General features: G+C 39.0%; 3 protein-coding genes across 4 annotated transcripts; 1 reads left to right on the top strand and 2 right to left on the bottom strand.

The window, feature by feature from the left end:
• Positions 1-11,972: 11,972 nt before the first annotated feature.
• On the bottom strand, positions 11,973-17,438 carry LOC113066928 (gastrula zinc finger protein XlCGF8.2DB-like). The gene is made up of 2 exons (XM_026239069.1): positions 17,070-17,438; positions 11,973-13,913 (listed from the first exon to the last, which is right to left on the bottom strand). The coding sequence occupies exons 1-2, from the start codon at positions 17,236-17,238 to the stop codon at positions 13,174-13,176; spliced, it is 909 nt and encodes a 302-aa protein (XP_026094854.1). The 5' UTR covers positions 17,239-17,438; the 3' UTR covers positions 11,973-13,173.
• A 6,270-nt stretch (positions 17,439-23,708) lies between these two features.
• On the top strand, positions 23,709-34,234 carry LOC113067154 (gastrula zinc finger protein XlCGF7.1-like). Of its 2 annotated transcripts, XM_026239436.1 has the most exons (3): positions 23,709-23,788; positions 29,547-29,698; positions 32,923-34,234. In XM_026239436.1, exons 2-3 carry the CDS (start codon positions 29,614-29,616, stop codon positions 33,564-33,566), a joined length of 729 nt encoding a protein of 242 aa, XP_026095221.1. In that variant the 5' UTR covers positions 23,709-23,788; positions 29,547-29,613; the 3' UTR covers positions 33,567-34,234. The 2 variants fall into 2 exon arrangements, with proteins under 2 accessions (XP_026095221.1, XP_026095229.1); XM_026239444.1 differs by lacking the exons at positions 23,709-23,788; positions 29,547-29,698 and adding an exon at positions 32,286-32,665.
• A 16,882-nt stretch (positions 34,235-51,116) lies between these two features.
• On the bottom strand, positions 51,117-59,311 carry LOC113068425 (uncharacterized). The gene is made up of 5 exons (XM_026241213.1): positions 59,260-59,311; positions 58,894-59,151; positions 58,554-58,725; positions 51,410-51,558; positions 51,117-51,303 (listed from the first exon to the last, which is right to left on the bottom strand). Exons 1-5 carry the CDS (start codon positions 59,309-59,311, stop codon positions 51,119-51,121), a joined length of 816 nt encoding a protein of 271 aa, XP_026096998.1. The 3' UTR covers positions 51,117-51,118.
• Between the last annotated feature and the right edge of the window lie 12,778 nt (positions 59,312-72,089).

The following is a 72,089-nucleotide window of genomic DNA, read 5'->3' as shown; positions in this document are numbered from 1 at the left end:
TATGAATGTAACTAAATCAGTTTTTTTCACAAACACTCCTTCAAAGCTACTTTGCCTGTGCTCTAGTGTCTCCACATCTACCTCTTCATCCCGCTTATTATCTTTTTCCCCTGAAACCTTGACAGCTTCTGCATATGTTATTCTTTTTTGCATTCTCAACTTTTGAATGTTAATCTCCCGTCTCATAAGTTCACATCCACTAAATGCCACATTGTGGGTTCCTCCACAATTACAACACTTTGGTGGTACCCCTGATCCGCATTTTCCATAATCATGGTCCCCTCCACATCTAGCACATCTTCTCTGCCTATTACAATTCATTGCAGTGTGACCAAACCTTTGACATTTATAACACCTTAATGGTTTTGGAATAAACATCCTCACTGGATAACTCATGAATCCTAAGTATACTTTTTTTGGCAGTATTTCTTCCTCAAATTCGATTAATACAGTTTCTGTGTCCTTTACCTCTCCATCTCTTGATGTTTTCATCCTTTGGACATTCACAACTTTTGCTCCCTTGATATTCTTCATTAATTCCCCCATTGTAACACTCAATGGCACCCCTGTTATCACCCCTACCCTTCCATCTTTTTTCCTCATTCCCACCCTTCCTGTGTTTTCCACCTTACACTTTGCTATATCCTTGATGTTTAGGGCTTTTTTCATTTGCCCATCATCAGCACATCTTACCAATAAATTCCCATCATTAAGGATTTTTGCAAACTCAATCTCCCCTATCTTGTTTGCTAATGTTGTTGTTAACACAAACGGGCTAACCTTCTTCATAATCCCCTGATTCTTTTCATTAAACCGTATTACAACATCATAAATCTCCCTCCTCCCTTCTTGAGAAGTTTCCTGGTTTTCTTCATCCCATTCAGAATCCTCAACACTATCACTCCTTATCCTCTTATTTCTTTTATCATGTTTATCACCCTCCTGTCCCCTCCCCAACCCTCCCCTTTCTTCACCTCTCCCTTCCATATTATCCATTTCCCCCCCACCTACCTCTGATCCATTCACGGAACAGTCGTGCCCCACCGCCTTAAGATTCCTATAAATATAATAATCCGTTTTCCAAATTTCACACCGATCGTTGATTTGAATCTGCCGCGTTCACCGACTATGATACACGTCCCTTCCTGCGATCAAACTCTATTTTTTTTTGCGGACGGTGATTCTCCAAACTGCTTACGTAACGGTGCAAACTGTGAATCGCTGTAAACGTCCTTATGGTTGGCTATCACTTCCATCGATCAAAACTGTGCTGGCTAGGCATTGGCTAGCTTACAATAGCCAAACACGAGGTGTGGCGATTGGCACCTCGCTAAACCAGTCAGTGACCCCTGGAGTGTTCTGGGCTATAACATCGCCTGTGATTGAAGGAGAGAGACGAGGGAGGGCTCATTTTACTCGGAAGAGACCATTCTATGAGAAACAAAAGCTGGAATACGATTTAGAATCGATATTTCTTTGAAAATGGACGCTATCGACAACTATAACTCAAATCGCGCATGTAAACAAAGGATGGTCTTTCGTTTTTTCCCCTATTTATGCGTTGTTTTGGATTAAAAAGTGGGATGCATCTTAAAGAGTGGACCCTTACCTTGAAATGTGTGCTGGTGTTTCTTGGAATAGTCCGAGCTGACCAGAACTATAGGCGATGAAACGTAAGTACTGTCGCGCAATTTGTACAAGTTTAAATGACCGGTCCTTCAGTATTTATGTTAACCCTTTCCTCTCTGCTGTATTGATTTAAAAAACAAGCTCAGAACGTGGATATTGAGTGTTTTAGCTTTCAAATGATGTATAGTTTATGATAGTTTATTGAATATTTTTCTAAAACAAAGGTTATTAAATTGACAGCCACGCCCTGCCAAGCCCTATCGGCCCGTGGCCGGGCCGGTGCGGGTTAAGATTAAGTGCACTCATTTTTTTAGCCTATAAATTAAAATAATAATAATAGAAATAAATATTATTTTTATCATTATTATACAGGTTATGCATAAGAAACCTTTATCCAAAATGAATTAGAAAAGAAGAACAAAGTTCTAAGATTATCACAAATTAAGCAAAATTTTGATGCACATCTTTCTTATTAAATTGTTGTATTCCACCTCTTACTACACTTAAAAGAGAATATCTTAAGACACTTTGCTGTAAACCTATTCCACATAATAATATCCAATAAAACTCTGTTAACACGTAGCTTGCTGCATGAATCCGTGAGTACGGTTTACAAATTAGCCAGTAGCCAGTCAGCAAGTGACATGACATACAACCAAGTATGGTGACACATACTCAGAATTGGTGCTCTGCATTTAAGCCATCCAAAGTGCACACACACATGGCCAATAAAATGGCCAATCCAATTGTGGAGCTGCACATGCTCACAGGCAAACTCTATGGTGATGTCACTTTGCCAGGTCACACAGGAGTAGCAACACTTGCTTGTGTGTTTATCTTGGCTGGAAACAAAACTCGGTGGAAACAAGTAGAGGCATATCATTACAGTGGCAATTCTACCAATGGAGCAGAATACAAGCCAATAATTACAGAATTGATAGAGAGAGCAGCATCCATAGGGCTACATGTGCTTGCTGTCACCACTGATATGGATAGCCCTAACCAGGCCATGTGGAAATCCTTTGTGATCAGTGGTCCCTATTAAGGACTTATTGTCCTTTCAAGAAGGGATGGCATTAAAAGTAGCTCCCCATCTATCAGCTGCAGCCATCGAGCCAAGGCACTTTGAAAAAATGAAGGTTGGTCCTGATCTAAATGTATTTAGTAAAGCAACAAGTGCTGGGCTGAAGTATATGGTGTATCAAGAAAACCGCCCTCTCTCCTACCTGACTACAGCGTGGTTCCTGGAGCAAGTGGATCATTGGTTTGATCTTATGTCATCTCACCATTTAATTACAGCACTGAGCAGGGTCAAGATAGAGGAGTATGAAAAGGCCATAATCTTCCTACAGGATCTCATCCATCTATTCCATGGGATGAAGATTGGTCATAAGGGAGTTTGGAAGCCTGTTCAAAAAGGGGTGATAATGGCAACCAAATCAGATTTGGGCATACAGGAAGAGATGCTGAAACGAGGACACAGGTTTGTGTAAACTTCAAGGTTCACACAAGGCTGCCTTGAAAATACATTCAGCTGTGTGAGGTCTAAAAATCCCATTCCAACTCCAGTGGAATCCCATCATGCACTGAGAATCATATCAGTTGGGCAGTTCCTCACCACCATCAGGTCTGGGAGCTCCCAGGAAGATGACAGTAGCTTTTTGGCAGACTTCCTGGACTAGTGATGGGATTTATGGCTCTTTGAGGGGATCCGGATCTTCGCGATCCGTTCCTTTCAAAGAGCCGTTCAAAAGAATGGCTCTTTTGGCTCTTTTGAAATATTTAGTCAGTTTTAAGAAGCCAGCTTGGGAGCATCTCAGTTTATCCTGGAAATAATCACTGGGAGGTATTATGAGGTGAAATTTGTAGTCAAATAATTAAAGCTCAGATATCACACACCAATATCTGAGTTTGAATTATTCTGAAATATTGATTATTACCTCATTTCTCATGTGTCGACTATATTCCATAGGGTTGCACAAATCCCTCTGCTTAGACAGTGACATCATTATTTTGATTTACCTTTAGTACAAAGTGTGTGTGTGTGTGTGTGTGTGTGTGTAAAACTACGTTGACTTATGTTATTCATACAATACCTACTCACAAATAAACATAAAAAACAAAGCCGGCTGCAATGAATTTCTGTGCAAAACAGCTTTTACTACAAACACTTCCACACAAGAACATTTTGATAGAAAACTATTTTTTTTTTAAAGTAGATAAAATTAGAATAAATAAAATGGAAATGTCTACATACTACATACTATTACTACTGTAAACTTTGCAAATAGGACATCAGCCCCTTCAAGTCAATGAACAATAACAAAGTGGGCTGCAATGAATGTCTGTGGAAAACAGCTTTTAGTGAAACATTTCTATACAAGTAGAGTATCACAAAAGAACATTTTTAATGATTTTAAAATAAGTTTTAAATGAACACAAAATGCAATGTAAATGCATGCACAACTAATAACTAATATCATCACGCTATAAAGGGTTGGCCTGCGCTGGGTGCGCCCCTCCCCCTATAACTGTTCTGTCTCCTGGAGGAGCTCATTTGTATGAATCTGTGTGAAACACGTATAGGAAAAAAGAACGATAGAAAGAACGGCTCCTCTCCAGTCGCGACTCGGCTCCCATCGTTCATGTTTATGAGCCGTTCAAAAGAATCGGTTCGTTCGCGAACGTCACAACTCTATCCTGGACACAGTAAAACAAAATGTCACTCCATCAGCTTATGGTGGAGAACAGAACAGCACTTGACCTCACAAAAACAGAGAAATGTAGGGTCTTACATTTTGTAGGCTCCATTGTCCACAAATTAATTAGGTTTGCCAGCATTTGTGGAAAATGCAACATGGCAAACTGATGATAATCCTGCTGGAGATAACAGCATCTTAGTAAACTTAGAATTCAAGGCAGGTGCTTTTTGGAGAAAGAAGCTCAGTCACTATCCAGCAGGCTTCCATCATGCCGTGGAGTAGAAGGAAAAATCTCCAAAAGATTTATACGGCTGAGGTTGAGGCAAAAAAAAAAATCCCCCGAAATGACACTTAAAAGTCTTACAAAGTCTCTGGTCGGCAGAAGTTCCTTGGCACCGCAGGGACTGCAGTGGGCTGAATCCTCGAAGACAAGAACCAATACAGGAAATACAATGCGAGAAGTAAACTCAGACAACAGTCCAAGACACTAGCACTGGTGGCAGAAATGTCCAAACAAACAGGAACTGGAGGAAACTGCACGGCGCAAGACAACAGAGAACCAGTAACAACAATCTGACACCAAACAAGACAAACACAGGACTATTTGTAGACCCACAGAACAAGACGCACATGCCGTGGATCTGAGTTCTCGTCAGCACATCTGACGCTGACAGACAATCAGACCAGAGCAGTGAACACAGAATGAACAGACAAACCTGCGAACCATGACAAATAGGGTACTTTTAATTATTAAGGAATTTAATTTAATACGTGTAATAAGGAACAAACTTTATAACCTCATTTTTACCTCTTCCACTCACCGCTGTCACACGTGGTCAAATGTTAAATTGAACTAATATATAACATTAGCATTAACTTTGTTCAAACACACTGGATGAAACTGAATTAAGAAAACTGATTTTACAATTAATAGGGTGTTCGTTACTAATTTTATTCAGCTCCAATCCTAGCCTAATGTGTTAGTTATCTGATAACATCCCTTAAATCTACTCATTTAATGAGTAATAATCTACTAGAAGGTTTTAATTTACAATTTATTGTTATTTAGATATACTGATAATGTACAATCTTATTATTTAAACATCTTACCTTTTAAATGTGTGTCATAAACGGTTTGTTCTGCTGCATCTCTACGGGACGGGATCAATTTGCTGCTACTTTCGGGAACTATTGAGAGGCTCAACAAGCCGCCATTGCTGTAAAAAAAGCATTCCATTGGAGTCAATGGAGTTGTCACTACTCTCCCTCTATATGGCTCTGAGTTAAGAACCTCAAGGTGTATTCATTGGTGAAAGAAGCGCCCTGGTGCAACCGCAGTTCAAACATGGAGAGTACTCCTGTAGCTAAGCTAAACATCTCCTTAAAACGGTTAGTGAAAGCTTCTTAGTAGTTCATTATGACACTGTAGGCATTCCATATTGCTTTCGCCAAGAACAATTATTATTCAAGAACGCCCATACCAGTAATGGTCAATGACTTTGAGAAACCTGCAGTCTCCTCGGGATCACCAACGCTGGTCTTCACAACAGCTTCTGAATCCTGTCCTGAGCCAAGTTTGCTTTGAACACAAATACTGAAGGGATGACCACACAACAGGAAGATCTTAAGTTGGATACCATTAGATAAAACTATACAAATGTCCTAAATATACAGTATTTAACTGTCCCTATGAAAACTGTATTATTGTATGAAGTAATTAAACCTGTTAAAGTTAGAGCAGTGAGTGATTCTCATGTTTTTCTTTTGTTTGATTAATATTATTACCCTAATATAAGAAATGCATGGATCCATTATACTGACACACACCCAATATTTTCGAAACTGTTTATGTTTAAGATATATGTTTAACTTCTTGGATACTCGTTAATAGGCCCGGTGCCAGAGGGAGGCTTTGACCCCAAATGATTTTACAATGCACTTTTGCAGAGTAGCCAGCCGATCACAGACCTGTTTGTTGATTTCTACAAAGCAATGGCCAATCAGAGAGGTTTAGGTTGGAATCCACGCACTCAACACTTTTTGTCTGGTTCTGAGTAACTTCAATTTCATTGTGTAGTCACATTCATTGGTTAAAATGCAACTTTGTAAGATCATGATAAATGAGTGAGTTTTTCATAAATTTAAAGGGAGCGCTCTTTGCATGCTGTATACTATATTCAGAATTTAAATCAAACTTGTTCTTCATGCAGAGATGGCTAGCTACTATATAGAGGGATATGATTCTGCAACCAAGCCTGGTACAAATGCAGGATTTAGGTAAGGAAACGGTTATTATTTGTATTGGCTGCCATGCCAAATAATGCACCTGCTTGCTTTTCTGTTTAAGTATTAGTGAATTATTGTAAAGTGTTACCCAAATAATGTAATTTGTGCATTTACTTGAAACCAAGAAGTGTGTTCTGTTTACATTGTTTCTGCACTATTGTTTATGACAGTAGTATTTGACAGAGTGCAGAATACAATGAGCGCCTTGAGACTACTAAACATGTGCTTGACTCATTCTTTCCGCATGTTCTTTGCACAGTAAAATATAATTAAAATTGCCAATTAAAAGATTCTCAGCAGATGACATATTGCATAATGCCCATCCCTAATATATATATATATATATATATATATATATTAGGGATGGGCATTTTGGGAAATTTCTCATTTCGATCATCGATAGGTTTCAAAAACGATTAATCGATTAATTTGGGGTGGGGCTTAATGCGGGGGGCGGGGCATGGTCATAATGTATATAAAGAAAAAATCTGAAGATTTTTATGAAAATGAACAAATATAAAGAAAAATCTTTTTATTTTTATAAAGACCATTTCATTATTTGTCTGTGATTTAAAAATTAACCCACAAAGATACTTTTTTTTTTGCTACTTTATTCAACTGCATTTTTGTCTTCCAGTATAACTTTAGCAGCATATTTTGATCCAGCGGTGAAACGTAGTTTTTAAAAGATAAAGAAAAAAGTTCACAAAGTTTAACCAAACAACTATTATAATGTATAAAACAGAGGCCAAATAGCCTAGATATTTTAACTATGGCTAAAGCTCAAAACTGAAAAAATTATACTATTTAAAAAAATGGTTATTATATTTACCACGACCTGTGAAACATTCAAATGTCTATTCAAAAAGATAAGTAGGTCTACGATGAGAGCCGAGTGCGCAGCCTGTTCACATTTAGCGGAATAAATTCGCTCCGCTGGAACAGATGTTGCAGGAACAGCCAGGTACCACTGGACAAGTAAACCTTCTCTGTCCCTGAAACTAATGGGCAGCAAATCTTTCACCACCATTTCAGCGAATAGCTCTGTCGTCTTCTCGGTTCTGCCTGCGTTGCAACTCGTCTGAGTTGCCGCTCTGTTATCGCCAGATATTTTATTTACACATTTTAGATTATAGCGCATTGTATTTGTTGTAGATTCGTGGGACAGCTTGGCGCTGCACAGCTTACCCTGAACTGCATTTCATCGTTCTTCTTAAAGGGAAACCAGCCATCACTATGTGACTTTGAGGCCATGATTAGCTGTCTTCTTACCTCTTTTGAGGCATCAAGTGGGAAGCTAACAATCAGAGATCAGGGCGCCGCCCATCGTGCTGCCATAACCAATCAAAAAAAAAAAAAAAAACGTTTACGTGATCGATCATCGCTGTTGCGGTCGAGTACTCGATCACTGTTGCACATCCCTAATATATATATATATATATATATATATAAAATACACACACACACACAGTTTTAATAGCTTTGACAGAGAGATTTCACATCTTGAGAATTCAGACAAATAACAAAAACAACTGATAATACCAGATAAATCAGGAGTAACAGTAATGCCTTTAATACCTTAACAATATCCATCCCCACACAGAGCACAATTATCCTTTTTTTTTTTTTTTGTGAATTTGAAAAACCAGCAGGACAGATGCGAGTCTTTTAATTTGTGTGACTTTTCTGGTGAGGCAGCTCTTCCAGAAGTGTGAATTCCAACGTGACGATCAAATCCTCGTTTACAGGTGAAACAACATCAGACAGAGCATGCAGCACAATTTCTTGGCATTTCTAGACTGGACTGCTGCGATACTCTTCTGGCTGGACTTCCATCAAGCACAGTCAAACCTCTACAAATGATTCAGAATGCAGTGGCACAATGGGTCTTCAACCAGTCCAAAAGAGTCCAGTCCAGTTGTGGCTCACATCCAGTTCAAGACCATCAATGCTTGCATATAGAACAGCCACAGGCTCCGCAACAGTCTACTTCCACTCACTATTACGAATCTACATCCAAAAGTGTGAGATGCGCTAGTGGACGACACCTGTTGGTACCACATAGAGGCTGTAAATCACTTTCCAGAACATTCTCGTTCACCATTCCTGGCTGGTGGAACGATCTTCCCACCCCAATCCGGAATGCTGAATCCCTGACAATTTTCAAGCGATGGCTGAAAATGTATCTTCTTTGTTACCATTTGAGAAAAAAAAAATCTTATCTTTAAACTTTCCCAGTCGAGCTTGTACTTATCTGAACAATGAAATTTGGTTTTACGAGCACTTTCTGTGTCTGTTTTACCTCTTTGAGATTAACTGCTCCATGTATTCCCCAATTGTAAGTCACTTTGGATAAAAGTGTCTGCTAAATGAATATAAACATGAATGTAAACTCCACACTGAAAGCAGTTGAAAGGCTTTATCCTAGCATGAATTAACATGTGATTCTTAAGCTTTTCATTACATGTGAAAGTGTTTCCTCACTGAAAACAGCTATTCCCTTTTCCACACACCTGAGTTCTTATGTGTTTATTAAGTCGTGCTCTCTCTATAAAACTCTTTCCACACTGAGGGCAGCTAAAAGGCTTTAACTTTGACTTCTGTTATCTGAATGCTGCAACTCGCTGATTTTTCTTCATTGACATCATGATCATTCTGACACGGATGTTTCTCCTCCACCTCATTCAGATCTTGTCTTTCTTCCTTCACTTTCATCAGGCCTAAAATGAATAAACGAGAATCAAATGGGACATTTGGAAAAAGGAAAACATTTGTGCACTAGGGCTGCAACGATTGATGATTAATCAACAAAGCATCAATTATTTCACTGATCAACCAGTAGACACTGACTGATTATTTGGCCTTTGAAATTAGTTAAAACAGGGGTCTCCTTAAACCAATTCCCGCTCAGGATCAGCTTCAACATAAAATTGCTCTAGTGGGCCTAATTGTTTACTAACTTAAGTGTTTAATTATTTAATTCTTGGATAATAGTCTATAATTAAGCATGCTGATAAAAAGCAATTATCATGTTTCAGAGCTAAATTCTTACAATCTTCATTGTCTGGTGCATATCACAGATCAACTGAGATCTGTTTAACCCTTAATAACCTATAGAATAATAATTCATGTACTAATTTAACATTTGTTTTAAATGGAATCATCAAATTGTTACTCCATCACAATCTCAAATAACAAACAAAAATAAAGAATAATTAGATCAATAACCAACGGTTAATAAATAAGTGTAATTTTATATATATATATATATATATATATATATATATATATATATATATATATATATATATATATATATATATATATACACTTTCATGTGACTCGGTGGTTGGGGACCTCAGAGTTAAAATGTTCAGTAATACATATTTTCTAAAATATATATTTATAACTATATATAACGGCAATCACATCAGCTTTTAAAAATCATATTATTCAATTACAATTGTTATTAAATGGATTCATACAAATATACATTTAGCACACAGAATAGATGACAGATAGAGAAACACTCTCATTTCATCATTTAATTAGCTATGCTATTTAGAAAAGTGACTGAATGACACATTATTCTGCCTAACATCACCTCCTGCAAGTCATATCGTGTGGATCATCACTCTTTTGTGTTAAACACAATCTAACATATAGATATAATATATGTTAAATATAGACAACCTAACTTTAATGTAAGATAAGAAAAAAAAAAAAAAAAAAAATATATATATATATATATATATATATATATATATATATATATATATATATATATATATATATATATACACACACAGTACAGACCAAACGTTTGGAAACATTACTATTTTTAATGTTTTTGAAAGAAGTTTCTTCTGCTCATCAAGCCTGCATTTATTTGATCAAAAATACAGAAAAAAAAACAGTAATAATGCTGCCAGTTTTTCTTGTTTATTTCGTTATTGAGAGGAAAGCATGCAGCATATATTTGGGTGGGTGACGTGACATGGCAGTTTTGCTGTCTTCAGTGTCAAACATGTACGAATGCAAAATATATTTGCCAAAAACCTTCTCAATATTGTGCAGAACGTTATGCTTTACGTGAACATATTCAACATTAAAACAGTTCATAACTAATTTTTTCAGAATTTTCAACCAAACATAACAAAACTCATATGCTGTGACTGTCCGGCACTTGTTTCTCAAAGTGAGAACTTGAATAAAACAAAAAAAAAAAAATGCAAAAATTCTCAAAAAAATACAGACAAATAATACAGATGTCTATTTGTGAGCCTACTCTTTTCAAAGTCCAAGCATAATGTTTTGAGTCAGTTCTAATCAAAAAGATTTTGTCACACAAATCAAATTCATATGGTGTGACACTATTTTGGGATATTTGAACGGACAACTGTTTTGACACGCTTGGGAAGGAGAGGACCTTCTTCAGCAATGTTGTACAGAACTAGCAGTGTATTTCTACTGTTCAACCTGAGGTGAGTCATCATTTTTATTTTTACAATAAATCAGATCTTGTTGGCACTCTGACAAAAGTCCCACTTCCAGATGTCTTTTGGTGTGACACTTTTTTTTATAAAAATGCAAAAGAAATGTTATTATTTTGTCATAATTATATGTAAATCTATGCTGCTTTGTTATAGCTAGCATGTTGTTAGTATGCTAATGTGTAGCTACAAGACTCAAGGTTGTGCTAAGTGCAGAAAACATCATATGGTGTGACATGTATGCCTGTCACTCCATATGATTTGATTGTCACACCATATGATATGAATTGTAATTCCCTGCATATATAACAATAAATAACAAAGTCCAATGTATGTTTTGTCCTTTTAAACATTTATTTGGGTCAATCATCACATAAAAGCTGTAATTATTCACCATCGATTTTGTTTAGTTTAGTTTAGTTTTATTCGGTGATACAGATTTCTAGTTAATCAGACAGACACCGCAGATCCCTTCACAGAAACCTTAGAATGCTGTTTAAGTCTAAACAATGTTGTCTTCATCTCAAACCATTCATTTCCTTTTTTTTTTGTCAACTTGAGGCAGATAATGATGACAAGTGCAGACAGGACAAAGAGATACAGGGAGAGGTTTGCTACGTGGCCTAATGGTGAGAGGGTTGGACTCCCAATCGAAGGGTTGTGAGTTCTAGTCTCGGGCCGGACGGAATTGTGGGTGGGGGTAGTGCATGAACACCTCTCTCCACCTTCAATACCACGACTTAGGTGCCCTTGAGCAAGGCATCGAACACCCAACTGCTCCACGTGCGCCGCAGCATAAATGGCTGCCCACTGCTCCGGGTGTGTGCTCACAGTGTGTGTGTGTGTGTTCACTGCTCTGTGTGTGTGCATTTCATATCGGTTAAATGCAGAGCACAAATTCTGAGTATGGGTCACCATACTTGGCTGAATGTCACTTCACTTTACTTTTTTAATGTAGCGGTGTGTTACATGTAAAAACAAGAACATACACATATATATATATATATATATATATATATATATACACACACACACACACACACACAGTTTTAATAGCTTTGACAGAGAGATTTCACATCTTGAGAATTCAGACAAATAACAAAAACAACTGATAATACCAGATAAATCAGGAGTAACAGTAATGCCTTTAATACCTTAACAATATCCATCCCCACAATTATCCATATATATATATTTTTTTTTTTTTGAATTTGAAAAACCAGCAGGACAGATGCGAGTCTTTTAATTTGTGTGAATTTTCTGGTGATGCAGCTCTTCCAGAAGTGTGAATTCTCACGTGACGATCAAATCCTCGTTTACAGGTGAAACAACATCAGACAGAGCATGCAGCACAATTTCTTGGCATTTCTAGACTGGACTGCTGCGATACTCTTCTGGCTGGACTTCCATCAAGCACAGTCAAACCTCTACAAATGATTCAGAATGCAGTGGCACAATGGGTCTTCAACCAGTCCAAAAGAGTCCAGTCCAGTTGTGGCTCACATCCAGTTCAAGACCATCAATGCTTGCATATAGAACAGCCAAAGGCTCCGCAACGGTCTACTTCCACTCACTTTTACGGATCTACATCCAAAAGTGTGAGATGCACTAGTGAACGACACCTGTTGGTACCACAGAGAGGCTGAAAATCACTTTCCAGAACATTCTCGTTCACCATTCCTGGCTGGTGGAACGATCTTGCCACCCCAATCCGGAATGCTGAATCCCTGACAATTTTCAAGCAATGGCTAAAAATGTATCTTCTTTGTTACCATTTGAGGAAAATAAAAATAAAACAATCTTATCTTTAAACTTTCCCAGTTGAGCTTGTACTTATCTGAACAATGAAATTTGGTTTTACGAGCACTTTCTGTGTCTGTTTTACCTCTTTGAGATTAACTGCTCCATGTATTCCCCAATTGTAAGTCACTTTGGATAAAAGTGTCTGCTAAATGAATATAAACATGAATGTAAACTCCACACTGAAAGCAGTTGAAAGGCTTTATCCTAGCATGAATTAACATGTGATTCTTAAGCTTTTCATTACATGTGATAGTGTTTCCTCACTGAAAACAGCTATTCCCTTTTCCACACACCTGAGTTCTTATGTGTTTATTAAGTCGTGCTCTCTCTATAAAACTCTTTCCACACTGAGGGCAGCTAAAAGGCTTTAACCCAGTATGAATAAACATGTGCTTCTTAAGGTCTGCTTTACGTATGAAAGTGTTTCCACACTGAGAGCAGCTGAAAGGCTTTTCTGAAGAATGACTTATTAAATGATCCTTAAGGTGTGTTTTCTGTATAAAACTCTTTCCACACTGAGGGCAGCTAAAAGGCTTTAACCCAGTATGAATTAACATGTGAGTTTTAAGGTTTGTTTTACGAGTGAAAGAGTTTCCACACTGATAGCAGCTGAAAGGCTTTACTGAAGAGTGATTAAGCAAATGATCCTTAAGTTGACTTTTCCTGGTAAACCTCTTTCCACAGTGAGAGCAGGTAAAAGGCTTTATCCCAGTATGAATTAACATGTGATTCTTAAGGTTTTTGTTGCATATGAAAGTCTGTCCACACTGACAACAGCTGAAAGGCTTTTCCACATTAGGATTTCTCTTGCGTTTCCCAGGGCCTTTTTTGTGTCTGTAAGCTTTTTTACAGTGAGAGCAGCTGAAAGGCTTTTTGACTTCTGTTATCTGAATGCTGCAACTCGCTGATTTTTCTTCATTGACATCATGATCATTCTGACACGGATGTTTCTCCTCCACCTCATTCAGATCTTGTCTTTCTTCCTTCACTTTCATCAGGCCTAAAATGAATAAACGAGAATCAAATGGGACATTTGGAAAAAGGAAAACATTTGTGCACTAGGGCTGCAACGATTGATGATTAATAAACAAAGCATCAATTATTTCACTGATAAACCAGTAGACATTGACTGATTATTAAGCCTTTGAAATTAGTTAAAACAGGGGTCTCCTTAAACCAATTCCCGCTCAGGATCAGCTTCAACATAAAATTGCTCCAGTAGGCCTAATTGTTTACTTAAGTGTCTAATTGTTTAATTCTTGGATAACTGTCTAGAATTAAGCATACTGATAAATAGCAATTATCATGTGTCAGAGCTAAATTCTTACATTCTTCTTTTTAATTTTATTATTTGTAATGTAGGGGTGTAACGGTACGTATATTCGTACCGGACCGTTTCAGTACAGGGCTTTCGGTACGGTGTACGTGTGTACCGAATGACCGAATGAAATATTTTGTGTGTGGAACATAAGTACATTTTCGTGTTTCCAAACGAACATATTAAGTGGCGGAAGCCTCCGCATTCAGCGCAAATCCCACCCTGCAGCTGATTCTAAGGCCGGTGACACACTGGGTGCATGGCGTGAGCGTGGCGTTTCTGCTGCGTGTTAGTTGCGTGACGGCTGCTTCACATTTTCTGTGTCTTTACACACCAGAATCATGTAGGGGACATAGAGGGAGGCCGCCGATGCGCCGACTGACCAGGATCTTGTCTTCACGACAACAATATCTATACTTCATGTTGAGCATAAATATAAAGCCTACTGATAAAGAATATCGTCAGCAGTATTGACGGCAAAATAGAATACGTTTGACAGGTAGGCCAGTATGCCAGTGTGTCACCGGTCTAATGTTTTCAAAAGGCATCACGTGAGTGTGAACATCACTACAACTAGGAAAAAAACGATTGTAATTCAAACGGAGCTCCCATTGGCATTTAAACAGACCTTTGCTCTAAAATTCCGATTGGGCCAACGCAATAACGAAATCTGAGCAGGTCTAAAAACTGAAACTGTTGATGCTGCACTTTACACTTTGTAAAAATTATATATATTTTTTAAGTATGACCAAGCCTACAAGCTGGGATTGGTAATGCTGCACTGTAATCATAGTTATTCATTTACATTTTTCATTATATTTTATTATATGATATTGGTTTGAGACTGAGAGTATTTTATTTAGTGGAGAACTTTGCAGCAGTATTTTATGTCTTATTCTTTTTTAATTTAATATATATTTTATTAAAAAAGTATAAAAAAAAAAAAAAAAAAAAAGTGTAAACAAATTGTAAAAAAAGTTTATGGTAATGAACAACGTGCAGTTTAATGTTTGCATTTCTTTCCCTTACTGTACCTAAAATGAACCGAACTGTGACTTTAAAACCGAGGTGCGTACCGAACCATGATTTTTGTGTACTGTTACACCCATATTGTAATGTATTAATTAAAATGTATTAAATAAATGAATCTAACCTTAGCACACCTACCTTTTCGTTAACTTTATTTCTGTGAAAATAGCTGCCATTTCTGTGCAATAGACCATTCAAAACAGGCTCATTAAAACACAAACGCACACGAGATGAAATGTGCATAGATCTTTACAAGATACATTTGGATTATAAAGCTTGAGTCAAGATAAAATAGACCATTACCTGCGGGGAACTGTGGTCTATTAAAATATCTCTTGATGTTTACCAGATTTTAGAATTTAGTTTAAGATACATTCTCAAAAAGCAAATCACCAAAGGGCATTCTGGGTTGAGCGAGTGAGTGTAGAGCGAGCGGAGCACAATCTTCATTGTCTGGTGCATATTACGGATCAGCTGAGATCTGTTTAACCCCTAATAACCTATAATAAGAATAATCATTCATGTACTAATTGAACATTTGATTTAAATAAAATCATCAAATTGTTACTCCATCACAATCTCAAATACGGTTAATAAATAAGTGTCATTTTATATATATATATATATATATATATATATATATATATATATATATATATATATATATATATATATATATATATACACACTTTCATGTGACTCGGTGGTTGGGGACCTCAGAGTTAAAATGTTCAGTAATACATATTTTCTAAAATACATATTTATAACTATATATAACGGCAATCACATCAGCTTTTAAAAATCATATTATTCAATTACAATTGTTATTAAATGGATTCATACAAATATATATTTAGCACACAGAATAGATGACAGACAGAGAAACACTCTCATTTTATCATTTAATTAGCTAGGCTATTTAGAAAAGTGATTGAATGACACATTATTCTGCCTAACATCTCCTCCTGCAAGTCATATCGTGTGGATCATCACTCTTTTGTGTTAAACACAATCTAACATATAGATATAATATATGCTAAATATAGACAACCTAACTTTAATGTAAGATAAGAAAAAAAATGTATATATATATAAAAGTTTAGAAAGGTTTTACCAAAAGTTTGGAAACATTACTATTTTTAATGTTTTTGAAAGAAGTTTCTTCTGCTCATCAAGCCTGCATTTATTTGATCAAAAATACAGAAAAAAAAAACAGTAATAATGCTGCCAGTTTTTCTTGTTTATTTCGTTATTGAGAGGAAAGCATGCAGCATATATTTACATATTATATCAGGTTCAGCTGCTCTGTAAACTCACTATATGTGAATGTCTCAGAAGAGCATTGTTTGCTTGACCGGTACATTTCACGATTTGCAGCAGGCTTTTACTCTCAGGTTTAATCCTGACAGCAGTCACAAACATGTAAGTAACCTTGTTTATTATAATGCATGATTAAAGTATTAAAGTTCAGTCCACTTTTATTTGTCTCAAAATGTTTCAATTTGTGTCCCTGTCTGTTAGCAAATCAAGCCAGGGCCCAAACTTATCGTTGTTTCTCCTAATAGCATGAATGTAATCTATTATTTATTACAGAATATTTAAATCCCTTTAAAATATGCCTTTAACGTTCAAACAAATCAATTCTCAACTGTTTTACGATTCCAAAAGGCGAAAATTAAGTTTATTAATTAAATCTGTGTCGGTTCAGTCACACTTCATTAAGAAATTTGAAACTTGAAATTGTAAGTTAAGGTCTTATTTTTACATTCAGGAAAAGTAATTGAAGATGAATGAAGGATAAACACCAACCTCCTTGTTCCTCCTGTTTCATTCTCCAGGTTTCCTGTTCCTCGTATTCTATTCTCCAGGCTTCTGGCTCCTCTTCTTTTATTTTCCAGGGTTCTGGTTCCTCTTCTTTTATTCTGCAGGTTTCTGGTTCACTCGTGTTTTCCTCACGCTCTTCTTTAACAAACTCCATCTTCACAGCAGCAGATCTCAGTTCAGATGATACTCCTGCTTTTTTCCCTGCTTGCTTCAAAACATTACAGACATTTACTGACCTGATTCAAAAACTGGAATTTTCTGTTTACAGAAACTATACGTTATTTCGAACAGTTTGTATTTAACCAGCACCACAACAAAACAACAGAGAGCGCGGTGAAACTAATCTTCTTCTTCTGAGGTCTAACGGTGTTTGACAGACACGCGTGTGTTTTAGCGCCACACGCTGGACTGGAGAGAGAGAGAGAGAGAGAGAGAGAGAGAGAGAGAAGCGACGAGAGGAGGGAAATTACACGGGGAAAATCACAAATAAACAAAAAGTTATTAAAATTAGTCTCACATGGTATTTGATCAACATCAACAATCTTCATGAGTGAGCATTAGAGAAAAACGAGCAAATTATATTGACATATTTTATATATAAAAAAATCACATTAAGATAAATGAAAACATGTAGCCTAATTATAAATGATAATAAAAATCAAACCCAATTTTTTAAAACAGATTTAGCTTGAAAAACAACATGCTTGGGTTATGTGCCTTTCTAAATACCTGGGACTTAAAACATAGCCAACTGTGTTTACAAGGATATAGGATGTTATTGTGTTTTTTTGCTTCAAATTCGAAAAGACACACCCACATAGCAATTTATTTTTGGCCCAGCTCCAGTCCACACAACCACACTTCCCTCGGCCCACATACCGCAATCAATGATGGTCCTGAATCCAATTAAAGAGTAACTAAACCCTAAACCAACTTTTTTTAGTTAATGATCTGTAAGAATGGGGCTTTATTAGTGCTGATCATTTATTTGAACGGAGACTACTGCAGTTGATTTTCCCTATTGGATGTTGAAGTGGCAAGTGATGTAAGCGGTGGCAGGTGACGTAAGTAAGCAGTTTCCAGCTCACCACGCCCCTTGGTTGTATAAAACCATCTTGTGCCATCAAAATTACTGAGTCAGGAGTTGGAATTGCGAGTATTGAAAACGGCCAGGATAGACCATTATAGCATCTATTTAGCATAGCATTTATATATTTATTTAGATTATTTCGTGTAGCCTATGTAGTTAATTAGCATATGTGTTAGTGTAACATTAGTATTGTTAGAAGCATAGTTAGTTAGTAGCATAGTATTGCATCAGTTACGATAGCTTCAAGTTGGCATAGATTTTTCTGTATTTAGTATAGTGGTCAGGATGGTACGTATGTGTAGTGTTGATGGTTGCAACAGCACTGCTGGACTGCATAGTTTTCCAGTAGACATTAAAATTAGGCGCCAGTTACAACTAACCTACTGACAGATTTTGACTTTAAATAGACTATATATATAAATGTTTACCTAAACATAAACTAAAAAATACAAACTATAAAAATGCTGCACATAAACAGTACTAACAATATTAACCTACTGACAGATTTTGACTATGAATATTAGTCTAGATGGAAATAGGGGTCCACGCGCACCCCCCGGCTTTTTTTATGCCACCTGATTTTTTAAAATCTTTAAAGTGTCTATTTTCATAATCTGCCAGTAACCAAGCTGAAATAATGTCCCAAAGGGTTCTTTTTTAACCCTTTGCTGCATGCGTCCTTCTCTAAAAAAATTTGCATATTGTGATAAAGTTCATTATTTTCCATAATGTAATGATAATAATTAAACTTTCATATATTTTAGATTCATTGCACACCAACTGAAATATTTCAGGTCTTTTATTGTTTTAATTCTGATGATTTTGACATACAGCTCATGAAAACCCAAAATTCCTATCTTAAAATATTAGCATATCATGAAAAGGTTCTCTAAACGAGCTATTAACCTAATCATCTGAATCAACTAATTAACTCTAAACACCTGCAAAAGATTCCTGAGGCTTTTAAAAACTCCCAGTCTGGTTCATTACTCAAAACCTGACTGCTGTCCAGAAGGCCATCATTGACACCCTCAAGCGAGAGGGTAAGACACAGAAATAAACTTCTGAATGAATAGGCTGTTCCCAGAGTGCTGTATCAAGGCACCTCATTGGGAAGTCTGTGGGAAGGAAAAAGTGTGGCAAAAAATGCTGCACAACGAGAAGAGGTGACCGGACCCTGAGGAAGATTGTGGATTGAGTCTGGAGTAGAAACATCCAGAGCCACCGTGCACAGGCGTGTGCAGGAAATGGGCTACAGGTGCCGCATTCCCAAGGTCAAGCCACTTTTGAACCAGAAACAGCGTCAGAAGCGCCTGACCTGGGCTACAGAGAAGCAGCACTGGACTGTTGCTCAGTGGTCCAAAGTACTTTTTTCGGATGAAAGCTAATTTTGCATGTCATTCGGAAATCAAGGTGCCAGAGTCTGGAGGAAAGACTGGGGAGAAGGAAATGCCAAAATGCCTGAAGTCCAGTGTCAAGTACCCACAGTCAGTGATGGTCTGGGGTGCCATGTCAGCTGCTGGTGTTGGTCCACTGTGTTTTATCAAAGGCAGGGTCAATGCAGCTAGCTATCAGGAGATTTTGGAGCACTACATGCTTCCATCTGCTGAAAAGCTTTATGGAGATGAAGATTTCATTTTTCAGCACGACCTGGCACCTGCTCACAGTGCCAAAACCACTGGTGTTTTGAGAAGGAAAAGGGAAATACAAGATGGAAACTGAAAAATGCAAATTGGGATGCTTTTACAGAAATTTGTGGAAAACTATTTTTGGCTCTAGGATAAAAAAAATCAGAGAGATATCTTTTTTTTTTTTTTTTTAAACAATAAACTAGTTAATGAAATTGTTCAGTCAGCTGAGGAAACAATCCCTAAAAGCACAGGTGTTAGATTTTCCAAAAGTGTACCTTGGTGGAATATATTAATTATATAAACTGCAGAAATAATTACCATATAGACATACAGACTTCCATCAGGTGAAAATTTGCAATATGCACATACATATAGTGAGTACACACATTGTACTATTAGACATACTTACAGTTAACACTACACAATATGTACATACATACAGTTAGCAATACACATTATACACTATACACAGAATGTACACGTTCTACATTATGTAAACATGCGCATAAAAATATGCTAAGATGCAACAGAGTGTACGTAAACTGGATACAGAAATGTCATGGATGTGCATTGGATGGTATCCAGCAGTAATGGGTAGGGTATAGTATTAATGCAGTGTGCATGTATAGTCCAGTGTTGAACTGTTGGAGTTAAAGTGCAGTGTGTGGCATAGCATATTGTGGGGGCATGCTGTAGTGTGCTGTAGAGTGTATTAGTTCTGACAGAAAAAGCTATCCCTCAGTCTGTGAGTGTGGGATCAGATGTTGTGGAGATGTCTTCCTGAGGGCAGCAGAGAGAGCAGTCTGTGGGATGGGTGGCTAGAGTCAATGATGATCCTCCAGAGTTTCCTTATACACCTCCTGGTGTAGATGTACTGGAGGGAGGGAAGCTCACCTCCCAACAATGTGGCTGGCAGTTCATACAACCCTTTACAGAGCTTTATGGTTGCCAGCGGTGCTGTTTCCGAACCAGGCAATGATGTAGCCCGTTAGGATGCTCTCTATAGTGCATATGTAGAATGCTCTGAGGATGCTGGGGCTCACTCCAAACTTCCTCAGCCGTCTCAGGAAGAAGAGGCGCTGGTGTGCCTTCTTCAGCACTGCATCAGTGTGTGTAGACCAGGTGACATCCTCACTGATGTTAACGCCGAGGAACTTGAAGCTGCTTACCCGCTCAACAGGTGTCTTGTCGATGGTAATGGGTGTGTGTTCTCTGCTCTGTCTCCTGAAATCCACCACCAGCTCCTTGGTCTTGTTGATGCTGAGTGAGAGGTGGGTCTCCTGACAACATTTAATCAGGGTGTCCACCTCCTCTCTGTAGGCCGTCTCATCATTGTCGGTGATCAGGCCTTTCACCGTTGTGTCATCAGCGAATTTGATGATGACGCTGGAGCTGTGTGTGGCTGTACAGTCATGTGTGTACAGGGAGTACAGGAGTGGGCTGAGGACACAGCCCTGAGGAGCACCAGTGTTGAGGGTAAGCGGGGATGAAGTGTTGTTTCCCATTCTCACCAACTGAATTCTGCCTGTCAGGAAGTCCAGGATCCAGCTGCACAGAGATCTCTTTATCCCCAGAGTCTGGAGCTTCGCAACAAGTGTGGCAGGCAGTATACTGTAATTTTGTTTTTCTTTGTTATGGGCACAATGGTAGATTTTTTGAAGCACGAAGGAACCACAGACAGACAGAGGGAGAGGTTCAAAATGTCTGTGAAAATACTGGCTAGTTGGAATGTGCATGCTCGGAGCACACAGCCTGGGATGTCATCGTGACCCGCAGCCTTACGGATATTTACCTGTCAGAAGGATCGGGTTACATCCGCGACAGAGACGTAGAGTGCACTCACATCTTCTGAAGCAGCCGTGGGAGTGCTCTGTGTGTGGTGGGGTTGTGAGCCTCAAAATAAGCATTAAAGTTATTAAGCTCATCCGGAAGAGAGGTGGCGATGTTCACAGTAGCTGGTTTATTCCCTTTAAAGTTTGTGAAGTTATTGATGCCCTGCCACATGCTTCTTGCATCGTTGGTATACTTTGTCTTTATATTGTCTTTTTGCGGCTTTGATGGATTTTCTGAGATCGCAACTGGCTTGTTTGTGATCTTAAGCATTCCCTTATTTAAAAACGGATGTCCGTGCTGTCAAGGCTACCCGGACTTCGCTATTAATCCATGGTTTTTGGTTGGGGTAGATGCAGATTGTTTTTGTCGGCACGACATCTACACGCTTCCTGTTGAAACATATTGCTTTGACTTCACATTTATGCAAAATCATGGAACAAATGATCACACAAATAACATCTTTTATCTTTTTTAACTCTTTTATCTCCATGTCAAATTGGGTTTCAAAGGGGTCGGAATACATTGGATTCTATATTGTGCCTAGAGTCAGACATAAGGAAAGCACAGACCAACAAAGAAGTAGTAATAGCAGTCTTTTTTGACATGGAGAATGCATATGATATGCTCTGGAGAGAAGGATTACTGATCAAATTAAAAGCATAAGAAATTGACGGTGGAACATATAACTGGGTTTTGGACTTTTTATTTAACAGGTAAATACAAGTGAGGATAGGTCATGAATACTCCAGATTATACAATACGGAGAATGGTACTCCACAATTAGCATGTCTAGTTCATTATTGTTCAACATACCGTATTTTCCGGACTATAAGTCAAACTTTTTTTCATAGTTTGGCTGGCCCTGCGACTTATAGTCAGGTGCGATTTATTTATCAAAAATAATTTGACATAAACCGAGAGAAATGAACCAAGAGAAATGAACCAATAGAAAACATTACCATCTACAGCTGTTAGAGGGCGGCTGGAGAAGGTAATGTTTTCTCTTGGTTCTTAGTTCTAAATAAATGCGACTTATAGTCCAGTGTGACTTATATATACTTTTTTTCCTCATCATGACGTATTTTTGGACTGGTGCAACTAATGATTAATGATATTTTCACTGAGGTTGAACAAAATGTAGTTAAATCTTTGTATGCAGATGACAGAGCTTTTTGGATTAGAGGGCACAATATATCAAATGTCAATAAAAAATGCAAGCTGGAATTAATGAAGAGGAAAAGTGGAGTATCTCCAGTATTATAAATGCACTTGGAAATGGGAGAAATGGCATTAAAGATTAGAAGGATAAAATTAATGATGGCATACTGCGTCAATCTCCAAGGACAAAATGAAAAACATCCTGTCAAAAGCATATTAAAAGAATGCTGGGAACACAATGAAACAAATTGTACAAGTTTTGGGTGGATATGTGACGCTAATGCAAAAAATATAGGATTAAATCAATTAGTAATAAACTGTCAATTTCCTCAATCCCTTCCTGGTTTTTCCCCTTGCCAAATGTTGACCTTAGTATACAGCAGGAAATGAAAGAGAATTATAACCAGCTTCCAATATAGTATATAGTCCAGAAGTATTTTTATATTATTAATGAAATATTCTGCAGGGTGTATGCAATAAAAGTTAAGGGTAAGTCTACACAATTCATTTGGGTTCCTGCTCATGTTGGAGTGGAGGGAAATGAGAAGGTGGATATGCTGGCTAAACAAACTCTAAGAATAAGCAAGTAGATCTACATATTCCATTAAGTGATGCAGAAGCCAAAGTATACATTAGAACATATACACAGATGACAGATATATTGGGATGACCAGGTAGACATTTGTATTATGTTGGTAGAATAGGAATCAAAGAGAAGGAAATATCATTACAAAGTGTGTGTGTGTGTGTGTGTGTGTGTGTGTATGAGAGAGAGAGAAAGTTTTTTTTTTGTCCCCTTCTCCTCTCTCCCCATCATAGATAAGGCATACAGCTTGATTCACACTCCAGTCCAGTCGGTGGCGGTAATGTACATATAAGCTGGTTTGCCACCCGAAATAAAACACCAAAGAAGAAGAAGAGACTTTTATTTTGATCTGGCGCTTTGACGCTGCGCTGCGCTCCTGCATTTGTTGTGCTTCGTCTGAAGAAAGGTTCGTTTTTAAAACAGTGCAAACTGTTGACAATTTAAACAATTATATCGTGTATTAATACATCGTCCAAGTGCTGGAAATAAGTGAGAGAAACTGAGAATCCGAGTCATCTGAACCGAGCCATTCTTAAAATGATTCAGTGATTCGAAGCGTTTGAATCAGCTCATGATGACGACAAAGAAGCACAACAAACACGATTGTACATAAATATGTTCTGTTTGGTTTCGTTAATATTGAGAAAAAGCGTGAAAAATTATTTTATCTTATAAAATTTTTACTACTACTAGCAAAATTTCATATTATGATTAGATAATTCACATTTAAGAATAAGTTTTTCTCCAAAACCTGAATTCACCAAAATCTCAAAATACTTTCTGTATCAAAGAATGTCAAAGCAAGGAAAACATGAATCTATACTAAATAATGCTTTTATTGATAATTTTTTTTTTACTGGGTTAACTTGTGTTCCTCTTCTTTTTTTCCTCTGGCAGATCTTACTTTCTCTTTCTGTTACTTCTTTAATGAATATTTTCTTTACATTTTCTACTGTTTCATTATCTTAAAAACTTTACAATTCAGCTGCAAATGTTTTCATGAAAGTGTAATCTATCATCAAATATTATGTACAAAAAGTTGAAATACAAATATAAATCTTAAATATAGCTGCAAGCAGCGATGGCGGGCTCAAGCCACCAATGCCATCACCACCCCGGTGGCATCAGGTAAACTGTGCCCAGCGGGCACATGCATTCACAATATCCCTCTGGCAGTGAGGTTTTAAAGGATACGGCAGTTAAAGGGTTAATCCGAATCATCTAGACTTTAAAATCACATTCACAGAACAATATATATATTAGTAACACTGTACAATAAGATTTCATTTATAAACATTATGTTAACATGAACAATATTTATATAGCATTCATTCATGTCAGTTAATATTCCAAACTTAAACATGAAAACATTGTTTTATTGTGATTTTTTTCCAAGTACATTTTACCAATTCCAAACCATATAAATCTTAATAACTACCATTATTTTTTATTTAATCATTTATGAGTGCTATACAATAGTCCAGGAAAGCTGGAAGAGAAAAACTCCTTATATTCATGTGTGCAGAATTATTAGGCATGTTTTCTTTTACAGATGAAATGCGTTAAATTAGACTTTTAACTCATACTGTAAGGTCGAAAATTATGAAATACCCATGAGAAATATCAAACACAAATGCAATACAGAAATGGATAAGTTAAGACTTGACCATTGTACAAAAAATACTGACTGGGTCATGAGGTCAGAAAAGAAGAAGAAAAAAGCAGGTCAAGAAGAACTGACAAAAAGAATTGCAAAATAATTAGTAATTAATGTGAAGATTAATTTTTAGTCAATTCTGCAAGACAGACTTTTCAGGAAAGGAGGTGGAATAAAAATGAGCTCCTAAATCTTAATCCTGGATTCTGGAAGATATATTCCTCAAACCATCGAACAAGAGGAGGTGGTGCTGGTCCTTCACGAGTCACTCTAATCTGTGCATAAAGCCTATATATAAAGACTTAATATATAGTATTTCACAATACTTCATGGTATTCTAATTAAATCATTTTTTGGAATCTTAAGTCTCTCAGAGTCCGACACCGAGTAATTCTGGAGACTCCAGGAAAGTGGCAGTTCTGTAAAATGTTGGCGCTGGAGACTAAATGCACCCTGATAGTTTCACACCTAATTCACTTAACACACACACACACACACACACACACACATTACCCACAGTGACAGTGGGACTGAGTGACATCAGATGTATGATAGTTTTTTTTTAATTTTCTATCATCCATATAGTGTTGTATAGTCATGAAACTATTGTCATGAGACCAGTCATTCTGAGGAAATATGCCTCAGAATGACTGGTCTTCTATGTGTACTTTTTTTTTTTTTAAAAAGTGTTTAGAAGCTGCACTTTAAAAAAATAAAAATACATTTACTGGTTCCTTTTTTACTATTATTTCAAAAAACATCACGGCAAAACCATTCAAGCTATCCAAAATTCATTCACACCTATTCTGTAAGATTAATTCTTTAAACAGTGGTAAAAGAGGATGTGGTGCTGATCCTTCAAGAGTCACTCAAAACGTATCTGTCCATAAAGCCTATAAAGAATTATTCTTAATATACAGTTCAAAATACTTCAGCTTGTTATTCTAATTAAGTGAGGGTCATTTTATCAGTAAAATATATACAATTCATTTTTTTTGAAAGATTTCTATAAATGATTTAAATCATACTCGTTTCTACAATAATTATTTAAAAGTAATCCTATAGCTCCCTCTGGTGGCCATTATAGGTACTAAGAATTGCAAGCTTGATTTATAAGTTATGATAGTTTAAATTTTATGCTGGCTCTTGAAAGTGATAAAGCTATGAAACTTACTGTGCTTCCTTCAAATGAGGACTTCTACTTATATAAAAAATTATGAAGATTTAGAATGAAAAATTGTAAAGATATAGTAAAATAACTATTGTATTTTTTTATGTTACTTTAATAAATCTCTATGGCAACACCATTTAAGCTATCCTAAACCCATTCACAATTTAACATCTCAGTATATTGGCATCATGTTGAAAAAGGAGTATGGAGTAGTATGAGTAGGAGTATGAATTCATTTGCAGGCTTTATCATAAATCCACAATAAAATTTCTGAGTTCTGTATCAATCTGTGTTGTTGTTTGTTTATTTTTATCTTTTATTTTTCATAGGAAGATAACTTACTCTCATTTTTAATAAATGTGCTTATAAACCAAGGACAAGCTATTTATAGCTGTATTTATAAACTGCTTACTACTGACTATTAATATTGGGACAAGGCTTTATAAAGCATGAACTGACTATTTAATAATGAGTGCAGTTATTATAAAGTGTTATCAATGAATTTGCTAATGTTAACAAATTAGACATTATCATCAGTGTTATCAAATCCTTAAATGACTCATAAGCATTTGTGAAAGTTCTGCTTGTATTACAGCTTAGTATTGATCTGTGAGCTGAACAGATTTACTGTTACATCCATGAGATTATGTAAATTAAAATAAATATAATGTCACAGGATGTCATAGGTCAGTATCAAATGAGTTTGAAATTATTATTTGCAGCACAAATAAGGTTTTTTTAGGATTTTAAAAAATCCCTAAAACTGTCAGAAAAAGGTTAAGGCCTAAGCTATTTCTATGTGAGTGGCTAATTTTATTTTTGTTTTTATAATTGTAATACACAAACTATGAAATTATACAAAATGTATAAAAAGATAAATAAATAAATACGCACACATTAAAAAAGCAGCCAAGTCGAATGAGTTTCCTTTTTTATATAGATTAAAATTGAAGACAGAAGCAAGTGGTAAATGTGGTCACTTTAATATTCAAATCCAGTAGATCCAGTTTATGTTCACGTGGCTGTTTTCGTTTATAGTCGCCAAGCTATTATGTGTTTTGAAATAATCTTGTCCGTTATGTGTTCGTTCGTACGACGAAAGGCAGAATCCTGCAGCTCGAGAGATGTTATTCTGCCAGTCGCGCTTTCAAATAGTCTTGCACACTTAAACAGGTCACAAACACCTGCATTTAGCTCTTGTTGTGTTACAATGGGTTTATTGTGTGCATTTGTGGTAATATTTTATTTAAAAAAGCTCTTAAACAAGAATAAATTCGTTTGTTTTGAGCTGGACACTGTACGCGCTGATCGGAGGCGGTGATTTCAGATAGGCAGCTGCAAATATTTCATTTTCACACAAACAGTTCAAAAACATCTTAATTTAGCTCTTGGTGTGTTCTAATTGGTTGATTGTGTGATATCGCTGTAATAATTTATTTTTAAAAGCTTTAAAACAGGAATAAATTCGTTTTCTCTGAGCTCTTTACTCCAGACGCTCGTGATCACAGCGGTGATTCATCTCTCCTATTTCTCACGTATCTCTGGCCAGAAATAATTTATCCATGAGCCCTGAACCGGTAATAATCAGATATGTTGGTTTAGCTTGTCAGTGTGAATTAAATCTAAGTATTTGTTTGTATTTTTAACCGATTTAAAAGTGAAAGTAAAAGTCCGGGAATTGAACCTGTAGGGGCGCTATTTCTCTCAGACAATGGAAGTCTGAAGCACATATACTCAAACAGAGGGACAGAGTGAGATGAGATGTCTGACAGTTTTTTTAATTTTCTGTTATCCATACAGTGTTGTAAAGTTGTGAAACTATGCATATTTCCTCAGAATGACTTTTTCATCTGTATGAAAAAATTCTTTGACGTGTTTGGAAGCTGCAATTTAAAAATACAATAATGATTCCCTTTGTAAGGTCATTTAAAAAAATCACCACGGCAAAACCATTCAAGCTATCCAAAATCCATTCACAATTTAAGTTCCTATCAGAAATACTGATGTGTGTTCAGAGTTTTGTGAAATTCTAAGTATGTTATTTGCCTCAAAATCACCTGAGAAGTATTCCAGTTTGACATGTTGCCACGGCAACAATTTTTTAGATATCAATATCCCCCTTGCAGATTTATATCGGCTGTGTTTTAACATTATTCTGATGAAGTTTGAAGCAAATCGAGTAAAAATAAGATGCTGAATTCAAAGCATTTTGAAAATGACACACTTTCTGCTGCCAGTTGGTGGCGCTATAACTTTGGCTCCTAATAGTCACATATATGCGATCGACATCATACAACGAATAATCTGATGAAGTTTGATTAAAATCAGGAAATGTATGTGGATGGTATTAGACACTTCCTGTTTCTCATTTCTCGCCATAATTTCAACGCCTCGCCACGAGCAAACCGTTCGAGATATCAAAAATCCCCTGGCAATTTTTCATCCCCAGTGTCTTGAGATCATGTTGACCGAGTTTGGCGGCAATCGAGAAAAAAACCTATGACAAGTATTTCAAATTCCAGAGCATGCGCTTTTTACATAACTCTAAATAGCTGACTTCCTGTTGGGTGGAGCCTATGACATGCAATACGAAAGTTGTTCGGCACGATGAGATCTATATGTGTACTGAGTTTCATATGAATATGTGCAAGTATGTGTGAGCTATACATCAACATTTATGACTGTGTTCCAGGGGGCGCCGTAGAGCCCCTGTGCCACGCCCGGGTCCCAGCCTCTGCAGGCTCCTAAAGGCCACAGATTCCAAAGTGTGCGCAAATTTTCAAGAGTTTTTGAGTATGTTAAGGACCCCAAAAGCCCCCACAACTTTGACGAAAAATTTGAATACTAAACCCTAAATAGCCAACTTCCTGTTGGGCGGAGCCCATGATATGCAATACAAAAGTTGTTTGGATTGATGAGATTTATATGTGTACCGAGTTTCATACGTCTACGAGCAAGAATGTATGATATATGGCCCTCCATATTCCAGGGGGCGCTGTAGAGCCCCTGTGCCACGCCCGTGTATCAGTCTCTGCCCAGCCCTAATGGCCGCAGGTTCCAATCTGTGTGCCAATTTTCAAGACTTTTTAAGCACGTTAAGGGCCCCAAAAGCCCCCGAGACGTTGGAAAAAAATAATAATAATAATAATAATAATAATAATAATAATAATAATAATAATAAAAAATAATCCTAAGGAAAACAATAGGCCTCTCGCCCTTTGGGCTTGAGCCCTAAATATGTAATATTAACTTTGTTAATACTCTCTCTGATTCTCTTCCCAATGCACTTAGTTTACATGTGTTTTTCAATCTGTTAATTATTCGGTTCTTAAACAGGACAGACAGTTCAAACACAGAAAAACTCCTGAAGTGGCTGAGATACACGTGACAGACGAATATAAAGATGGCATTTATTAAAGTGGAGAGTGAAGACATAAAGATTGAAGAAACATTCAATGTCAAACTTGAAGATACTGAGGAACAAACAGGTTGGGTTTTTTTTTTCAAAGCTGAATTATTTTGTCCTGTATTTTCTCAAAGATTTTTCATGTGTTCTCATAAAAGGCCATTTTCTACTCTCACTTAAGCTCTCATTTAGATACAAAGTGACGAATCTACAGGTGCATCTCAATAAATTACAATGTAATGGAAAAGTTCATTTATTTCAGTTATTCAACTCAAATTGTGAAACTTGTGTATTAAATAAATAAAGTCTTTGGTTCTTTTAATAGAAAAAAAACATTTTTAGTGAATTGTTAATCTTCTGAATTGTTGAGTTACATTTACTCAATACTTGGTAGGGGCTCCTTTTTCTTTAATTACTCAATTCTACGTGGCGTGGAGGTGATCAGTTTGTGGCTCTGCTGAGGTGGTCTGGAAGCCCAGGTTTCTTTGACAGTGGCCTTCAGCTCATCTGCATTTTTTGGTCTCTTGTTTTTCATTATCCTCTTGACAATACCCCATCGATTCTCTCTGGGGTTCAGGTCTGGTGAGTTTGCTGGCCAGTCAAGCACACCAACACCATGGTCATTTAACCAACTTTGTGCTTTTGGCAGTGTGGTCAGGTGCCAAATCCTGCTGGAAAAATGAAATCAGCTTCTTTAAAAAGCTGGTCAGCAGAAGGAAGCATGAAGTGCTCCAAAATTTCTTGGTAATGGGTGCAGTGACTTTGGTTTTCCTAAAACACAATGGACCAACACCAGCAGATGACATTGCACCCCAAATCATCACAGACTTTGGAAACATAACACTGGAATACAAGCAACTTGGGCTATGAGCTTCTCCACCCTTCCTCCAGACTCTAGGACCTTGGTTTCCAAATGAATTACAAAACTTGCTCTCATCAGAAAAGAGCACTTTGGACCACTAGGCAACAGTCCAGTTCTTCTTCTCCTTAGCCCAGGTAAGATGCCTCTGATGTTATCTGTGATTCAGCAAATTCCTTGACATGTCTGTGTGTGGCTCTTGATGCCTTGACTCCAGCCTCAGTCCATTCCTTGAGATGTTCACTCAAATTCTTGAATCAAATTTTTTTGCATTAACAGTCCTCATAAGGCTGTGGTTCTCTTGGTTGGTTGTGCATCTTTTTCTACCACACTGTTTCCCTTTCACTCAACTTTCAGTTAACATGCTTGGATACAGCACTCCGTGAACAGCCAGCTTCTTTGGCAATGAATGTTTGTGGCTTACCCTCCTTGTGAAGGGTGTCAATGATTGTCTTGTGGACAACTGTCAGATCAGCAATCTTCCCCATGATTGTGTAGTCTAGTGAACCAAACTGAGAGACCATTTTGAAGGATCAGAAAACCTTTGCAGGTGTTTTGAGTTGATTAGCTGATTAGCATGTCACCATATTCTAATTTGTTGGGTTTTTGTTAAATGTGAGCCAAAATCATCACAATTAAAATAACCAAAGACTTAAACTACTTCAGTCTGTGTGCATTGAATTTAATACACAAGTTTCACAATTTGAGTTGAATTACTGAAATTGATAAACTTTTCCATGACATTGTAATTTATTTAGATGCACTTGTAATAATGATCAAATCCATGAGCTGCTACTAGATTCAAATTTGGATTTTCTGTGTTAAACATTACTTTAACTTCCTGATCTCTCTTTAGGAAGAGAAGAGTGGAATAAGTGTAGGTGAAGGCTGGCTGTGGGTCAATAAATCAGATCCGCTGCATCATAACTTGAGCTGATGGTTGCCATTGTATTTGTCTTCAGCGTAGGTGGAGAGAGGAGAACATTGTGAATATTTTCTGGGTGTTGCTAATATTTATAAAAAGTAGGGGGCGACTAACAAACTCCATGCTGCTACCAGGGACCCATGGCCACCATGTTGGAGACCACTGGTCCAGGGCCTTGTGAGTGGTGTCTGCTCTCCCAATTTTATGCCACGGGGGCACCGATCAGGGGTGTGATTCCCAAAAGCAACTATGGTCATGCTTTCCACCATTACCAATAAAGTTAAATGGAACTAACAACATTTTCATTTTCCATTTTCCTTAGTTGTCAGTTATAATCATCAAAATTAAAAGAAAGAAACATTTGAAATATATCGGTCTGTGTGTAATTAATGAATATAATATATAAGTTTCACTTTTTGAATGGAATTAGTGAAATAAGTAAACTTTTTGATGATATTCTAATTATATGACCAGCACCTGTAGTTAGCTAAAAATGGCCACCGCAACTTTACCCAGGAACTAGGCACTCTGGCCTGGTAATCAGTGTGTTTCCACCATAGGAACCAGGATCTAAAGAAAGTTCAGGGTAAAAAGAAATTCCTCGCTGAAAGTCCCTGCTGGCGAGGTAGTGATTGATTTCAACCACCATTTATTTGGATCATTTTCAAAATATTACTGTTATTGTTTCAAGAAATGTAATTTTAAAAGTTTTTCAGGTAAGAATTCAGAATCATTGCTTATGATACTGCTTGTTATCATCGAGAAAAGTATCAACTCGGCTAGACCTCCTGATGTGTGCCGCTGGCTCTGATGTCATTTATAGTGGTAAAACATAAAATATAATTTATTTTGAATAAATCAGGTAATCGTTGGTCTGTATTAAATTTATCTAAATGTTAAAATGAAAATAAAAAGAGGCAATTGATATAATATTTTGTTTCATTGTAATGACTATATGTGTAAAGCCCTAGCCAAGGTGAGTTGACTGATGTTATGAAGCACGCTGCTGTTTGCAGAATTACCGGATTTGCGTCATCGCAGACATCACACTCCCGAATCGAATTGAGAAACACGCCCAGACCTACATCACCAGACTATTTGCCTAATCCTCACGGTACTTTAGACCGTGGTGGAAACACAGAAAACAGGTCTGGGAGAAAAAGTTCCTGGTTCACTTGTTTTGGTGGAAACGAGGCAAATGCTTTTGGGAAACGCACCGCAGATTGGAGGTCTGGCCAATGATGTCACAGGAACACAGGGATCAGGTGTGCAGAGTGGACCAATGGGATGTTACTAGGATAGTGAAAGTAAAAAAAAGGAGGGAGATTTGGGGATAGAATAAAAAAATACAAACACTATTTTTGAGAGATATCCTGAAGAAAGTAAGTTTAGAAGTGGTTCTCGGATCACATGTAATACTTCTTTCAGTTCCTTAATGTGTATAGGATCTAGTAGTATGTTGGATTTGACGCTGAATTACATCTTTTGCTTTGTGCGGTTTTTGTTTTGTTTTTTGCCTTAGACCTGTTGGTGCTGAAAGAGGAGAGTCAAGAACTGAAGGAAATGAAATATAAGAATGAACAAGATTTTAAGACTGAAGAAAAATCTTTTAGTTGCTCACAGGCAGAAATAACTTCAAGAAAAATGAATCAAAAGACGAGAAGGAGTAGTTATTGCGCCTGCCAACAGTGTGGAAAGCGTTTCAATAGAACCGGTATCAAAAAACACATGAGAGTTCACACAGGAGAGAAGCCTTATGCCTGCCAAGAGTGCGGAAAGTGTTTCAGTCAAAAAGAAACTCTTAGAAACCACATTAGAATTCACACTGGCGAGAGGCCTTATGTGTGCCCTCAGTGTGGAAAGAGTTTCACTCATTTTGCAAACCTTGGAGGTCACATGAGAGTTCACACTGGAGAGAAGCCTTTTCCCTGCCAACACTGTGGAAAGTGTTTCAGTCAAAAAGATAACTTAAACGACCACATGAGAGTTCACACTGGAGAGAAGCCTTTCACCTGCCAACAATGTGGAAAATGTTTCAACCGAAAATCAAGCCTTAACCGGCACATGAAAGTCCACACTGGAGAGAAGGTGTTTACATGTGGTCACTGCAGAAAGAGTTTCAAATATAAAGGAGCCCTTAATAAGCACATGAGGTTTCACATGTGAAATAACTATTTTAGAGAAGCAATCTTGAGGTTCACAGAAGCAACCAAGATGGAGTTAAAAATACAAATGTTTTATAATCTATTATACTACAGGGCCGTTGAATGAATAAATCTGATTGGCTGAGAATGTTCTGAGGTGTGCAGTTATTTTTAGGAAAATGAACCGCGAACGTTGTTCCAGGCAGCTCTCTTGACCGCATTAATGTTGATCGTGGCTGCATCAGCACCTCGGGTTTGCATTCTTTTTTGAATAATTCAATGGCCCATCGTCAATTATTCCTTACATAATGATTCTTCAGCATGCCCAATTAAATACATGATATGCATATGAAATATGTATTAAGTATGTTGTGGAATTGCCAGACCTCATAAAACGGTTTATGGTATTGGTACCAGGTCTATAATTAGAGGAGATTATGAGGTGCCATGTTCCACTTATCATACTTTAGAAAGCATCTTATAACAAATCAGCTGTGTAATTGTTTTACTTTATCCAGAGTATTTGGTTTTCTTTAATGATGTTTGTATGTATATTTGAGAATGTGTTTGTGTGTGGCTGCTTAAGGTCTGTGAATATAAATTAGCAATGTTGCCATATTCCAGCTTTCTTTCATTCTTTATTTTATACAAATGTTCATTAGCATACATTGTCTATATCAAATAAATAAACAGCAAACAAAATGTTTGTATCACTCTGCTTGGAAAATTTCTCACAGTAGGTCTCATGATAAACAAATCCATTACAATTTTATAAACTGATTATAAATTTATAAACTAATACACTGATTGGCTCAATCACTCTGTCTTCTCTCCACCAGTAAGCTGGTGTGTGGTGGGCGTTCTGGTGCAGTATGGCTGACGTCGCATTATCCAGGTGGATGCTGCACATTGGTGGTGGATGAGGAGACCCCCCCCCCCATGTAAAGTGCTATATAAATGTAACGAATCAATATTACTATTATAAATGTGATCGTTTTGTGTCACAGAACGATAAAGTGAAATGATGAAGATAAAGCCTACTAACTGAATTGAAAATTTGCTTCAACATTTGTGACGGATGTGAGATCCAGGGCATCAGTAGTCTCAGTCTCAGACGTCACGCCCTCGGACCGTTTGCTAAATCTCTGATGCATATGGGACACAAAAGTGGAAACACTTCAGGAGTGTCAAAGTCATGATAAGATTGGTTGAGTTATACAGGATTTCCACGAGATGTGTGTGTCATGTTCTTAAATGTTCTGTCGGGAAACAGATACCGTGGAGCCAAACCCCCCCATGAAAGAAGAAAGCCATCATGTTTACAACTGTGACGACGAGTGCTTATCAGCTTATCAGCTAAACACTGGATTTTCAGAAGTATGTGAAATGTTTAAAGTTTGTGGCATAGAATCTTTAAAATATGTTAGAAAATTTTACACACTGGTTTGTTATTGTGGAGACATTTCCACACCTTGAAATGTGGTGATGAATGAAACGAACTGTGATTGGTTGTTCGATATTTCGGACTTGTGGGCGGACCTTGCCCAATGAAAGCTGCCAAAGATTCCAGACTTTCAGTCTACGCGAGACTAAGGTATCAGTCAGCGCTCATAAACCATCGAGAGGAGCCGCTGTCTGTGATGTCTCTATAGTGACTAAACATGACCAGTGGTGTCAAAAGTATTGGCTTTCATTACTCAAGTAGAAGTATAGATACTAGGGTTTAAAAAGACTTTTGTAGAAGTTGAAGTATCAACTCAAGCTTTTTACTCAAGTAAAAGTGTAAAAGTACTGGTTTAAAAAACTACTTAAAGTATAAAAGTAAAAGTAATGTAAGGGGAAAAAATGCCATTAAGAACAAAAGCTTGGGCCGTGCCACAAGGGCCTATTGTGCACTACCCCACCTCCTCAAAAAACATTTTTTCTAAAGGCCATAATGACTATAATGTTATATTAAAATGTTCATGTTGAAAAATTTGGGAGGCACTAGGCTACCTGTTTCAGCCACATATATGCCCATTGAAAATGAACTCATTTTAGTACAATGCAAATACATTAAAGAGCTAGAGATATGATGACTAGTTGCCAATAAGTATTGTTATGGTGCAAAAAGTCAAACTTCAGAGGCATGTCATCAATAACCTTGAATGGAATGTAAATGTACATCCAAGCTTAGCTGCAGGACTCTGTGAGGGCAATGGACAAGAACATTGGTGCAGGCTAAGAAACAATTACTCTTGTGTGGTTGACTATTTACAATAAACATTATAGTGCTGTCAAAATGAATGATTAATCTAAGTGATTATTCAAAAACTAAAAATGAAAAATAACTCATAATCCTGATACCTTCTTGATTGATAGCTTCTTGTATTCGGTACATACGTCTGCTATGTCCAGTGTTCGGAGGGTAACGAGTTACAAAGTTGATATAGAGCTTCACAGTCCCACCCACAGCCCGAGAGAGCTCTGGTGCCGGAAGTAAATTTCCCATTCATTTCTCCCATTCACTTTCAGAAAAATCTGTATCTAAAGAGTTTTAGAGCATGTGTGAGGATAACCAGCTACGGCTGAACTCATAAGCATATAACATATCATTTCAAGTGAAAAAATTAAGACAAAATCCAAAAAAAGTCAAAGGTACAAGACTGTGTACATATTTTCATTTCGAGCGCAGGAACTACTCATCCCATAAACCACCGCGCCTCATTGAATTCGACTGAAGCCACAACTGCGAACGAGGCAACGAGCCTTTTGAGCGACATCCAAATCTGATGACGGCCGCTCGCGCGAACTTTTTCCTCCAGTGAATTTTATTTTATATAGTGAATGTGCAGTAATAGCAGTTCTTTCAGTATTAATCGTGTAAATAAATAGTGTTTTATATATGTATTGTGTATTGATTTTTATTTTATCATCGTGTATTTTATATTGTGTGCGTGTGTGAAAGTGGTTAACGATAACGTCAGCAATGGTGCAGTGCTTTGTATCTGACTGCAATCACTGCTCAGTTGTCAACACATGTCGTTCCCATTACACAAATTTTCAGTAAATGCACAAAAAGGTATGTCTAGGCTAAATATTGTTTTGACAGTAGCATTATAAAATGCTTGATATGACTCATTTCATATGGAGGCTACAGAAGCCTTGCTAAAGTGGACGATAATGCTAACTAAAGTTACCAACCTCCCTGCAAAACTCTCAATGGCATCATGATTGCACTGATAAGTCTACCGTGCAAAAACGCAATACAGGTTTTTATTTTATTTTATTTTTTTATTAATGATCTTCAGTCTTCACGGACCAGACGGTTATACGAGCTCCACCAATCAGATGCATCACTGTGGGATTGTGGGATTGTTCAGGATTGTGGGTAATGAAGTACTTAGCCAAGACATAGCGAATAAAAAGCATTTAGATCAAAACAAGGTTAGTGCCCCCATGATCTTTTTACGTTTATATGAGCATATACTGTTGCTTAGTACAGCCGTAGCTGGTTTTAAGTCTACCATGTATGGTTACGTTTTAATGGCTTATACCCCAAATGTCAATGCAGAAATTGCATTGAATTTTTAGTTCCGGCACCAGCTGTGGGTGGGACTGTGATGCTCTATAGCCTAGATATCACAACATTGTCATTTGCGTCATTAATCGCAAACGATAATTTATTAAAACGTCTCACTACCCAACTACCTACAGTAGCTTAATTTGTGGAGGACGAAGAGAAAGCACCCATTTGGCAAATGAGCCAGTAGTGAGAAATAAATAATAACTTTTAAGTGGGGTCCAGTGCCTTTTCGATACTTTTAAAATGGTACTGGCGCCTCAACGTGCCTGAACCGATACTTAAAAAAAAAAAAAAGAACTACAAAAAAAACTATGGATAACATTAAAGAACATTACAAATATTTAAAATAAATCCATAGCTTTCACCTTGGATGCTCTCATTTCCCAAGTTGTGCTTCCCTTAATCTAAGGCTTATAAATGTATTTCACAATCTGGGTCATTATTTAATACAAAAGTACACATAATATTTCTACTGTATCTCTGTCACTCACTCTGATATTTAGTTAAGATGAGGGCTGTCTGTCACTGTCTTAAATCAGTTCTGTGAATGACTGTATGCTCATTCTTTATAAAGTAGCAACAATCTCGTTTTTAAAATACAGTACTGTGCAAAAGTCTTATGGAAAAGAAAGAATAGTGTTTTCACCCCAAAAAAGGGTTTTAAGCCAGTTATTTATATCTTTTGCTGCAATGTGTCAGTAGGACAGTAGTTTGCCATTAATTTTAATAATAATCTAGTGCGATTTTGAATGCACAAGCAGTTTGACGATGGCAAAATGAATGTTTGGAATTGTAAACTGATATTTTATACTGACAGTGACACTCTACAGCAAAATATATAAATAACTGGCCGAACACCATTCTTTTAAGTGAAAATACTGCCTAAGACATTTGCACAGTAGTGTATGTACGTATGATTAAATGAGGTATATTTAAATAAGTGTAAGGAAACAGCTGTTTCGTGATTAGCGGTGACAAGCGAAAACTTTACACTAGATGAGAAACCGACTGATCGTGACCTTTTGTAAACTGTATTTATGACAAAGAACTTCACAGATACAGATATTCTAACAATCTATCGGTAAACACACACCTTGTGTCCTCTGTCTCTGTTTGAGCTCGCGCTGCTCCACCGTGGTCGGCGGATTGAAGAGCGCGCTGAAAGACGGGAGGAGACCGGACTGACGCCGGTTTCATTTGAAATTTAAGCGGACTGACTCTGAGGCGATCTGATACTACTGGTTCCAACCTACTTTTAAGAAATATATTTTTTGATAAACGAACCCAAAACTGTCTATGCAGTGTGATGTGACTTGTGTCATGTGCAGCTGTGATGGATCGCGTATGGACCAATAGGGTGTCAGAATGGTATATGTGTATACTTCTCATCCAACCACAATCAAATTCACTCCATCCTGATGGCGCGATTTATCGGGTTTTTTTCTTTCTCTCTCTCTCTGAACGATAACAATCCGGTATGAAATAGCAGTAACGAAGCTATTTTTTTAAATGTAAGGAGTAGAAAGTACAGATACTTGCGTGAAAATGTAAGGAGTAGAAGTAAAAAGTCGGCTGAAAAATAATTACTCAAGTAAAGAACAATTTCTTATTTACTGATAAATAAGTGCCAAGCTGGTCAATGAAGGGCATTAATTATTATGATTCATTTTCAGTTGTTAAAACCTTTAAAATATTGCTTATTTACTTATAAAGCTCTCAATTATTTTTCACCTTAGTATTTGAACAAGCTTTTGTTACATTATAATCCTCCATGTCCGCTGCATTCTCAAAAACTCGGGCAATTTGATAATACCTAGAATATCAAAATCAACTGCAGGCGGCAGATCCGCTCTGGAATAACCTACCTAACATTGTTCAGGAGGCAGACACATTCTTGCAGTTTAAATCTAGATTAAAGACCCATCTCTTTAACCTGGCTTACACATAAGACACTAATACGCTTCTAATATCCAAATCCGTTAACGGATTTTTAGGCTGCATTAATTAGGTAAACCGGAACCGGAAACACTTCCCATAACACCCTATGTCCTTGCTACATCATTAGAAGAATGGCATCTACGCTAATATTTGTCTGTTTCTCTCTTATTTCGAGGTCACCGTAACCACCAGATCCAGTCTGTTTTCAGATCAGAGGGTCACTGCAGCAGTGTTAATTTTGACAGCAAATTCGGATTTAGTCTTAGTCTTTTGAATAACACACCATTTAGTTTTAGTCACATTTTAGTCATAGTCTAGTTTTAGTCGACTAAATATCATGAGAGTTTTAGTCTTAGTCTAGTCTTAAGTCTTTTAGTCTTAGTCTAGTTTTAGTCGACTAAATATCATAAGAGTTTTAGTCTTAGTCTAGTTTTTTTTTAGTAGAACAAAGTCAACTTAGTTGACTTGACTAAATGTTTCCATCAGTCTGTTATGGAATGGTATTTATAAAATAAACATAAGGCCTGCTCTCAATGAAAAATATACATGCTCTCTGAAAAAGATATGCATTCGTCCTGAATGATATGCAATGCATATGACATTCTTTCAAGATGAAGTACAGTATTATTGAAATAGACAACCACCTATATTATATTTGTATTGTATGTTCATTCTATTTCTTTATTTGTGCTATTTACACAAAGTTTACATTTTTTTAAGTTTGTTTTTGTTCATTTAAAATAGCACTGCATAGTCTTCACTGTAAAATAAAATACACAATCAAACCAAAATGTATTCAGACACCTTCAACGTTTCTTACAATATCACAGTTTATTTGCTGTAGTTTAGAAATTGGTAATAAAATATGACAATAACTCAGGGTTAAACTGTGTCAGAACAACAAATTCATCTTGATAATGTCTGATGCAATTTGGTTCAGTCTGTGGTGTGAAAAGGTTGCATTAGCAATTAAAGAAAGAAACACTTAAGCAAAACATGCTCAGGTCCCTAATAATTTTTCTTTTTTTGTATTTTTTAGTCACTAGTAAAACAATATAATCAATTCTATCTGATTTTTGGATTGACTTTGGATAAATTCTTGTTAAAACTACAAAGTAATTCAATCAAGAGCAGTGAGTGATTTACTTTCATTTTCATACATTAAAGACACTGACAGCAGAGCTAGTAAATAAGGCGCGGTCACTTTAAGAGACAAATGCATCCATTATAAAGATACGCATCCGATTTCTTTCCAACTCTTTCACTGAAGACATAACTACAGACTTTCTCGAACACACTTTCCAAGACGGCTATTTCGACATATTTAGTATGTATTTGTTGTCGGTACAAAAGCAAGAAGACTTTGAGACGCGTCTCTGCTTGCTCCCTGAACACCAGAACACCGCGCTGCTGAATTGAGCTCTTTCACTTTTCGCTCTTTTGCTTATGTTTATTTAAAATGCGATTTGTATTTGTTCGTTCAGGTGCAGGAGGACGCAAACGTCCTGAAGGAGATCTCGGTTGAGTGTTGCGCGAGTAACCAGCTGCTAAGTTCAGCGTCCCTGCATTGCGGGGCTGAAGCCAACTTGATGTGTTGAATGCTCGGAGCACGTTATAAAACGTATTCTTAAAATACACATTTCTGTTTTAATAAATGCTCATATTAAAACATAGCATTACACATAAGTAGGTTCAAAAATAATCAGTGATACATTTACGACCCCATAAAAATTTGGGTCGCAATGGCATTTCAAAAGGTCGCAGTGTAGTTCCCTGTGTAAACAACTTAACTGTTATGAAAACGTCCTCGAAACTGTGCGAATTTCTGCAAACTCATCTTTGTTCTCTTTTCTGTGTAACTGCTGCTGCGTTTGTTTAGCTGTTGCACTTGCATTTGCCGCGGCTTTTTAAAATGGCTCGGCTGCTTCTGCATAGATCAACCTACCCTCAAAGATTCGCTCTGATTGGATCTCTTCTCCATTCGTCCCTCCCATATATTTTCGTCTCATTTTTATTCGTTGACTAAAGTGTCAGTTATATTTCGTCACGTTTTTCGTCATCATATCTGACTTTTTATTTAGTTTTTATTTAGTTTTCGTCCGTGAAAAAGGTTAGTTGACGAATATTTTTCGTCATAGTCTTAGTCAACGAAATTAACACTGCACTGCAGTCACCCGGATCCAGTACTTATCCAGACCAGATGGTGGATCAGCACCTAGAAAGGACCTCTACTGCCCTGAAAGACAGCGGAGACCAGGACAACTAGAGCCCCAGATACAGATCCCCTGTAAAGACCTTGTCTCAGAGGAGCACCAGGACAAGACCACAGGAAACAGATGATTCTTCTGCACAATCTGACTTTGCTGCAGCCTGGAATTGAACTGTTGGTTTCGTCTGGTCAGAGGAGAACTGGAAACCCCCCAACTGAGCCTGGTTTCTCCCAAGGCTTTTTCTCCATTCTGTCACAGATGGAGTTTCAGTTCCTCGCCGATGTCTGCTCTGGCTTGCTTAGTTGGGGACACATTTACAGCGATATCATTGACTTGATTGCACAGATATTAATCAAACTGAACTGAGATGATGACATCAATGAATTCAATGATGAACTGCCTTTAACTGTCATTTTGCATTATTGACACACTGTTTTCCTAATGAATGTTGTTCAGTTGCTTTGACACAATCTTTTTTGTTTAGAGCGCTATATAAATAAAGCTGACTTGACTTTAAAAGTTTTAAATTAAGATAAATGGCCCCGAAAAGTGATGATAAAACGTAGAAGTTTCACCAACTGAAAGATTTAACATACATTCCATGCAAGGTGGGACAATCACATGTAATGTTCCACAAAAGAACACAAATTGTAAAAAAAATTTCATTCATATATTCCTAAACATTTCCAATTAGAATTGAAGCAACTTTATTACTATTTACATTTTTGGGTTGACTATTGCTTCAAGAAGACTCAAAAGAAGTTGTGTGTTGTTAACAAACCAATTTTTTTGTGTGTGTATGTGTTCTTCATTTTTCTTATTGTCTTTCAGTTGCATTTCCAAAGAAAAAACATCCACTAGGTGCAAGTAATAATTACAAACACAAAACATAACTTAACTTAAAGAGGGGGGTGAAATGCTCGTTTTCACTCAATATCCTGTTAATCTTGAGTGACTATAGAGTAGTACTGCATCCTTCATAACTCCAAAAAGTCTTTAGTTTTATCATATCCATAAGAGAAAGATAGTCTGTACCGATTTTTCCCGGAAAAACACGACTGGCTGGAGGCGTGACGTGTGGGCGGAGCTAAAGAATCACAAGCGCGAGTAAGCTTTTGTGTTGAGAGCGTTTGGAAGCTGTGACATTACCGTGGGGAAAAAAACATCCAAAACAAACCATGGCTAACAGTCAGATTCAGCGTATATTTATGAACCAGAATCAGATCCAGAGGCTCAAATTTAACAAGAGCAGCATCAGCAACGACGTCTCTATGTGGCATGTACTGAAACTGTATATATTTGCTTAGCGGTTTTGGAAAATGACTAAGTTCCACTTAGTGTCGTAGTTTTATTTTTATACCAAACACAGACTGAAAACACTGATGAATCTAGTTTTCTTGATAACAAGAATCAAAACTCTGGAAATAGTGATCTCTCATCTTTTTGTAATATAGTTGACTGTCTTGAGCCCACACGTGAGAACTCTGTTCTCGAAAAAAACTTTGATTTTTTTTTTAATTGATTTGGAAACTCCCTCTGATCCTGGTAGTTTCTCTGATTCAGACCAACCAAATGCAGAATCTGAAAGTAGTAGCAACAATTAACTTAATCACTTGCAAACATGGGCAACATCCTTTTGCATGTATCTAGAAGCTCTAGCAGCACTACTGTCAATCTTAGGATCACAATTTCCTGATTTGCCTAAGGATGCAAGGATCCTTCTTGGTGCACAGACAAAGGTACCTGTAGCAAATATTTGCAATGGTGAATATTACCATTTTTGGCTTGGTAAATGGCTTGCAAAACATATCAGGCCACATCTCCAGTATCCCTAAAAATGTAACATCTCTTGCTGTGTAGTTCAACATTGATGAAATTCTTCCTCCATAACACAGTTTTGGCCAATTCTCGCAACAGTTGACTGATAAATCATGATCTCCATTTATAATTGGTTTGTTTTATGGCAAAAGTAAACCAAGCTCAGTCTGGGAGTAGTTGGGAGATTTCATTGCAGAATTAAAAGTGGTTTTGCATGACGCCATTGTGCAGAATGGTAAAAGTCTCATCCTTTATTTATGACGCCCCTGCACAAGAATTTCTTAAACCTGTTAAGTCCCACAATGGCAAATGTTCACAGACTGGAGTATGGCCAAATAAAATTATATATCTTCCTGAAATGAATGCTTCACTAAGTACAGACTTGGGTTATGAATTGATGAAAAATGAAGAACACCATCTGAGTAACATCTAAAGCCGCTTGACTGGACTAATATAAATGGTAACTCAGTTCTCAGTAGATTACATGCACACCAAGGTTATTATAGTTTTGCATTTTTCTTTAGTTTTTATTTTTATTTTTATATTACTTTGTTTTCAAATTCAGTTTAGTTTTAATTAGTTTTTAATGTTGGTTTGCTATCTTAGTTTAGTTTTTGTTAGTTTTAGTCTTTTGTAATTTGGGTTATTTGACAGGGGCATGATTTAATAATAGAAATAATATTGTGTAATAATAAGTCAACAAAAACATCTTACAATTTTAGAAAATATTAATTCAAAATTAAAACCAGTACATAAAATTTACATATGGGCACAAATATGTAAACAGTCTCAACACGCAATAAGTGCAAAATATGTACGTGACGTGCCAGTAAAAGACCTAAAGAGCCAAAAGACATACAGTAAATCTGAAGAGCACGTACTGAGGACGTGGCAAGATCTTAGTGTAGAAAATAAACGTCCTTGAGATCCAAAGTCACGAACCAATCGCCTGACTGGATCTGAGGCACAATCATCTTGATTGTCAACATTTTGAACTTGTTCTGAGGTAGCGGTTCAACCCGCGAAGATCTAAAATTGGACGCAAGCCCCCATCTTTCTTGGGAACAAGAAAATACCGGCTGTAATAACCTGTCTGGCAGGGGAACATGTGTTATGGCCCCTTTTTCCAGCAGCATTTGCAATTCCTGTGTCAACCAATGTGCTCGTTCCAGTTTCACGGAAGTAGATACCACGCTGAAAGTTTTTATAAAAGTGGCTCTAATTTTGACACTTAGTTTTGTTGGGTGGGATGTTAGATGTCCGGTGTCCTGAAATGTGGCAGGAAGCAACTGAACATTTAACATTTTGCTGGAGGCTGCTTCCTGGGGGTGCCAGGAAGGAACATCTACTTTCTGATAGGACTTTTCGTGCCCCTACCCGGGGGGGCACACCCCCACGTTCCAGGTCGCTTGACCGTCAGGACTTCTTTTTCATTAAAATAATCGTCCTCAGATCCAGCCTCTTGCTGGGTTGTTGAGCTCAGCGAGCCGCTCCCCAGTCCCTACGTGGAGGGGGCACACGGCTCACCGTGGAGACCAGTGCAGCCATAGAACGGCCAATGGCACAGGCCGTCTGCTTGGTCACACAAAGAGACAGATCTGAAAACGCTTCCCCACTAACACTCCCACCCGTGCTCAGGTCCTTCAGCAGGTCAGCCTAGTATGGTTAGCAGGGCAGCACCAGCCTGACCCGCTGCTTGAAATGCCTTCCCCACCAGAGATGATGTTACTTTTTGTAGAGTTGACTTTTTAAGTGAGGATGAACTCCCAGGGGAGAGATAGCCCGCAAACGTCTACTGGACCTCAAGGCATCGCCACATATCCCTGCGCCTTAGCGCCCACAATAGTCAAATAAATTGACGTCGTGGGAACCATAATGCGTGAAGAATAAGGCTTATTCCATGAACAGGATAACTCATCATGGAGATCTGGGAAAAAGGGGAGAGATCTTTGTTTGGATCTCCCCCCCTGGCCACCTGACAAAAATCTGTCATCTAACCTAGAGTGCTTAGGGTTCTCTTCCTCTTGTGGCTAGTCTGACTTAAGCCTGGCCACTGCGTTAGTCATGACTTCGAGAAGCTCCCCAAATGCTTTGTCATCGTGTGAGGAGCGCTCAGAGGAGGCGCTCTCTGTCTCCATATAACCGGAGGCAAGAGAACCCGCGTCCTCGTCTCGCTCTGAAGAAGCCTGGGGCTCGCTTCAGCAGCGGGGGCGGGAACTTCTTAATCAGGGGAGAGCGCGAGCAAGAGAGAGGACACACGCACACTAATCGTCTCTCAGCTAGCTCGACACGTGAGCCCCATGATCTTAATGAGGACGCAGAGGCTCACTCCTCGCAAAAGAAAGCAAGCCTCGAGCGGAGCACCCCGATGGCAAACAATTCACAGTGTTCACATTCTACGTCCTCGAGAGCAGCGATCGCATGCTCTTCCCCGAGGCACTATAAACAATAATCATGCAAATCATCATCTGGGATAACTTGTGCACAAGGTGGCAAGTATCTTTTGGCTGCACTAGACATGATCTCGATTTTCTTTCTTTTCTCCTATATATATATATATATATATATATATATATATATATATATATATTTTTTTTTTTTTCCTTCTCTTTTAAACTAGACAGTGACACACACACACAAAGCGGTCTCGAAGACAAAAAACCTGAAGATGTCTTTTTATAACCTGCAGGTGAACGTAATCAATGATGTTTTCACCGAGGTTATTTAAGTCAATTCTTGGCGTGTTTGACACACGTGCTCCGCAACTGGTCGAACTAAGAATCTTCTTATTAGCGCTATTGAGCGCAGCATCGAGTATAGCTTTTGATAGGGAACACTTTAGTGCACACAAAACAGATATAAAATGTCAGAATAACATCTAGAGTACAATAACTACTATGAAAAGTTTTAAAATAGGCAACCTATATAATTTTACTTAAAAAAAAAAATTATGAAACAACTGTATAAAAAGTATAACTCTATAGCCCAATTCGGACAGCACTAGTTTTCTAAACTACGTTTGAGTTTAGATTCTTACCACCTGACGTCTGAGATTTTCATGTACCAATTCGGACGGGACTAATATCTCCATGTTTATTAAGCCCCTTTCACACTTGCTGGAACATTCCGGGTCTTGCCGGGTCGCCTTCTGTGTGAAAGCAAACATGTCCCGGGATTGATTCCAGCATTGAACCCGGGTCGGGGACCTAGTAACATTGCCGGGTTCAGTCCTGATTTGGATGGGATTCAAATCACCAAGTACGTCTGTGAAACACAGATGTCTCTAACGACCCCCTGTAAAACTAGTCCCATCCGAATAGGGCTGGCTTATGTCTGGATGTTCACAAGGCTTACACAATGCCTGAAACTAGGGCAGCCAGTCTGTCCCCTGTAGCATTTGCAGATGTTTCATTGGGAGCCAGGCATTCACGGGGAAGGTGGGAGTCAAAATTGTCCCTTGAAATGTCACCGTCAGGTTCAAGCATGTCTCCATTATCCAAATATACATTGTGCAAAAATGCACAGGACGCAATAACCCGGGGAGCAAATGTAGGTTTGACTTCCAGGGCTCTGAAAAGTGTGGACCTCCATCTTGTCTTCGTCAAGCCAAAAGCCCTTTCAATTATGCTGCGGGCTGTTGAGTGGTAGTAATTGAAGCAATTGAAGTAATTGAACTTGTCCATTCACAGGCTCTTTGTAGGGTGTGATCAAGCATATTGGTTTTTCTAAACAGGGATAGCCACCATCACCCAGAATAATGTAGTCTGAAGGCGGAGAACGTTGTGCGCTATAAAAAGAACTGTTTTTCAATATCTGTGTGTCGTGAACTGACCCCGGATAGCAAACAAAAATGTCCAGGAAACATCCACTGGAGTCACACATTGCTTGCATGTTAATGGAATAAAAGCCCTTGTTGTTCAAATAGTCAATTTGGTGCCGCTTCGGGGGTTTGATCCTTATGTGGGTGCCGTCTATTGCTCCAATGACGTTTTTCAAAGCATGGGTTCTTGACAGTTGGACGAATCCTTGCCCCACTGCCTGTAGTTCCTCTGCTTCTGGGAAGGAGATGCTTTTGGCACATTAAAAACACTGGAGACTACCCGATAAGACAGTCCATGTGCAAGCCAGTAAATGTAGATAAGAGCTTCCAACTAATGACCCCAGCCAAGGTCCGTTTCTCTTTGTAAAAACCTTTGCAAAGCATTCATTGCTGTTCTGTTCAGGCGGAAATCCTGCTACAGCTCTTAACTCCTCATCAAGCCACAACTGCAAGCTGGGCACATTATGATTTATCATGCAGTATGTTACTGGACTGCCAGCCCTAGGGAAAAAAAACGTTCACATCATTATTGTGAATAGTAAAAACTTTTACTACATCTGGTGACATCTCCTCTCCCCAAAAACAAAGCTAACAGCCCTTAAGAAATCTTACCAAGGTTTTATTATAGCCTATTAAAAACATCTCTTTTTGTTTAACATGTTGATTAACATTACCACACAAATACCATAGTTTAACTATAATTTAGTAGGAATTTTTTTTCATGTTTAAAATGGCATACTGTAACTACACTAACCTTGTAGTTTTTTTTTTTTTTTGCATTCGTTGTAAAAGCATGGCAAATATTTGTATGATGGAAGCTATGGTGCAAACAATAGACATCCATGTATGATCACGTCACACCAAAGGGTCATTCAGTCGGATAGATTTTACACTGTAAAAGCATATATGAATACAAACATAGGTCATGAACTGAAGACAAATGCAAAAAAATATCTATCGCCCAAGCAACAGAGATCACTACAGCTATCAATGGCATCTTAGAAGTGTATGATAAACATCGGCGCATCTATGACATAGGAGCTAGCGACGACCTATGATGACGTGTAACGGTCTAGTAGTGGTGTCCCATTTCTTAGGGGAATATTTTCAGCCCTACCCCTTGACACTCTGTTTCAAGGGGCAAGGGGAAGGGGTAGGTGGAGGGGTAAGGGGAAGGGAGAGGGTTATAAAATAGAATTGTGATTGGGCCTTAATCTATAATGTTTTTTGTCAAAAAACATTAAAGTTTCATCGGTTTTTTTTTATAATTTCTCGTTTTGACTTTTATTACAGTTAATGACAATGTTTTTTCCTTCGTTTTTTCATTCATTTTCATTAACGATTATAACCTTGATGCACACCTGCTTCCTTAAAGTGACAAGGAGATTAATACAAATGTGAGTGAAAGGAAAACACGTTAGAACAAAGTTGCCATCACAGCGTACCCTAGGGATTTCGGAAAGACTTGTTGCTCTCCATGCTTTTATGCCCCAAGAGTTTGCAAGGAAGCCTCGTTCTTTGACGGATGTGGATAGATGGAAGACCACACAGTTCAGCGAGTTCATACTATACACTGGTCCCATTGTTTTAAAAGGATTTATCAAAAGTGAAATGTATGACAACTTTCTTCTCATTTCTGTTGGCATGTTTCTGCTGCTCAGTCCTGGCTTCTTCGCTTTAATTATTGAATTTGCCAACAAGGCTCCTTTATCAATTGTTAGACAATACAGCAGATTGTATGGCACAAAGTTGTCTTCAATGTCCACCAGGTTATTCATCTTGCAGAAGAGTATAAAGCATTTAGCCGTCTTGATAATATGTCAGCATTTCCATATGAGAGTTACTTGGTAAGACTGAAATGTTTGGTTAGAAAACCAGATAGTTCTTTACAGAGGTTGTCAAAAGAATTTTCAGAAATGCTTCCAAATGGATCTTACCAATCAAATGATGAATCCCGTCTCTCATCAAGTTCAAAAGTGCTTTAGAAAAGTGTTTTGTGACCTAAACAAGGAGACGACTGCATTGAAATCAACACAGATATCGCTGTAATTAATGACATAATCAAACAAAATGAAAGTGTCAATTTAGTGTGTCAAAGTTTCCAAACAACCGAATCTCTTTACATTTTGCAACTCCTTTGCAATCAGATGTCACAGAGTCTCTCTTGAAAGAAAAGACTGAATTGGTAGCTTTGTCCAGTGTGAAACAAAAATATGGGTTTCTTCCTGGAAATGAGAATGAGTTTTAGGGAATATCCCTTCTCCACTGCAAATAAAGCATTTGTTCAGAATAGTAAGCACATACGAGGGTTTAGTGTCAGGCTTTTGGAAAAGTGTTTTAAAGCCTATCTTTCAAGTTGAAGATCCCTGTGAATGAACGTGTAGATAAACAGTGTAGGAACTCGACTTGCGTGAAGAAATGAATCATAAATGTGCATTAAAACAGTTTTTTAAAAGAAATTGTGAGTAAAATTACTTCCGTTGTGAAAAACGCTCTGATCGGAAGTGACGCAACGGCAGGTAAACATCGTCTCTTCGTAATGGAGTCAGACAGTGAAGAGGTTGCAGCAGGGATAAATGTCAGCTCTTACGATGGGCCATTGCCGTATAATTACGAGCCGCCTAGGCGAGAGAGGGGTCAGGCAGAGTTAAGGGGAAGGGTAAATGGATAGAGGCGAGAGATAGAGTTGTGGTGTGAGGAGAATCGGTTGAGAATTGGGCAGGTTTCTTGGTGAGTGACCACAGGCTAATTGTGGCTAACGTTCTCTCCATGTTTATCACATTGTAATATCTTTAATAAATCATATTTAGCAATATTGCTGTCGACTTTGTTGTTTTTCAAGCATCCATGTAGATTGTCACCATCTATGCCAGCAGCATGTCTTAAATAATTAATTTAGATCCCAGATTTTAAATGAATGCTGTAGGGTGTAGGCTATAGCTTACATCTGTGACGGTCAGCTAGTCTGGATAGGGATAGAAATTCTGTGCATTTCTGCACAACATAGTTTATCGTGAAATTTTTTAGAAATTGCTAGCTGATTTTTAATCCGTAACTGCTTTCAGACCTAGGTGTTCTGCTTGTTCTGCTTCTGCAGATGTCAAGCGTTTGGGCCGTATATCTGCACAACATAACCGGCCAGCTTGAATTCCGGACTTAGTCGGCTGTTATACTACTCACCTCTTAGTATTTCCGATGGACATTATGTAAATGAGCTCACATGTTCTGCGGAGTACGTGTATGAAAGCAGTTAGTGTTCCGGCTAGGACGGGAATATGCTGTTCATGTAAATACAGTCACTGTTACAAGGATGTTTTATTGTCACGTGGAGGGATACAGGTTGTAAGGCATGCAGATAAATGCATCTAATTGACAGCCTATACTGTACAGGGGGTGTGTCTTTTTACAGTGCATATTTACCTAAGTTTTAGGAAGTAAGTAGTCTACATGTCGTTTCTTACAAGGTCTTACACCAACCACTAGAGCTACAAGGAGGGAAGGAGAGTAAGTTTATCTTAGCACATTTGTTTAACAGGTGCTTGTGTGGTAGATGTGAGGCTATGCCATCAGCAGTGGAGAGTGTGTGCTGTAGGGAGGTCGACGCCTATTGGTCTCTTGTCCAAAACCTAGATCCCCCAGAAGACATTACCTGCCTCACACTCCATCCAGGGTTTGAAGCATCCTGTCTGAATCCTTTTGTGCTGCAGATAGCATACATGAACTTCAGACAAGAGCATGGCCCTCTTCAAGCCAGCAGACCAGAGTAGGTTTTGAGCAAAAATTATTTCACACTGCAATTCAAAGAAACAGCTTTTCTACACCAAAATAGTAAATCCTGTTAAGCAGGTTTTTAACTCAGTGGTTTCCATATACTTACTATAAAAACAACTTTGGTGTTGTGTAGTACAGTAGAATATCAGCCAACAGGACATGCAATATTTACCATTGGAATTGTTTACTATGAAAACATGGTATGATCAAAATGTAATTATGTCCCAATCTCCACCACAGGCAGTTCCGATACACAGCATACAGGCAGGTTGTCCGCTGGGCGTATGGAATACTAGGCAGGAACATTAGAAAAGCCATACCTTCATGTGTTGTGTCAGGAATAAGGAGGCAGTTTGCAGGGACAAACATACAAAGGTTTCCAGTGGCCCCGCTTGGAAGACGATTAATAAATCCACAGTGAAACAAACTGTACTGTTAAAATCGATCTTTTATTACATGTTAAAACGTGAGTGTCGTGCGAGATGGAGGCTGACTGCCTCATCCTTGGCAACCTTCTGGAGGGAAGAGGTGAGGGGGGGCGGTGCAGCAGAGGACAAGACGGCACTGCTTTCTTGTAGGGCCTGTGGTGACTTGCAGTATTCCTCTACCAGAGAGACCATAAGATTTGTTGCGTATCCTTGAGGAGAGAAATGTTTAGAAAACATTTAGTAACATGGTTGACTCACATAAAGAAGATAGATTCACACAAAAAAGATATTGAAAAACTAAGTGAAACTACTAACCGTAAGATGGTTTCTCCTTGATGGGGTGGACTACCCAGCCACCTTTCCGAAACCGTGGGTAGCGAACAGCATAGCGTCCCTCACCCTCACTAGTTCGCGCTACATCTCGGTTGCCATTACTATTGAAATGTAGGGCTGCCAAGAGAAGTCTGTACGAGATAAGTAGATAGAACATTAGGTCTCCAAAGCTAACCCAATGCAGTGAAATGCAACAGAAATACATGACATTAATGTTTTCAGTTCAAATGGGTCTAAGACAATGACTCATCTTTGCAATTATTTTTTTGCAAACAATATGTAATGCTGTTATCAATCTATAACATTTTGGTCTGCTATACAAGACTGCATTAGTTTTTAGCCATATTCATTCTGTCATCAGTTACCTGCTACAAAAGGACAAATTTCACTAGTTCACGCTTACATATAATTAGCTGAGGTATGGTATGCGTATTTGGCGTGCTGTCCGGGGAAGGGCTACGAGCTCGGGAATTGCCCGAACCTAGAGTACCCCCCCTTCCCCGTATATTGTAAAGTGAACTTGAAGTGAGGAGATGGGGTGGAGGAGGGATGCTGATAAACCGTCAATGGATAGAGGTAAGTCAGCGATATTTATACTGTGGGATTGATTACTTGATTGTGGTCCACCTGTGATGATTAGGCTAAGTATCTGACGCGCTCCTCCCGAATCTTCATTGATAATTACATTTCACTAGTTCACGCTTACATATAATTAGCTGAGGTATGGAATGCGTATTTGGCGTGCTGTCCGGGGAAGGGCTACGAGCTCGGGAATTGCCCGAACCTAGAGTACCCCCCAAAAAGGCAAATGTACAAGAGGACAGCCGCCAGTTTAAAGAATGCCCCCCCCATAAAAGCAGAGTACTGGCGGGGGCTGATTTGGTTTCTGAGAAGTCATCTCGTTGGCAGGCTGGAAGGGCCTACGTACTCCGGAGGGAGCGACATGGGAGTTGGGAGAGTAGGCCCTACCGGCTGCAGCTAGTGAACTACGTGGTTGTTGGCGCCCGGTCGGTAGGGCTCGGGCCGATGCTCAACTGGAGCTTTTTGGCGTTGGAACGGTGAGCCCTACCGGCCGATGAGGAGGAGCAGCGTGGTTGTGGTGCCCGACCGGGAGGACCCGAGTTGCCTCGACCGGAATAGGTCACGGTGTCGGCGTACGGGCCCTACTGGCTGATAGCCCCTGCTATTCAGTGGGTGAAGGGCCTAACGCTGACTGAGAGGGCCCATGAAGCCTCCGACAGGAGATTGAGACTCAGGATGACGGACGTCTGGGTCCTCTCGGTTTGGCAGATAAAAAGCTTTTGGGCTAGCCGACAAGGAGGACTCTGGCAACATCCGAAGGGAGATCCCGACTCACGGCATCGGATGGATGAGACTCGCTTGCGGCTGGCAAGCATAGGCCCGTCCGGGAGACTCTCGCCAGACGTCTGAAGGGAGCACACGCGACAGACGGGTAAGCCTCGGCGGACGGGGAGGGTTGGAAAGGAAAACCCGACTGGGAGGACTCTCGCAGCATCCGATGGGGCCTCTAACTCAGAACATCGAACGGGTAAGCCTCGCCAGACGGGGTTAAAAGATGTGAGAGTAGCTGAGGGTAGCTTTTTTTTTTTTTTTTTTTTTGCAGGATTTGGCGAGAGGACGAGACTCGTAGCGTCGGACGGTTAAGCCTCGCCTACCGTCAAATGGAAAGGTAAGTTGCGTGGCCGAGAGACTGTTACCGACGTCCGAAGGGAGCACACACATCGAACGGGTAAGCCTCGCCGACCGTAGAGTGGAAACGTAAAGCAAGTCTGTCCAGGAGGCTCTCGCCAGCGTCCGAAGGGAGCACACACATCGAACGGGTAAGCCTCGCTGACCATAGAAAAGGAAAAGGTAAGGTTGTCTAACCGGGAGGCTCTCGCCGGCGTCCGAAGGGAGCACACGCATCGAACGGGTAAGCCTCTCCGGGTGGCGGACAGAAAAGGTAACGATAGGTGGCCAGGAGGCTCTTGCCAGCGTCCGGCGGGGACAAAACTGGGTGAGCCTCGCAGGCCGTAGGATGGAAAAGGTAAGTTTGTGTGGTCGTTAGGCTGTCGTCAGCGTTTTAAGGGAGTTTGCTACTCCCGGCAAGAGACGGGTTAGCCTTGGCGACCATAGGAAAGAAGGAGAGTTTATTGTGTGTTTGGTACTTGCAGCATTTGAACAGCTTGCTTGTAGGTTTGTAACCTAAACCACGCGGTAAGGTCGTGGTTGGCTGGCCAGGAGGCTGTCGCCAGTGTCCGATGGGAGCACTCGCATCGGACGGGTAAGCCTCACTGGCCGAGGGTGGAAAGGGTCAGGTTGTCTAGCCAGGAGGCTCGGACCGACGTCCGATAGGAGCTTAGCTCCAGGAATCGAATGGGTAAACCTCTCTGGCTGAAAGACGGAAAAGGTTGTCCGGCCGGGAGGCTCTTACCTTCGTCCGACAGGAGCTTAGCTCCCGGATAGAACGGTTAAGCCTCGCTGGCCAAAGGACGGAAAAGGTAAGGTTGTCTAGCCGGGAAGCTCTCACCTACATTCAATGGGAGCCCTGACTCCGTGCATTGGATGGGTAAACCTCTCCATACGTAAGACAGAATGGCAAAGCAGGTAGCCGGGGGCTTTCACCTACGTCCGAAGGGAGTGTGAGCTCCTGGCAACGAACGGGTAAGCCTTGCTGGCCGCAGAATGGAAAAGATGAGGTTGTCTGGCCGGGAGGCTCTCGTCAGCATCCGATGGGAGCTCAAGCTCTTGGCATCGAAGAGAGAAGCCTTGCCGGCCATAGGATTGAAAAAGGTAAGGTTATCTGGTCGGGAGGCTATGGCCAGCATCCGGTGTATTTTTATTTATTAATTTATTTATTTTCTATATTTACTTTTATTTTTATTTATTATATTTATTAAAATTTGCGACACCAGATGGGTAGTCTCTCCAGCCATCGGAGGGAAAATTTAGATTGTTTTATCTGCGAAGAGCCCGTTAGTGTTCGGCGAAAGGGTAACTTGCGGTATTGGATGGGTACATCTTGCTATCGGAGGGAAAATTTGTTTGGGCTGCAATGTACTCATTGGTGTTCGATAGGTAAATGTCGTGTTTTTTTTTTTTATTTTTTTTTTTTATATTTATTTATTTTTGGTTAATCGGCCTATTTTAATCGGGTAAGCTTCGCTGGTGGTCGGATGGAAAGTCCAAGATTGCTTAAGTGGGAAAGCATCTGGCAGGATTTTAATACTTGCGATGTCAAACGAGAAAGCTTTGCTGATAGTTGAATGGAGAAGGCAAAGGTTGGTTCAACCGGGAGCCCTCTTGCAGGGCCTGGCAGGGAGTTCGATACTAAAGATGATTTATTTGTCTACGAGGGTAGACGCTGTGAGGCTTACTTGAATAACTGTTTAGCAAATCCAATAAGCTGCTTCCGATAATGAGTCCGAAAAAATCTTGGTGCAGTCATAGTATCCGAAATTAAGCGTGCAAAAATAAATTGGATTTCCTGTGCCAGTGTACCCAAAATAGGTGCCATGTATCGGCGATGTGGTCATTGTCAGCACGTGAGATCGATGGTACATATCGACGATGTAATCGTGCATGGGTGGAGTAAGAGAAAGATTCTTTATACTGTCTGAGCTTACTATTTACCATTTTGACCATGCAGGTGCACGAAAAGAGCCTATGGAATCACCAATAATCAAAAAATATACTTTCAGACGTACTGATACACTGGTATTAAGTATAAATACTATATTTAAATACTGCTAGTTCATGTAGTCGGCACTACGGTCATCTCGCTTGTCCAGTGAATTATTTATTTATTTATTTATTTTTTTTTTTTTAAACCTACGGGCTCACATCATCCTTTGAGAGCACGGCGAGCGGGAAATGCAGTGCTGAGATGGGATAACGGAGCGGTTTGATAGCCGATTTAAGGTAGGCCGCCTAATGATTATTATAAAAAAACGTTGGTTGGAAAATGGGCCTAATATCGTCTTGGCTATTGTCGATACATGATGCTATCACCGCAACCTCGGATGCATGGCATGCCTTTAGGCGGAGGTGATGTGTGGTATTTATTTATTAATTTTTTTTTTTTTAAATATATTTAGGTGTAGGAAAGGCTCCTGCGGAAGCAGACGTTGCTACAGCAGTGGGGAGAATGGGAAAGGCTCCTGCGGGAGCAGACACTGCTACGGCAGTGTGGAGGTATAGGAAAGGCTCCTGCGGGAGCAGACACTGCGCGGCAGTGAGGAGGTGTAGGAAGGCTCCTGCGGGAGCAGACACTGCGCGGCAGTGAGGAGGTATAGGAAAGGCTCCTGCGGGAGCAGACACTGCGCGGCAGTGAGGAGGTATAGGAAAGGCTTCTGCGGGAGCAGACACTGCTGCGGCGGTGGGGAGAACGGGAAAGGCTCCTGCGGGAGCAGATACTGTTGCGGCAGTGGGGAGATACAGGAAGGCTCCTGCGGGAGCAGACACTGCTGCGGCAGTGGGGAGAACGGGAAAGGCTCCTGCGGGAGCAGATACTGTTGCGGCAGTGGGGAGATACAGGAAGGCTCCTGCGGGAGCAGACACTGCTGCAGCAGTGGGGAGATACAGGAAGGCTCCTGCGGGAGCAGACACTGCTGCGGCAGTGAGGAGGTACATAAAAGGCTACTTGCTTCGGCTGCTGTAGATGTTGGCTGTGGGAAGAGTAAAAAGTGTTAGTAATATTTGATGGGGCAAGCTAAAAATGGATGGGTAGCCTACTGTGTTACCAGCTTAGCAATTTGTTGCCTGATTTGACAATTCCTCAGGCCTTGTCCACCTTATTATGTTCCTGTTGGAAAAGCATCTTTCCTCTCATTTGGCCTCCGGGCTCTTTAGACGGACTCCCGAGCGGATACGTTTGGAACGCTGTTTTCACGTTGTATTATGGACTGTGGAAACAGAGGCTTTTGGAAACGATTGAGCATGTTTTTAGTCTTGTAAGGCGTTGTACCGAAAGACATGATTATAGCAGTAACGTTAACCCCTTACCAGACACCCCCCATTTTTGGCATGGAGGCAGAAATTATATACCCAAAATAAAGATGTTTCTGTTCATGATTCTTTCTGACTAGATCCATGATCAACATTTGTCCACGAGCTAACACTTTGACGTTTACAGTTCAGGAATGGGAATAGTTTTCCTGACATGATGGAAAATTAATCACTGGAATTATGTTTTAGCGAAATATTGGTCAAATATAAAAGCCAAAGTCTTTGGACTTCAATTGATGCGCGGTTTATCCAGATCAAGTAAGAGAGTGATGTTTAACGTGCTGTGAAAATGAAACGTAGACTGGGGCCGTTGGCGATGCTTGCAGCAAATGGGTTAACAGCAGTTATGTGCTATTCGCTTCCAAGTGGTTTCTAAAGAGATTTACTTTCCGGTTTTTTCGTATTACGGTCCTTAAAAGGCGATGACAATTTTACTCACGCTTGCTATCCTGCATCTAAACACGAGGGCAGATGCGTTTTAGATTAATTTTGAGTGATCACGCCAGTGAATGGTAAAATAGGTCCCTAAATGATTTGGTCCTACCAGAAGACTTGCATGGAAATTAAAATTTTAAATTAAATTAAGCATTTAGCAGGCACTTTTATCCAGAGACTTTTTTTTTTTTTTTTTTTTTTTATAGAACTTATGTCTGTATCATTTCGGCGAGGTTTAAACGTGCGCGGTAAGGCGAATGTAACAATAATAATAATAATAATAATAATAATAATAATAATAATAATGCATTTTATTTGTAGAAACAAACGCCAAAAGCAATACAACAATTCATTAAAGACAGACGGTCTTGGATAAATGTGACTTAATCAACTTTTTAAAATCGCCCAACATAGGTGCATATCTGACGTGTAGAAGAAGTACATTCCATAGCTTAGGGGCTTTATATGAAAAGGCTCTTTCCCCCATGGTCTTTAGCTCACATTATGGCTGGTGAAGAGAGTTAGTAGAGCGAAGAGAGCGTGATGGAATATAAGGACTGATGAGTTCACAAAGATACTCAGGTGCAGTCCCATGAAGTGCCTAGTATGTTAAGATAGAAATTTTAAAATCAATTCTCACGTTTACGGGAAGCCCGTGTAATTGTGAAAGAACCGGTGTAATGTGTTCGCGAGGAGAAGTACAAGCGTGCGGCAGAATACTAAAGCTTGCTCAACGATTTAGCTGGAAGGCCTGAGAACGAGGCATTACAATAATCTAACCTAATGCCTTTGGCTTCGTGGTTAAAAAGTGGCATCATCATCCGACGGAACGGTGTATCTGTAGTCCAAATCTATGCGGGATCAACACCCCGGATCAGCGGGTGGCGGTAATGCACCTTTACGTTGGTTTGCCAAAACCGCCATAAAACGCTACTAGAAGAAGACGGAACTACGTCAAGACGTAGTTTAACAAAACTTTAGCCGCAAAACTGCTTTTAGATGCAATACTTTGAATGCAAACTGCCGTAAAAATCCAATGAAGAAAAAGAAGAACCTGTTTTTTTTTTGCGTCTTCGCCTGGAAATGTATTAGTCTGCGCCGCTAGAGGAAGCGGCCTCACACTGCCACTCAGCCGGAACGCCGTGGTGAAAGGCTGAGCCGTGGTTGGATTCTTTCTGCTGCAATCCAGCGCTCGACGAGAGCTCGGTCTCGGGCAGCACGATCGTGTATCGAGCAAGACGAGCTCGGAGTTGCACGGTCTATTGGCCACGATGTGTGGCTTGGCGAGGATAGCAGCTGTCGCGATGACGCTTAATGCTGCTCGACGGCCGTGTTTGGCTGGGTAGAAATGATCTCGGGTCCGGCAAAAGCAGCAGGTCTTATAAATCCCCTGTTTAGCGCTCTTCGTTGGTACGAAAATTGGGTCTGTGATAAGGTGACTGACGAAGCGAACCAGCATGCTGATAAACCGTCAATGGATAGAGGTAAGTCAGCGATATTTATACTGTGGGATTGATTACTTGATTGTGGTCCACCTGTGATGATTAGGCTAAGTATCTGACGCGCTCCTCCCGAATCTTCATTGATAATTACATGTATTGCAATATCGTGAAATTGAAAAAAAAAAAAAAAAAAAAAAAAAATATTTTTTATTAGTATCGATACTTTTAAGTGATAACACTACCTGCTGTACATCCCAAGAAAAGAAAAGCCAGTGTGTTTGGGAGCAAAGTGCAGAATGAGGGAATGGTAGGCCTCCAGGGAGAATGTCTGATGCTGAGGTGACAATTGTCGAATATCCTTTACCAGTGCTTTCCTGGCAGCTACACTCTCCAGTTTAGTGGCTGCTGGTGATCCTGAATAAAATGTATTCTGTCATATAATCTGTTGCATTTCATAACACAAGTAATTACTAGTACACATGGGGTTACGTATTGATAAAACCAAACTAAAATTTACAAGCACTGAAAAAAGTTTAGCCTCAAAACATTTGACATCTTTTAACATAGGCTATTATGTTGTACCTGGTTCCAGCCACTCCTTGTTTCTTGCCTCTCCTTCCAACGGTGGATGTGCGCAGCTGGTAAATGCAGGAGTGCTGTGTTCATGTATGTCCTGTACATGATTTATCATACTCTGCCATTTTGCCTGCATCTCATCTGGATCTCCTGTAGGGGTGGAAGCTGCGGTCCAGTAGAGATGGTTGATAATGGCTGGCCTCCACAGCTTCAGATCCTCACAGTCCCTCTCTTTTGCAGCAGCATCCAGTGCTTTCTGTACACCTGTTCCAGAGCAGACAAACAGAGCAGAGCATACTAATTATTAGGAAAGTGAATTTAACTACAAAAAACAAGTCTGTTATATAGAACTACCAACATCACAATACATACTTTTCCCAATATGCCAGACGTCAAAGAAATATCTTGTTCCTTCTGAACACATTTTCTCACGTACCCACTTGGCCACCTAAAACACAAATTGATTTTATAGAATGTAGAATATATTTTGAGTGATACTGTGCCTGTCAATGCTGTTCAGCTTAAGATCTCTCCTAGCATCATTACCTGCCGATTTCTGTCTGTTATCAGAGCAGATACTTGCATGTCTTGGTCCATCAGGAACTGCATACTCCGCTTTAGACCCTCTAGCTCACACCAAGAGCTGCTTGGGACTTCTGAGCTCTGTAAAACCCACTGATTATTACTGAACAGTAACAGTAATATCAGTAACTAAATCAGACACAAGATTTCTGTGTGACATCAACTTACTTGGACAAGCTGAACATCCAAAACTTTGTTAATTCGATCCTCAATCAAGGAGTAGCTACCATATTTGGCACAGTGTCCAGGAGAATCTGATCTAAGAACGTCAAAAACAGTTACATTTATAGGTTAATGCAAAAACACATTGACCTGTTCTTGACGTGACGTGACATCATTGACATGAGCCAGACCATTCTACCTGCAGTCACCAGACAGGATCAATCCACCCCCAGTCTCCTTCAACTCCCTGATGATCCCCCTCTGCTCAGTCCTGCAGGCCTGCACGATGGTAGGGATAGTGTAATAGCGCTGATGGCGGAAAAAAGTCCCGGGACTTATGCACTGCAGTCCAAACAGCTTCAGCATCCTGATTGTCTGAGTAGCCATGCAACCTGAGAAGTGGATGGCACCGCTGAGTAAAAGGTTGCAGGCAGGCATGTTTCGATGCACCTTCTCTTGGTTTTGCCAGTAACGCTCATAACCACAAGTTCCGCAGGCCTGAAAGATGATAGAAGATTCAATACTCAAGCAGCTTTAAGATCAGCCAGTAAAAAACCTGTATAGTTAAGACACAAATAATTAATATACATACTGTACATTCACAGACTATAATTCAGCTCCTCACACACAGTTGACAAATAAGACATTACCTGCTTGACTTTTATGAAAGTTCCTTCCGGGTGCATTATGTGTCCCTGGGTTTCCCCGCAGCTTGCAGAGCAAACCGTGAACAAGGACAGCAACTGACAATGAACTTGTCAACAGCACTGAAAACAAGAAAAGGAAAACACACATTAATTCTGACTATGACATTTTTTGATACACAATCAGAATAAGTTTCCATTAATAAAAAGGTTTTTACTTTGGGTCACTGAGAGATTCCAGCTCTTCTGGTTCCTCCTCAGAGGACTCGCTCAACATCTCCTCCCCTGGACTCCATGACATATCACCAGAATGATTTATGATATCAGAAAATGACCATTCATCATCACTTTGTTCAGGACTGGCCAGTGGAGTTGATCTGCGATGCTCAAACCTTTCGGTTTGAGTCCCCACATCCACCATCTGAGGCTTTACCTGAACACCTTAGATGAAATTGATTCATCTTAATAATTGTTCACCGTTGTACATTCATTGGTAACAACACATGCATCTAATGCAACCCAGTAAAAAATATATTTTTCTAACATTATGAAGCTCTTAATTTTTAATGTTTACTGTCTGAAAAGTGGAAATGACAAAATAGTAACCATGGAGATCATGAAAATCTTTGACGTAATCCTTATTTGTGATTGTATATGGCATGTATGGTGAATGTTAGATATAAGCTATCTACCTAATGAACGATGTAAAAATCTTATGTTGCACTGTGATCCACGATGGACCACTTCTGGCTCAGGGTCCACTGTAGAGATGTCTCCATCTCCATCATCTTCAGGATCTGAAGTGGCAGTTGCACCCGCCCCGTCTTTGCTGGCAGCACTCTCTCCCAAAATCTGAAAACAGACCGAAATCACAACTTTGAACTTTAAAAAATGTAGTCCTTTCATGAAAATCCCCCATTCATGCATTATTTAAAAGACTGCTAATCTTTTCAAAATCTTTTCAAAGTAGTCCCGAGCTGCATTCCCTCGCATGTGCCTTGTTGATACCAGTTTCGATTAGTCAAAGAAAACCAAGGCAACTCCGATGTAACTAAGAAAACTAATATTGTATACAATTAACTTGGATGCGTTTCGGAGACGGTGAAAAGTGCGCGTGACCGGTGGCTCTCTTTCTTTGCTCGTTCTTTCAGTTAAACATGCACCCTGTCACAAGGGCAGCAGTTCATCTACATTACTCACCGATCAAATAAGACTTAGGCGGGAAAGAAAAAAAATCAATTTGGCGGGCGCTAAAACAAGTTAAATGCAGGAAAATTCATGCGTGAATTTAACCGAGAAGTAATATGCGAATGCGACCACATAAAATTTTAATTAAAAAATTTAAAAATTTCTGGAACACTGTCTTAATAGCTCAATAAAATAAGTGTCAGGAGGCTCATGTGCACACTCACGGGGTGTAACAAGAGTAAGCTGACGGCAGCTAGGCGGGCTTCCCTGCCATGCCAAGACTAATCCATTATAACGTCAAGAAAAATAAATTTGCAGAAATTACATGCAGAGCTACATTTCGCTGCAACAATTTGTATATGGTATTATAAGACTTACTGTGCAAAGCTCCCGTTTTCGACACGCAGATCCTCTGCTAGTGCTAACATTAACGTTAGACTCTTCACTCCCGCCAGATTTTGCAGGTGGACTTGCATGCACCGATGGCACAGCTCCATTTGCCAGCCTAACCCACTCTTTTCGTCGAAATCCCATGCGAAATTCCATAAGATCTCCTTGGTTGTAGCTGTCCTGTGTGAAGTGTTTTTCACATACCACCGTGTGTCTTGTCAACGAGGAGGCAGCGAAATTGCTTCTCTTTGCCTGGACGAAACGTATCCAAGCACGGAAATCTTTGTGTTTCTTGTTTGGAAATCGGTGGACCCGATGGCCAGACAAGTTGGAGTTGTTGCATCCAAAACAAACACAAGAATTCACCATTGTGACAACTCAAACCTACTATAACTATAATAACGATAACGACAATCTCTATTTTCTGTTTCCACCTCTCAGACTACGTAAACCCACACTGAGAACGAGGGCGGCAGCGCCTATGTTTGCCTGTCCTTACGTCATATGACGCGTTCTCTGGGAAAAGGCGTTTTTTTTGGAGCGTAGCTTAGAATAGGCACACTTTTTTCCTAATTTCTGCCCGTGGGTGTTGTAAAACATATGTATTCTTATATATGTCTTTTTAAATTTACATTTTCATACAATATTCTGTATAAATTAAGTTATAAAATTAAATTGAAAGATGGCCTTTAAGTCAACAAAAAATATTGAAAAATATTGTTCAAAATTGGTAGCACTATATCATAAGGTTAGTTCACCCAAAAATTTCAATTCTGTCATCGCTCCAAATCCATAAGATTTAAACACGTATTAAGATATTTTTTTATGAAATCTGACATTGATAGTCCAACTAGCAAAAACTTTCTTGATCCAAAAATGTCATCTTAAAACTGGAAAATGAATGTATATGGATCAAAAGGTTTAGTCCAAGTCTCCTGAAGACAAACAATCACTTCAAATGATGGATATATTTTATGCTTTTATTATATTATTTGTGAATATTGGTTAGCAAACATACAGAAAGTGCTTCAAATTTTGTAAAAGTGAATTCAAACAGACTAGACATGGGACATGCACACACACAAGCACTTGAGATTATGCAATGCGCTGTACATGTGCTTTTCATAAATGAATGTTTATTATGGCTAAAATATCAATGGAGTTTCCAAAATCTCTATGAATTTTGGCCTGATACCACATCCACCTTCCCTGTTACTTTCATATACTGACATTACACACAAATAAATGCATTCAAATTTGACTCTTACCCAAAAGTTGTTAGATTGGGTATGGGAGCTCAACAAGCAGCATCCCAATACTAATCACAACTGGGGTCAACATTTATACATGTATTCATCTATACACACATAGGAAATCTTAAAGAAAAGTATAAAATAATGGAAAAAGTGAGGCAGTGTTATGAGTTGACAGCATTTCCAGACAAAATCACAGATGTTTGGCTTTTTGAACAAAAGTGTTATTGGACAAATTACAACCAAACAAATTTAAAGGCAGCAGTGAAGAGAAAAGAGCCTGCACAAGATGGATGGAGATGCTTTGAGTCTGTTCAACTACTCAAAATGTGAGGTAAGAATCGGATGCAAATAATTAAATTTTTATTATCCATTTCATAATATGTATATAATCTATTATCTATGACCTATTTCCTATATCTATATTGTTAGAAACCCTAGATAAAGCACAGAAGTTGTTAAAAAAGTATGTGGATTCAGATCTTCATACATCAGAAATAACTTCTGATGAAGAGGGCCATAATAAAAGAACAAAAAGGAAGAAGAGGTAAACTTAATAAATACAAAAAACGTGTTGTCCTATTGAGAAATAATGTGATTGTTTAACTTCACAGGCCTAATCCACACTTCATGGATTTTGTGGAGAATGAATCTGACCAGTATATGGCACCAAAAAAAAGTGTCTAGCACCTGTCCCCATAATCGATTTTCCAGGTAATCATTAAACTGTTCAACTGTTTGTGGTTACTTTTCAGAAAAAAGCTCTCCATGATCATATGTCCTAGGATTTGAAAAACGTTTATATATATATATATATATATATATATATATATATATATATATATATATATATATATATATATATATATATATATATATATATATCTAACATTTCATTCTGATACATTTTCATTTTAGATATGAATGTTGCTGCACATCAGGCCCCAAGACGGACAAATTCTGACTGCCATGGTAAAAATACTTTTTTTACACTCAGTTCATGAAATTCCTGAATACTCTACGAACTATTCCCCATAGTAGAATAAAATGTGTGTATCTGACTTTGTCTGCTTCCTGACATCTTAACCCTAATTTCTGCTGTAAAATATTTTTACTTATATTTATTTAGGGATTGGTAAAATGCCCACAATATTATTACTATCAGGCTTACTTACCATACAATTACTCTGACGAACTTCATGTAACACTCTTCTCTGCAAGCCTTAAGAAACCTTAAGAGTATGTTATCATTTGTTTGTTTAGAATTTTTTTTTTAAATGTTGTATTTACAAACAAATAAGTGTATTGATGATGTAACAGTCACAAAAACCATCACTGTCCGGGCCAACCAGAAGCCGTGGATGACAAGGGAGGTCTACAGACTCCTGAAGACACGGAACGGTGCCTTCAGAGCTGGAGATGAGGTGGGCCTGAGGACAGCCAGGGCCAACCTGTCCCGCAGCATCAGAGAGGCTAAGAGACAGCACTCCAGGAGGATAGCCCATCAATTCAGCAACAGCTGTAACACTCAGAGCCTGTGGCAGGGGATACAGACCATTACGGACTACAAGCCCCCACCATGGACCTGTGACAACAACATCTCTCTGCTGAACGAGCTGAACGCCATCTTCTCTTGCTATGAGAAAAAAAACAGCTCCAGTGCACAGAAGACTCCACCTCCTTCCGGAGACCAGGTGATTATACTGACCCCAGACAGTGTGAGGAGATCCTTCAGCAGTATCAATGCACGCAAAGCTCCGGGTCCTGACAACATTTCTGGCCGTGTATTGAGAGACTGTGCAACAGACATTTTCATCTCACTTAGTCAGGCTTAGTGACTTAGTCTGTTGTTCCCACGTTTCAAAACTACCACCATCATTCCAGTTTCCGAAGAAGCCATCTCCATCCTACTTCAATGACTACCGTCCTGTTGCAATTACTCACATCCTCATTAAGTGCTTTAAACGGCTAGTCATGCACCACATCAAGCCCCACTCCCCCTCCATGGACCCCTTCCAGTCTGCATGTTGGTCGCTGGGAAGTCGTGGCCTAATGGTTAGAGGGTTGGACTCCCAATCGAAGGGTTGTGGGTTCTAGTCTCGGGCTGGACGGAATTGTGGGTGGGGGGAGTGCATGTACAGTTCTCTCTCCACCTTCAATACGACTTAGGTGCCCTTGAGCAAGGCATCGAACCCCCAACTGCTCCCCGGGCGCCGCAGCATAAATGGCTGCCCACTGCTCCGGGTGTGTGCTCACAGTGTGTGTGTGTGTTCACTGCTCTGTGTGTGTGCATTTCGGATGGGTTAAATGCAGAGCACAAATTCTGAGTATGGGTCACCATACTTGGCTGAATGTCACTTCACTTTCACTTTCAACCTGTCGACCAATGATGCCATCACCACTGCCGTCCACTCAGCACTCACATATCTGGACAAAAAGGACTCATACGTCAGTATGCTGTTCATAAACTTCAGTTCAGCATTTAACACAATCATCCCTCAACAGCTCATTCACAAACTGGTCAAGCTGGGGCTCAACACTTCAATATGCAATTGGCTGTTGGACTTTCTGACTGGAAGACTTCAGGCAGTACGGGCCAGCACCATCACACTGAATACTGGGGCCCCCCAAGGATGTGTGCTGAGCCCCCTCCTCTTCACTCTGCTGACCCATGACTGCACACCGTCACACAACTCTAACCTCTTCATTAAGTTTGCAGATGACACGACTGTGGAGCGAGGTGAGCCGCCTGGCCAGATTACACGACTGTGGAGAGAGTGAGCAGCACCAGGTTCCTGGGTGTGCACATCACAGAGGACCTCTCCTGGACTGACAACACTGCAGCACTGGCCGAGAAATCACAGCAGCGTCTCTACTTTCTCCGCAAACTTAGGAGAGCTAGAGCCCTGCCAACCATCATGTACACCTTCTACAGAGGCACCATCGAGAGCATCCTGACAACCTGTGTGGCATGGCATCACTGTGTGGTATGGCACTTGCAACGTGTCCTGCCGAAAGTCTCTGCAACGCATACTGAGAGCAGCTGTGAAGATCATTGGTGTCTCTCTCTCCTCCCTCCAGGACATTTACAGAACCCGTCTCACCCGTAAAGCTCTGCATTATAGGGATCCCACCCTCCCGTCTCACAGCTTATTCAGTCTGCCATCAGGGAGGAGATTGCGGAGTCTCCAGGCCAGGACCAGCAGGCTGAAGGACAGCTTCATCCATCAGGCTCTCAGGAAGCTGAACTCGCTCCAGAACTTGCCCCCGTCCCTCTTCTGCACCAGGCAACTCTGAACTATGAACAATTCGCTACTCCTCTCTGAAATTTTTCAATTTTGTTCAAAATTTGATCAGATGATCTTCAGACCGAGCTAGATAAAAATGACTGAACAGATTTTTGATATTCACTCCTGTTCCCAACATGTACCTCTCTGAAGTAGACCGTGCCTGTGTTAGCTGATTTATGCTAGTTAGGTTAGTATGTTAATTATGCTAATTGGCTAACATGCTAACACGTTTCTATTCATTCTAATAGCCGATTAAATTCCATTTAAACTTAAAATGAAGAATCGCCAGTACTGGTCTGTGGAAGATACCAGGGCTCTTCTTAGCATGTGGCCTGAGGATAATGTACAACGTCAATTTGACGGCGTCTGCAGGAAATGAAGATATAATGAAGTACATTGTTGCTGAACTCGCAAAGTTAGGTATACAGCGCACTACGATGCAAGTTTGAGAGAAATTAATGAAATTACAGGCACAGTATAAAGTCATTAAAACACACAATGGATAAAGCAGTGCCCAGAGAAGGTACTTTCCAGGGTTCGATATAATGGACTGTGTGCTGAGTCACCGTCCCTGCGTTAGTGGAGAGACCACTCCGGATACCATGGCAGCTACTGTAGTCGATGAGTGAATTTACCTTGCTAGCAAGCCAACACAATGTGAAACAGATAAAAATATGCTAGTGACTGACATGCTTGTGTACTTATGTCTTTTAAAAAAATATATTTATGTGTGTGTGTTAGAATTGGAATCTCAGAGTGATTTCTTGGAGTCTGAAGTTGAGCAGGGACCATCTAAACCTCCGCTGCTAACATCTACACCTGGTATGCTACTCTAATCAGATTCCAGCAAAGCATGATTGCATAGTTGTATGTTTTCTATAGCTAAATGTATGTTTATTGTAGAGAGACACAATGGTCCCCAAGACATTACAGTAATCAGAGGGGATCACATCGCATTCCTCAAAGGACCAGAACAGGTAATTTACAGTGTCATGTACCTGCTGAATCGCTCAAACCATCCTAGATGTGGAGCTTATTGCTCATGTACTTTTTTCCCCTTTTCTGTATTTCAGAAAGTTGCAAACATAAAGCTGCAAATTTGGCATCAAGGGAATTTTTGCAGTGCATGTGTGACATAACACAGCAACAGCTGGAAGATGAGCGGGAGTTGAGAAGAGAAGAAATGAACAAAGACATGATGATGAGAAGAGAGGAGCTGGATTATGAGGCACAACACAGACGTGAAGAGATGTCTCAGGGAGAGAAGGAAGCAGATGCGGGGCTACTGGCTCGACGGTGGAAACTCTGCTCTCTTTTGCTCTTGGTGCTTGCGGCTCAAGGCCATTGGCCCCGCTTGGCACGCTCTTAGCCCTGGCCCGACAGTGGAAACATGGCTAATTAGACTGAAACGAGAGGAATTCAAATTGCCTTGTGGGAAAACTTTATGAGTGACGTCTATCAAGGGAGCTCGTATGACTTTACGAACTTGACAACAAAAAGATACCAACAAAAAACCTTTTTACAAACAACCAGACACACGACAGTTAGACTTACAAAAATTCACATTTCTTCTAGACCACTTTACCAAATGTCTGAAGATGAAATTACTTCTCACAAAACCATCACCTGTTTAGCAAGGTGTCCAAATAAACATCAGTAAACACTGCCCAAAGTGTGCCACTCTTCAGCAAGATTTTTCTCCGCAATATGCTTTCCACCGCTGCACAAAGTGCCAAATGTTAAGGAGTGGCACAGCTTACATCACAAAACTCTGTGGCATTTTGGAGTTTAAAGAAAACAAAACTGAGCTCTCTTAACAGTGTCAAATTCCATTTCGAATAGATTTTTAGCACCACTACTTGACCTGAACCACACAGATGTCCAGGACATCGAATAGGTGTTCCTGGTCATGACAAGTTTAACCGTAACATTTACACACAACATTCTACAATGTTCTACAAATGCAAACAACACCCAAACACGATACTGATGAGGAACTTCTTCACATTGAAGAAACTGAATTATCACAAGAACCTGCTGCAGTTGTAATCCCACAAAAAACACCTGTAACAGAAACCAAACATTCAAGCGACAACATATTTCTTGAAATTGAAGAAACTGAATCCTCACAAGAACCTGCCACAGTTTTCATCCTGCAAAAAAGACCTGTAACAAAAAAACTAACATTCATGCAAAAAAAAAAAAGTCTGTATAACTTGTATTTTGTCTCCTTTCAAGTCTACCATTAAATGTTTAGTGTTGTAAAAAAAAATGTGTTGATGCAGTATCCACAGGAATTTACTTTTCAATGGTTAGTTTATTGTTTTCCCCCATTTCTATTTACATTTTTGCTAAAATAATTTGTAATGGAAATATACATTAATGTAAAATAAAAATGATGTAATTGTGATGCTTTTTCGTACTTTGGTTAAATGTTTTACCTTTATTTTTTATTTTCCTTCTAAATAAATGCAATATGACACTTACTTTGTCCTCTTTATCTTTGTACTTGCATACTTGTACTTATACTTTGTACATGTACTTACATTTTATATTGCTTTAAATTTTGGTTTGTTTTTAAACTCCAACTAATCTTAATTTCGTATGAACTGGATTTTAATTGTAGTCCCATATAAAGTTCCGTTATTGGTCTAAACATCTAGTGTGTAATTTCACTCAAATTATAAATGAGCTGCACAAAAATGGTTAAACCAGATTCTTTTTTTCTTAAATTGTTCCAAACCAAGAACTCAGAAATTCCAATGTGTTGCAGTTAACCTAAAGACTGTGGTTTCCACATTCCAGATACATTGTCTTGTTTATTCAATTGTTTCAGCACTGCAATAAACTTTGAATTGTTACAATGGCAATAAATACTACTATAAGCACCGAACTATCACCCTTCAGTAGTGATACATTCTGAATTATCTATAACCCAGATAAATGTATATTTTGATCTTTCTCTGAACATTTATAAAGCTGTGAATTGTCACTTGAAATATTTTTACCCAGGAAATCTTTTTTCCCATTAAATTAGGAATGTGTTTTCTCACACATTCTGAATGAACCATGTGTCCGCCATTCTGAATTTTGTTATAAAATATATTTTAAACTATTTGACATATCAGCAGGGATGATCGACACACCATGTCCTGAAGGGACATGAGAATTTTGAAAACCGCGCCCCCTAGTTATTCTTCTTCTCGTTATTAGGGACCAAGACTGAAGGGCTGTAGCCCCTATTGTATCTATATGTTTTCTTTATTAGGGGCAAAGCTTGAAAGGCTGTAGCCCCTATTGTATATTGAGATAACAAAAATTCACTTTTTTGCTTATAACTTCTGAACAATCAATCAGAAATTTATGATATTGGTATTTAAGGATTCTTTGGATTATTCCAAATCTGTGGATGTTTTTTGCCAAGATTGACTGGACCACCTGTCCGCCATTTTGAAATTTGTCATAACTTGCAATATCTTTTGATCTACTGGACAAATCTGTACAAAAATTCGTAGGGATCATTAACTCAATGTGCCGGAGGTACCTCGAAGGTTGAAGACCATTTTTGCAAAACCCCTTATACCTTTTGGAAATGTTGATCAAATGTAATTATTTTTGTCATTTCGTTCCTTGGGTTATGCTGAATCTGATGATGTCTCATTTTTAACTTTCCAACATGGTGTCCGTCCGCCATATTGAATTAAACAAAAACAAAATTTCCCTACTCCTCCCTGAAATCTTGTTCAATTTTGTTCAAAATTTGATCAGATGATCTTCAGACCAAGCCGGAGAGAAATGACTGAACAGATTTTTGATATTCACTTCTGTTCCCGACATGTACCTCTCGGAAGTTGACCGTGCCTGTGCTAGTTGATTTGTGTTAGTTAGCTTAGTCTATTCACTCTGAGACTCTTGAGCCATCAGGTTAACCTTGAGCTACGTTAGCATTGTTTAGTTTAGCATGCTAATCTGGCTAGAATTGTAATCCAGGCTTTTGAGAGATCATTCTCACACCTTAACCTCAATTCGGTGACCTGTTAAACATGCGTCAACTAATGTGGTGCACTCTGCTAAGGAACTGGTTCGGAACCTGTGAGGTTATGGGTTCGAATCCAGGGTGGTTAATGTTGCTTCTGTTCAATCCATTGGGTATTCCTTGTGTGTTCGTATTGAATCAAAAACTTGTTTTTTGTTAATTCTCATCGGACCTTCTGTTCATTTTGATTTCACCTCTGTAATTTTGAAAAACCCTTACAAGTCAAAGAGCATTAAGGGCTTGGCCCCTGGAAGGTTGCTTGCAGCTTTAATTTATATTTGATCTAGATTTTAAGGTTCTACTGTTAATGTTATCTGTAAGCACCAGGGGTCTGAGAGTAACAAAAGTTTGATTCTCTGTATGCATGTACTGTTCATGTGGAAGAACTGACAATAAAGCAGACTTGACTTGAATGACTATAGCCTGTGCAATGCACACATACAGAGCATGTGATCACTGAAATGCCCAGATGTACAAACAGACACTCCCACTTCTGTAAAAAACACAGAGATGTTAGTCCTGTCTGAAATGGTACATGAAAATGTTAATAAGAATCGAAACTCAAACGTAGTATAGAAAACTAGTCCCATCCGAATAGGGCTAGTGTTTCTACTCTATGCCCAGCATTTCTGATTTTTACGTAGCTAATCGTTCTTAAAAAGTGAGGTGTGCTCTGATTGGCCAGCTGTCTAGTTTGCTATGATTGGTCAAATACCTCTAGCATGTTATGGAAATGTTATGACCCTTAAACTATGGCGTCTCCCAGGCCAGCAGCATGAGACTCAAGTCCAGCTGCTCTGCTGGTGCACATCCCATCATTGGTCTCTTTTAGCAGTTCAGTCAATGTACTGTTAGGAGTAACTGAAGAATTTGGGATATTGGATTATTTTGTGTCAGAGGGAGTGTAAGGCACGTTTATAAACCAAATAACTTTATCTAATTTATGGATTAGTGCATACTGGAGACATGAAACCCTTTCAAATTATTCACTTTGATTTGGTGAACTGGATCGATCTATTCACTAAGAAGATCTGGTTAAACAGAAAGATTTGTGACCAATCACGGAAAGTAGGGACACAAGTCGGTTCTGGGGCATTTTGAGTTATTCACAGATGCTGAAAGTGTAGTCTCCAAGCTTTCCAACAATATGTAACACATGGAAATCTGATAATATTTGGAGAAGTTGTGGCCATTTGAAGGTAGGCACTCAAAAAAGCTCAAAAAGCAGAAATAGCCTTTAAAGATTTGCAGTTCTCACTGCTGCGAGTGAAAATGGGGCTCATTTACATCTCATTTAGATAAGCCATACCCCCTGCATAGCAACGACAGACACAACGGGAAAAATCGGACCGCATACTATTAATAATAAAGGAGAATGTGCATTGTAAATGTCAGTAATTTATCTTTTTTGACTTTTATAAAAATGATTTAGGAGGCAGAAATATGTGAGTTTATCTTTTTATAACAAATCTTTAATGTTTCAAATGTGGCCATCATTTTTAATGTTGTTATTTTAATGTTTATGTAAACAAAAAGTACATATTGATGCAAATTTTATTTGTTATTTGCTGGTTTTCTACATAAAACTTGGTGAATTGATTTCATTGTGTAGCATTAGGACTTTTTTAACATGATTCTGTGATAACCGATGAGCTAG

Source organism: Carassius auratus, chromosome 4 (genome assembly GCF_003368295.1).
Source record: "Carassius auratus strain Wakin chromosome 4, ASM336829v1, whole genome shotgun sequence".
NCBI classification, from domain to species: Eukaryota; Metazoa; Chordata; class Actinopteri; order Cypriniformes; family Cyprinidae; genus Carassius; species Carassius auratus.
This window is presented reverse-complemented; position numbering and strand designations above follow the sequence as displayed.

Excerpts from the sequence above, each read along its gene's own strand:
- LOC113066928 (XM_026239069.1), bottom strand. The coding sequence starts at position 17,238 with ATGGAGTTTGTTAAAGAAGAGCGTGAGGAAAACACGAGTGAACCAGAA. Across the intron at positions 13,914-17,069 it reads GAAACAGGAGGAACAAGGAG|GCCTGATGAAAGTGAAGGAA; the intron begins GTTGGTGTTTAT and ends TATTCATTTTAG.
- LOC113067154 (XM_026239436.1), top strand. The coding sequence starts at position 29,614 with ATGGCATTTATTAAAGTGGAGAGTGAAGACATAAAGATTGAAGAAACA. Across the intron at positions 29,699-32,922 it reads AGATACTGAGGAACAAACAG|ACCTGTTGGTGCTGAAAGAG; the intron begins GTTGGGTTTTTT and ends TTTTTGCCTTAG.
- LOC113068425 (XM_026241213.1), bottom strand. The coding sequence starts at position 59,311 with ATGTGTTCAGAAGGAACAAGATATTTCTTTGACGTCTGGCATATTGGG. Across the intron at positions 58,726-58,893 it reads CAAGGAGTGGCTGGAACCAG|GATCACCAGCAGCCACTAAA; the intron begins GTACAACATAAT and ends CATTTTATTCAG. Across the intron at positions 51,304-51,409 it reads CAAGGAGAAACCATCTTACG|GATACGCAACAAATCTTATG; the intron begins GTTAGTAGTTTC and ends TCTCTCCTCAAG.